General features: G+C 40.0%; 5 protein-coding genes and 2 long non-coding RNA genes across 41 annotated transcripts in view; 3 read left to right on the top strand and 4 right to left on the bottom strand.

Annotated features, from left to right (window-relative positions):
- Positions 1-4,722, top strand: part of LOC137140536 (uncharacterized) — an 8,517-nt gene extending 3,795 nt beyond the window's left edge. The window contains exons 1-3 of the long non-coding RNA XR_010916457.1: positions 1-1,418; positions 4,231-4,324; positions 4,429-4,722. The exon at positions 1-1,418 is cut by the window's left edge and continues 3,795 nt beyond it. This is a non-coding gene — a long non-coding RNA (uncharacterized lncRNA). The remainder of the gene's footprint in view (positions 1,419-4,230; positions 4,325-4,428) is intronic.
- mbnl1 (muscleblind-like splicing regulator 1) overlaps positions 1-18,020 on the bottom strand; it is a 41,093-nt gene extending 23,073 nt beyond the window's left edge. For 3 of the 28 annotated variants that reach the window (XM_067528773.1, XM_067528779.1, XM_067528775.1), the window contains exons 1-2: positions 12,445-13,637; positions 4,467-5,498 (exon numbers count right to left, since the gene is read on the bottom strand). In XM_067528773.1, coding sequence (XP_067384874.1) covers positions 4,467-4,640 — 174 coding nt within the window. In that variant the 5' untranslated portion in view covers positions 4,641-5,498; positions 12,445-13,637. Of the gene's footprint in view, positions 1-4,466; positions 5,499-5,887; positions 6,231-11,459; positions 11,616-11,952; positions 12,397-12,444; positions 13,648-16,675; positions 16,801-18,001 lie in introns of those variants that run through there. The other 25 variants (XM_067528756.1, XM_067528768.1, XM_067528766.1 and 22 more) reach the window with 19 other exon arrangements.
- A 10,971-nt stretch (positions 18,021-28,991) lies between these two features.
- LOC137140529 (cullin-3-like) lies at positions 28,992-37,982 on the top strand. 2 transcript variants are annotated; one of them, XM_067528746.1, is made up of 16 exons: positions 28,994-29,242; positions 31,415-31,612; positions 31,885-31,998; positions 33,052-33,212; positions 33,721-33,835; positions 33,929-34,157; positions 34,301-34,446; positions 34,580-34,756; positions 34,867-35,037; positions 35,183-35,290; positions 35,523-35,647; positions 35,758-35,854; positions 35,955-36,089; positions 36,239-36,425; positions 37,075-37,220; positions 37,403-37,982. In XM_067528746.1, the coding sequence occupies exons 1-16, from the start codon at positions 29,183-29,185 to the stop codon at positions 37,532-37,534; spliced, it is 2,301 nt and encodes a 766-aa protein (XP_067384847.1). In that variant the 5' UTR covers positions 28,994-29,182; the 3' UTR covers positions 37,535-37,982. The 2 variants fall into 2 exon arrangements, with proteins under 2 accessions (XP_067384848.1, XP_067384847.1); XM_067528747.1 differs by lacking the exon at positions 36,239-36,425 and having other exon boundaries at positions 28,992-29,242; positions 37,403-37,542.
- A 430-nt stretch (positions 37,983-38,412) lies between these two features.
- LOC137140535 (uncharacterized) lies at positions 38,413-41,343 on the bottom strand. Of its 2 annotated transcripts, XR_010916456.1 has the most exons (4): positions 41,119-41,343; positions 40,583-40,718; positions 40,420-40,502; positions 38,413-39,122 (listed from the first exon to the last, which is right to left on the bottom strand). It is a non-coding gene; the product is annotated as an uncharacterized lncRNA (long non-coding RNA). The 2 variants fall into 2 exon arrangements; XR_010916455.1 differs by having other exon boundaries at positions 40,583-41,343.
- A 151-nt stretch (positions 41,344-41,494) lies between these two features.
- On the top strand, positions 41,495-46,034 carry LOC137140534 (AP-1 complex subunit sigma-3-like). 2 transcript variants are annotated; one of them, XM_067528788.1, is made up of 6 exons: positions 41,495-41,650; positions 43,095-43,273; positions 43,435-43,543; positions 44,274-44,411; positions 45,156-45,217; positions 45,376-46,034. In XM_067528788.1, exons 1-5 carry the CDS (start codon positions 41,648-41,650, stop codon positions 45,195-45,197), a joined length of 471 nt encoding a protein of 156 aa, XP_067384889.1. In that variant the 5' UTR covers positions 41,495-41,647; the 3' UTR covers positions 45,198-45,217; positions 45,376-46,034. The 2 variants fall into 2 exon arrangements, with proteins under 2 accessions (XP_067384889.1, XP_067384890.1); XM_067528789.1 differs by lacking the exon at positions 45,156-45,217 and having other exon boundaries at positions 41,496-41,650.
- Positions 46,035-46,181: 147 nt separating this feature from the next.
- On the bottom strand, positions 46,182-49,508 carry LOC137140531 (secretogranin-2b-like). Its single transcript, XM_067528753.1, has 2 exons — positions 49,353-49,508; positions 46,182-48,847 (listed from the first exon to the last, which is right to left on the bottom strand). Exon 2 carries the CDS (start codon positions 48,828-48,830, stop codon positions 47,034-47,036), a length of 1,797 nt encoding a protein of 598 aa, XP_067384854.1. The 5' UTR covers positions 48,831-48,847; positions 49,353-49,508; the 3' UTR covers positions 46,182-47,033.
- Positions 49,509-59,282: 9,774 nt separating this feature from the next.
- Positions 59,283-67,866, bottom strand: acsl3b (acyl-CoA synthetase long chain family member 3b). Of its 5 annotated transcripts, none has more exons than XM_067528749.1 (15): positions 67,567-67,866; positions 65,154-65,616; positions 64,506-64,683; positions 64,296-64,405; positions 63,975-64,113; positions 63,009-63,159; positions 62,719-62,842; positions 62,207-62,278; positions 61,833-61,972; positions 61,362-61,534; positions 61,088-61,162; positions 60,818-61,009; positions 60,625-60,739; positions 60,253-60,410; positions 59,283-60,060 (listed from the first exon to the last, which is right to left on the bottom strand). In XM_067528749.1, the coding sequence occupies exons 2-15, from the start codon at positions 65,502-65,504 to the stop codon at positions 59,903-59,905; spliced, it is 2,136 nt and encodes a 711-aa protein (XP_067384850.1). In that variant the 5' UTR covers positions 65,505-65,616; positions 67,567-67,866; the 3' UTR covers positions 59,283-59,902. The 5 variants fall into 5 exon arrangements, with proteins under 5 accessions (XP_067384850.1, XP_067384849.1, XP_067384853.1 ...); XM_067528748.1 differs by having other exon boundaries at positions 67,650-67,866; XM_067528752.1 differs by having other exon boundaries at positions 63,009-63,156; positions 67,650-67,866.
- Between the last annotated feature and the right edge of the window lie 2,330 nt (positions 67,867-70,196).

Here is a 70,196-nt window from a genome sequence, read left to right as displayed (position 1 = left end):
GAAGCAAGCAATCTGAATATCACAAGTCTAAGTGGCTTTGGATTCCACATGCCCATCTGTGGCTGTTGCGCAGAAAAGCCTCATTTGGATTGTGCCATTTAAGTAGGTTTGATCTGTTCATGCCAAAAAACTCTAAACAGTTGAACATGTCAATTACATTTAATTTCAGGCGTATTTAATATATTTAAATATAGATTTTTTTTAATGCACACTGTAACTATAAGTATTTGGAAAAGATTTCAACTAGGAACAAATAAAACAATGTCACGCTAACACTTCCAACAAATTAAATTGTGCTACTTTGTTCTGTTTTATATCAGGCCACAAAAGTATGTCTATTGGTAGCTGTGTACGATATGTCTATTAATGTAGTACGCAGTGTGTGACAGCAGAATCAAACACACATTAGCCTTGTGATCTCATAACACTTTGCTTAAACACACAGTGAGGCTTACATGCTGATTTAGTGCTCAGAAACTGGCTGGAAAATCAGTTTGAAATTATTAAAAATACTGTCAACTAGCAACCCAGCTAATATTTACCTCTCATGTCTGTCCGGGCAGAAACCACTCAGTACATGTGCTGGTGTGTGCAACTATTTTTAAACTACCTGTTTAATTTAACCTCTGAATATTAATGTACTGTCAAAATATGTTGAGTAAAATGAGAGGAAAGACAGATAAAGACAGAGAGCGAGCGAGAGAATGAGAGAGACAAATGGAGATAGAACATGATAAATAAGGGGTATTTACCCACCCTGTGCTCTTTAGGAATGTAATCTTGGCTTAGAACAGAGTTCTAACACAAAGAAATCTGCAGCAACACCAAAACTAACACACACACACACACACACACACACACACACACACACACACACACATATACACACACAATCACACTTGGCCTTATTTTCTCAGAAGTTAGACGTGATGACAGTGGGTGTGTCAGGCTGGCAGGTAGACAAAGTACAAGGTCTGTGTGTGTGTGTGTGTGTGTGCATATTCAAACCATTCTCCATGCCAGACGGCTACTATGACTTATGACATGGACGGCAGTGTTGGGGGTAAACAAGGACCTGCTGCTCCTGGTGGGTTCACACAAGGTCACAGTTAAAGTTACTCCAGGCCCTAAACCCACACAGCAGGGGTTTATATTTGTGTGTGTGGGTGTGGGTGTGTGTGTGTGTGTGTGTGTGTGTGTGTGTGTGTGTGTGTGTGTGTGTGTATCTAGCAGGGTGTAATGTGACCCATCCTATCCTGGGATGGGTGTGTCCTGAAGTAAATGAGGCAAAAACCAGACTAAGCGGGAAATCAAGTAGAAGCAGCTACCATGATGGGAGGAGAATAAAAACAAGCAACAGAGGAAAAGAAAACCAGTGAAACAGAAGTGGACTAGAATAGGCTTGCAACAAATGAAAAGTAAGATGGCGCAGTACTTGAAAACAAGATAAAAAGTTTACCGGGTGGGGTGGAGCTATAGTCTTACAGTTCATTTACTGTAAAGAATAACCCATAATATTTCAGACTCGTTATAGTATAAACTAATGAGGCAGACGTTACCTCACTTGCTTCTGCAACCTGAGCTGACCATTATATTCGAATCTGATTAGACATGCTTTAGTGGAGCAGAAAGGGGAACACAACTGATTGAAACTACTGAGGGTTAAAGTTGTAAACGTTCCTATTTCCATTTTTGTCAGATAAGTGCAGCTTAAAGGAGCACACGCTGCATCACACTTTTCCATCTGTCAACTGAACAGATCTAAAACTTAGATATTACAATGAGCTGTTTATACAGATTTAGAATCACTGTATCATACCTAACCTGCTGCTCAGTAGTTACTCATTAATAGACAAAGGTAAATCAGGCAGTCTAGGCAGCCATTATGCTTCTCTAAATATTTACCCCAATTTGACATGGCTGAGCTCTCTGTGCTGCACCAACCAGATACACAGGCAACACAAATGGCTCTGTCTAAGAGCGATGGGTAGCCCATATATGCACATACAGTTTTGTGCATGCAAACACACACACACACACACACACAAAACACCTCAACTTAGTTTTAATTCTGTGACCTAGATTAAAACTTGGCTCTGATTGATTGTCTTGCTTGAGGCACATTTGATTACTGCCATGTCCATAAATTGCAATTTAAGTGTTTCTGCTATTTTTGGTACTGTTCAAATTTGTCTTTGCTCTAATTCTCTCAGCTTGGGCTCTACAAGCTTGGCTTACCACTGGACACATGTTAGTATATCTAAAGCTGTGTCTGTATCTGTTTGTGTGTGTGTGTGTGTGTGTGTGTGTGTGTGTGTGTGTGTGTGTGTGTGTGTGTGTGTGTGTGTGTAAAAGGAGGCCAGAAAGAGAGTGACTGTTAGGGAAATGACTGGGTTTGGGTGTGACCTGCTCAGCTATGCACTAGTGATCATGTGAGACCTGTTCTAATTATACACCTCTCGAGAAGAAGGTTGATCCTCTCTCATGGGCAGAAATGGTGTGCACGTGTCCAAATGGGTGCAGGGCTAGTAATAGGGAGCGATGTGGCTCAATGTTGCAACTAAAATGCAGAATAATTCCTATTTCACCCACTCAACGTGTGCTGAGTGACTCCTTAAACACATTTGTGGGTTTATGAAACAGGAAAATTGCAACAATGTGGTGAAGGCATCTGAGCCTTTATGTTTTTGGTGTGGGCTTTATCTGCAGGTGTATGTTTGTAACATTTACTAGTGATTTTCCCCACTCCTTCAAATCCACTTCCTTTCTTTTGTGCTCTCTTGCACTCTCCTGCTGTTTCCACTGTAGGTTTTGCAGACCCACTCTGTTTTTCATTACCAATGGACAAAATGGGGCAACCATTTAAAAAGCATTACCCACTTCTATTAATACACAAGTCCTTGGGCAAAATGAGTCCAAACTACTAAAATAGGCCCAATACTTTTACTACTTTCCATTCACCGTAGCTTGAATTTAAACACATCTGCATATCAAGATCCTTCCTCCCGTTGATTTATGTATTGTCTGCTTTATCAGAGAATGTGGTCACTGTTTTGAACTAAGGGGACACTAGCATCCAGTCAGATAGTTTGCTTTATAACTTTGCAGCCATAAAGGATATCGCAATTTTCTTAAAAAAGGGTCTTGCTTTTATTATTAGGTCCATATTTTCAATAGAATATTGTAACATTTTAGTCACTAAATGTTTTCCTGGGAAGTGGGAACACAGGTTAACACTTGGACATACTACTCTACCACTTTGTGAGGAGGTACTGTAAACATATACAACACATACAAACTGGGAAGTAAGTCTCTAAACTGCCGTGGATGTTTACAACAGAATTGTTTACAATCATGTGACTACTTGTATTTTTATCCCACTACACTTTTGTTTTTTTACAAAAGTTGTTTTTCTCCCCAGATCTGTAACTTGGGGTGATTAGGCAGAATGATGGCAGCAATTGGACATTGCAAGGAAACCTGGGAATATCCCTCTGTCCACATCTGTTAAAAACACTGTCTTCATCCTAACCCTGTCCTGCTCACACACTGCCAATGACCGCAGCTCACCAGTCAGCAGGCAGAATACAAACAAAAGTAAAAAACACACGCAGGCAAAAACTAGTATGTAAAGCTGGAAACTTTCGGTCGAGGTCCTGTCATTTCTGTAGATCTTGTACTCAGACAGACTCTTGTGTTTGAGAGATTATGAAAGAGAGTGAATGAAAGAGAGAAAGAAAACGAGGTGTTTGCTTTACTGCCTCCCTGCTGATACCTAAAAATGGAAAATTACTGCATACAGTGCCCCAAATCTGCCCCCAGATTTGCTCTAACATACATATAGAAACTCACAAACACACACAAAATCCCTCTAACTGCCCTTGGGCCTCTGCAAAGGAAGTGGTTTGACTGAGTGAGAGCTACATGATGACACTATTGCCTTGTTCCTCTCTGGCTGTTGAGACATGCGGTGCTCGGGGCATCCTTATGAGTTTGTACATGTGACAGCCTATTTATCTGTCTTTTTCTTTTCAAACTGTGCCACACAGTATTGTTTAATACTTTCAAAAGGCCTGTGCTTAACTGGTAAATTAATGTAACTGTATTTATGTAAACAGTGACTGACTGATATGTGACTCCTGTATGAAAAAAATGCAACCAAAACAATTGAGCATGTCTTGGGAAATTTCAGTGTTACAATGACCTAAGTTCTCCTTTCTGAATCTGCAGAGCTGAAATCTTCCCTGATCACATGTTGCAGTCACCTGACCAGAAATAGGCGGGACCAAGCAGAGCACATGCTGCGGCCAGATGCTGCACTGAAGTACGGTATATGATGTGGAGTACTGCTATTTATAGTTTGTAACTCTTTGTATTCCTGTATAAATTCTGTCTGACTGGGTGGCCTATCTGTCTTTCTGAACTCAGACCTCCAGATTTCCAGTTCCCCACCTATCCTTTCTTACCTTAAGTGAGTCGAAGCAAGCAATGACCCGTCCGTTGTCCACCTGACAGCTCTTGGCTGGATGAGCAAACTTGCACTCCTGGTCGGTACGTGAGCAAGTGCCTCGCTGGAACTCCCTACATACCTCCAGTGTGAGCCACTTTGTGTCTCGGATATGTGTCATGTTCATTGCCATGGCAACACGCTGGCAGAAGGTATTCCAAGCTTGGATCTGTATAGGCGTGAATAAAGTACCTCTAGTGTTTTTAATCCACAATTTTAAGGTCCTTTTTGTTGTTTCTGTTGGCGTGGTTGAAGTCTGTGATGCTTGTGTCTGAAATTGAAATGAAACATTCAAAAAGAAAAGTTCCGATTGATTATGAGGGCTCCTTGTCCAAAGTGAAATGTTGCAGGACGATGTTTTGCCGTGGATGTAATTAGATCATTTTTCCAAACACTGAAAGGGATCAGTAACTATTGAAAAAGTGATTATATCCAGGAAACAATGTAGTTTAATATTTAAGTTGCCAGCCTTGGCTTGAAATGTCTCTTTCACTGTTTACTGCCTGCTGAATTGTCCATTCACAGCAATGACAAGCCAAAGTGACAGGATAACCAAGAACTTCTGGTTAGGTGCAGTGGAGCAGGCAACGGAGGTGATGATCTTGTTACAGCCTGCTACAAGAAGGTTAAGGACACTGAGGACCACGTGGAGGCTTACGGGGTCAAAGGCAAACGTTAAAGGCAAGGTGGGTGAAATGCTGAGTGGCCTGGTGGCGTGTTGGGCTGCTGTGGTAAGGCTGGTCAGCTGGTGGATAGCAGTTGCAGTGGGGTGGTCTGGTGAGGAAAGCTGAGGCTGGAGCCCGCCTGCAAAGACTGGATGGTTATGGTGGTGGATGGACGAGCGGGTCAGAGCGTGGGCTGCAAGGAGGGTGTGGTTGCTATCCTTGTACTCGTGTTACTGTGGCAGCAAGTGAGCGAGGCGGGGGGAGGGTGGAGCTTCAGCTGTAGAAGCAGGTCAAAGCTGCAGCAGACATCAGGGAAGGCACTTCCTCTGGGGAGAGAGAGATTGAAGGGAGGCAAAGACAGAAAGAAACATTAGTCCAATGATGGATGTAAAAAGAAATTTGTCTTATTTATGTGTCTTGTTTATCGTTCACAGGAGGTTCTGACCAGCAGCATTTTTTAAATCATGCCACTTGCTAAGCTATGCCACTGTGGGAATGAATAATATGTAAAAATGTCAGAAATGCAGGGGTGTCAGCTAAAACAAATAAAACTTTCACCCGCCCTGCGCTCAAAACACACATGGTGTGCACACAGACGCTCATCACGCCATGGCACTCACAAACACACACACAGAAAAGCACAAAGCAGCTATTCAGAACTGTCCACATCCTATGGTTGATGCTGCAATATTAGATCAAATCCTGTATTACTTACATTTTAGTACTGCGAAGCCGGTCATTGCAAATGTGTTTAGAGATTAAGGAAAGGAAGAGAGTGAAAGCAAGAGGGAAGTTGAAGCAGGGCATGAGGGAGAATAGGTGAGTCATTTCCCTTCTTGCGAAGCGGTGTGAGAGTGGGGACCAATGAGAGCTAGCAGAGTTGTAGCAACATTCTGGGCTGAAAGCCAGGTGAGAGAAGGGGGAGGAGCAAACAAGAGGCTGACCTGCCTGCTGCTGGGGAAGGAGAGAAAGAGGACTAATCACTCTGCTCACTATGACTGCCTGATTTGATTTGAAAATTATGTTCACTATGGTACAGCAGAGATGAGCCAGAAAGTAACTGTAAACTTTGATGGAAGCGTAGTCATACTACGTAAATCCCACAGAGATATGAACTTTCACGTTGCTATAATATCCTATTTATTATTTTACTTTTATAAATGCCCATTCATCCCATGCAGATGTTTTTATTGCAAATTTTGTAATGCTGCCAGTGGTTTCTATTTTCGGTAATTCCATTGTAAAAGGCTTGCTGGGGGAATTTGAATGATTGGGCTCCTGGGGGCCCATTCTGCTCTTATCGCACAGGCAGGGTAACTCGCCACACCCTGTATAGAGAAATCGCTTTCCCAGAACAGCTTGTGCACCTTCAGCAATGCCTCAAACTGCTGCTAACTTTACAGCACTGCAACATTGCAACACACTATATCAGAGCCCTGCAGCAGCACAGCCCAGGTCATGATGACCCAGCAACATGGTTATAGAGTGGAGGGAAAAATGGCTTAGTTTCACCTTGGATGACCCCTACTATAACAAAAGGAGAAAACAACTTTTGGACTGAGAGCATAATTGTAACAGAAATACTACAAGTGCCCTGTTCGTGCCATACATACACCCAGGCACACACAAAATACAAACAATCACATCAAATTGTCTTCCACATCATGCAATTTAGACAAGTGACTAAATAACATGAACCTTTAAAAACATTACAAGCAGAAAAGACTTATCAACTAATAGCTTAATATTTTTAAATGACAGCTGAAAACATTTTATTCAGTTACTTTATAAATTAAAAACAGTAATGTTTCTTTGTCAGCCTAATTTCGTGCTAAAAAATATTTGTTAATAATTGGATTGAAAGTCTTGCTACGGAATGAAAGTGGTGCAACATACACCATGTCATTTTTATGTTTACATTATTTAGGGCATGTTTCTATTCCCTTGAACATATTCATTCATCATTTCCTCTTTATCAGTGTGAAAATGCCAAGTCAGTCAAGTTTAATCCTCAAGTAGAGTAACCCTGCATGCCCTAAGACCTATGTTTTTATTATCATATAATATTTTTGTAACTTGTAAATTTTGTATATACAGTATTGCTACAGCTCTGCTTGATGGGGCTGAAAGCATCGCACCTTTACTACACAAATACTGTATACTTTGATGCAAGGCAAAATCTGGTGTGTGTGTGTGTTTGTGTATTACATGTGTAATATATACAGGCATTTAAAGGCACCAAAGGCTGTCTTCTCTCAAAGTGATGTGATGACCTGATGCCCTGATGCATGAATGGTGAACACAACACCCAGATCTGTTCCTATGGTGTCTGTTAGAATCAGAGTGAGAGAGAGACAATGTAGTATGGACAGAGCCAGAGTGATAATGTGGGCTCATTATGATTCATCATATATGGACATGAGCATCCTACTCCTATTGATTTCACCTCCATGGTCTTTCTTGTCAGCAAGCCACTCCCTCTATCAAATTCCACTTTAACTGTTACTGCTCTTTGTCTCAGAGCGATCTATTTAAAACAGATGATGGTTTAATATGATATACTTCTCTAACCACCGCATTTATACTGTTTTAACTAGTGGATCATTGACTTCTTGGGACTTTCACTCGGTCAGCTCGATCCTTGCTTCTGCCTTTGTGTCCTCCATGTGACTGTCTGGCCTGTGTTCTCTTCTAGCATCCTCAGCAACACTCCCTCTGATACCAAGGTCTTTCAAGCTGGCGCAAGGTCAACCACACTGGGGGAAGGAAAGATGGCGAGAGAGTGTGCAACAGAGACTGTGTGTTTCCTATTGCCTTTTACGACGTGGTAAAAACGTAGCATGCAAAAAGAGGAAGTATGTCTTCGATAGCAGCACATCATGTGACACCAGCATGTGGTTCAACAGTACAATACTATCAATAGCCTGCTTGTCTTATACTTTTTCTTCAATGAGTCATAAAACAAATCAATTTTCTACAAATTAAAGATGCTATAGAAATCACAGAACTTTCCACAAGAAATGCACATTTTGCAGAAATTGGACTGTGATGGATGGAGTTCAGACACTATGAACACAAAGAACTATTATAAATGCATGTCCCAACAGTTTGAAAAGTTAGAGCAATCAAAGCGATACGATTATCTGGGCTGGTCTTGAAGTTTTCATTATAGCTAACTGGTAGAGACAACAAGAAAGAGGGTGTGGTTCACAGTTATGATAAGACTTCCTGAAAAATGACTGAGTGGCATATTTTTAGTCTAGTTTAGCATAGCTCGAGACCACAAGTCATGAAAGACTGGAGGCTATATACTGAATGGCTGCATAAGAAATAATACACGAGTTAACTAATGCAGCATGAGCGTAACTAAACCTAAAGTAACATGCAGATTTGCTATGTACTATATTGCGGCTCGTGGCAACCTAACTAACCAAAGCTCCTAACCCAAACTTCTATTTTAGGCTTTGACTGCAGAGAAAGAGGCGTTCGTCTCCTTTGGTTTGCTGCTGTTCAGTAAAAGGAGTGATTTCAGCATATTGACAGAGGTGGGGTGGTGGTGGGTGAGAGTGTGCTGAGACAGGTCATCTCAATGGAGGACGCTGCAGGAAATGCAACACCGCAGACCTTGCTGCTGCTTCCGCCGCTGTCACTACATGTGCACAGAATATAGCGTCTCAGTACTGCCCTCACTGACCTTTACTCACTCAAACTAGTGAATAAAGGGACAGGCTCTTTGCCATCTCTATATCTTTTTCATATATTTTTCACAGATACTAATGGCTACCTTTTTCACCATCCTATATCTATACCACATACAATGCTGAGTAAACTGCATTTCATTTAGTGATGAGACGTTTTATAGTGATTGAAAAACTGCATCCAGCAAAGTCTAAAAAATTTTAATATTGGCTTGGGCAACAGCCCATTTTACTAAAGAAGAACTGAAGAGTAAACTATTTACCATTTCAGTTTTGAGCTTGTTTTGTTAGGAAAAGATAAAACAAAATTCACATGGAAAACCACATTCCCGGGGCCCGTACCTTAATACAGTCTTACAAATTTAAGTAACCCTCAGTGTAGTTGTTGTTATCTTCCTTGGCAATATCATCAGGTTATGATCTCCACTTGTCTCATTACCCTTCTTAGTTTTTACTGACCGATTTATTAATAGATTAAACAATGCAGTTCTGAATGTGAGTCTTAGGCAAGTAAAACAACAGACAATGCCTGTTTATTTCTCTGAGAGCAACCCTCTGGAGACAATGAGATCTCTTGTAAGCATGAACAGAGCTACACACACAATACACACACTTATACCGACACACAGATCTGTCTATGCGGCCTGACACTGAGTATTCTTAAACTGTGGTCAATATCTAACAGGGTGCAACACTGCACAACCCTGTAAAGATGTGGTGAAGTCAACAAACGGTGACGCTAATAGTAGGCCTCATGGTTTAGTAACTGGCTCACTGCTAATTTTAAAATGATGCTATAACCATATTAGATGCAGGAATACATTTTAGATTTAAGGAAATGTGTAAGTGTAAAAGCTATACTGGTAGCTCATGGTAGACAACACCTTACAAAGAAGCTTTCTATCTTCTTTCTTCCCCCTTATTCACGGGCACACTCATTTAATTAATATGTCTAGGACCGAATGAACACATTCATATATAAAGTATGCCAATTAAGATTTTTTTTAACAATTCTTGCCGTGAAATTCTTCCAAAAATGTAGTTTTATGTAATTAAAGTTTGCTGAAAAGCTGTGAAACTGTCTCAAAATACGCTTGCTCCTGACAGCTTTGAATCTAATGATCACATTAATCATTCATATTCATGCATAACTATTTTTTTCACTCCAGAGCATGGAGTGCAGCTACACCATTAGCACAAAGTTTGCAAAATGTGGCACACAGCTTGCAAAATATGCCTCTAATATTCTTCATCAGTATATTACATGAAAACATACTTTGCCACTGATCAATTTCATAATTTCATTTACTATTCCTGCCTTCTCTAACTTTAACTGTTGTGGCCTTCTTCTACTGCACAGGGGCAAATAGACCCAGCGTAATCACTGTGATGAAAAAAAAGAAAAAGGTCTAGGTAGTAAATTAGAGAATGACACTATTTGGGCAGGAGTGTCTGTTGCAGCCATCTGTCTCTACATGTAGAGAGTTTTAAAATGACTGGGCTGTAAGCAGGAGCTAATGCAACTAAGATGGAGAAAAACAAGGACAAGCTTGGATTGTTACATACAACAAAAAAATAACTACACACCTATTACTGACTAGACCAGCAGCTTCAGCATCCTGCTGGCACTGCTTATTAGCACTGTTGTGCAGTTGAGATACAGGTGGACATCAGCTTCATATCCTCTAAACTACAATTGAAAACAAAATCCTGAAAATTGTCACTGGTTGCTTGGTAAGAATAGAAAAAGTACATATTATGTCAGCTTACAGATTTAATAAAATAATGATTTAATAAGTAACTGTCTTATTCAAAGCCTTCAAATGTTTTTAGCTTTGCTTGTAATTTCCTTAGGGTCTTTCTCAGCTGAAACTATTTCAAAGTGTTGCTGAATAGTGGTCATAATATAGGAACAAACAGAGAAGCCTTGGCATAATAAAGGCTTAAATGATCGGTGTAGAGTCAGCCATGCAAGTAATCGTGTCTCTAGGGCAGATTATACATTATATGCAAAATGCAGAAATGCAGATCAATTTGCATCTAAATTCACATGCATAAACATAAGAGTGCAGTGTGACATTGTTACCCACTATATTCGCATCGATAACAACAACGTTTCTCTGGCTTTTACTGGACAGAACCTGACAGTTACCTGCCACGAGGCTACTGTGGGGATTTTACAAAGTCTCAAAAATGCAATCTGCCATACATCTGTCTGTGTTATGCATGCTTTCATATGTGCACATGTTCGTGTGTGTGCTACTGTCTGAGCCACCCTGAATCCCTTTAAGTCACAACAACAACATTCCTCATCATTGCCCCAACCACGGACACACCAGCAAGAGGAAACCCAAAGACATGAGTGGGAAGAGAACTGAAGTGGTGAACAGAAAGACAAAGAGGGGAGAAGAAGCAATAAGGACAGAGTTTAAATTATTAGATCCTAGGAGCTAGATAGGGTAGGTTTGTAAAAAAGAATGGCTATATAAAAAAACACACAGACAGACATAACTTGTAAAAGAAAGAAAAACATGGCGGGGCGATAGCCTGTGATATCACAAAGCCTTTATAAAATAACAGACTACTTACTTTCACTCCAGTCTAAACATCGACAAATAAAATCCCTCCATTTACTGGTTCACTTCTCCATGTCGCTCTCATGTTCCTGTCCCTTTTTCCTTCTCTCTTCAACTTTCTTCCTCTCTCTCGGTTACTCCCCCTCTGTCAGACGCATGCAACCACTCACTTAGTCACACACACACACACACACACACACACACACACACACACACACACACACACACACAAATGCACACAGAGTCACCCTCTCATACACTCTTTCCTCTCGCGACCCGGAATGCTTGGCAAGATTCTACTGTACTGAAATACTGTGCTCACCATATAAGGTAGCAGCAGCTTCACATGTCACACATAATTTACATGAACTGGGGCGGGAGTTTGTCTTACACAGCACACAAGTAGAAATACACATACACACATGCGAACCATGCTTCCCCCTTTAGGCTGACGCAGCAAGGAAGGGAAGGGATAAAACAGATTCAGAATTTGCCCTTCTCCTTACCATTTACCAAGCCCTGCAGGATAACTCCCAACATGTCCAATGTTGAGTCAGATGAAGGGAATGAACGCTGAGTGGGCGATCTATTGATCCTCTCCACTGCTTCCTGGAACAAGCACAATCCTCCAAACACACATGCGCGGACACACACTAACAAATTTCTTTGCTAACTAGCGCTACCCTCAGGAAATAGCTATTGTGTGACTGTCTGGTGTGAGCCAAAAATGTGTCTAAATATGTGTGTGTTGTGTATGTGCATTTGTACATTTGCCTATGTCTGTAAAACAAGCCATAACAAAAAGGTGTTAACCCTATTGCTGACGAACTGATCACACATACACACAGAGCAGACACTAAAACAAACAATCCCCATATCTCTACCTATGCTCCATTGTACAGGCACTTTCTTTAGTAAGTAAGACTGCAGCACACACAGGAGGAAAGATCTAGATAAACCAATGAAACAAGGAGGAGGGTTTGGAACCAAGCTCTTACCTCTCACATTGCTCTCCAGTTTGTGTGTGTGTGCTTCCGCGTGTTGATTGACTCTGTGTGTTTATGCGTTTGTTCAGACAGGCCACGACAGCAGACCCCCAGGCACCGGCTGGACCATTCTTAGACAGGCAGGCAGAGCACAGCAAGGCAGAGCGACTGGCAGAAAAGAGGCAAGCGAGTGAGCAAGTGAATCAGCAGCGAATGAGTAAAGGAGCTGTGCGGAGCCGAGCACCAGAATGAGAGAGAGGGAGAGAGAGGAGGAGTGTTTGTGTATGTAATTGTGTGTGCGTGCGTTGCAGTGTTGGCTGTGTGCGCTAGTGTCTCCCCTCCCCTGCCTCTTAAACTGACTGAGCCGGGCTGTGGTAAGAAGGGTTGGGCTGTGTCTCAACTGACTCCCCAGTCTCTGGATCATCTGTCTGCTGCCTGAGGAAAGTGCTGTTTGCTGGGCAGCAGTAGCAACAGCTGTGGAAGAGAAGGGGGAGAAGGAGGAGGAGGAGGAAGAAGAGGAGGAGGGAGCCCTAACTGCACTGGGCATCCAAATCCTGCAGTCCCCATCGCCCTCCTTCCCTTCCTTATTAAAGGCTAACCACGCCCCCTTAAAACAACACCAGGAAGTGGTGACTCAGTTACAGCAACACTGTCCTTGCCTTTCCAGAGAGGCTGAGGCAGGAAAGAGGGAGGAGGAAAAGATTTGGAGAACAAGCGAGAAGATAAAGAAAGAAGAAATGGAAAATAAGTTACAGGGTAAACATACAAGCAAGGATAGAGGATAAAGACTAGGGAAGAGGATCAGAAGTAAAGTTGTTAAAGCTATATTAAATATGACTTAAGGGGAATAAGTAACACAGAGTTTTACAGAGACAAGTGAAACAAGGGAATTAATGAGGTAAGGAAAAATAAGGAGAAAAGCAGCAGTTGGAAAGAATGAATTGAGGATTGTGGAAGAAAGACTTATGGAAAGATTTTCAGCGAGTTTGCCACATATTAGGCCTGGCTTCTGTCTGGATCCCCTCTCTCACTCATTGCTTTCTGCTGTAGCATGCAACCCACAGACACTTCAGATCATCAGTTCTTGTCCATGTTACAAAAGCAGGACACACTGATCTTCACAGACTACAACTGGACTCCCCTAGTAAGGCGTTGCACAATTGAGCCTGCAAACACACTGGAAATTACAAGAGTTTTGACAAAAATACAACCCATTTCAGTTAGTTTGCAGGTCAGTGCCATATAGCGATTTATAGAAAGGCTAACCAAGACAACACTGGGGAAAATTCCAACACTCAGTATCATTGTTGAGTTAAGGATTCTGCATATCCCCACACCGAGAGTAAAGCCAGAGAGGCTAAAGGAAGCTTCAAGAATGAGTTTTAGACCCACTTCAACAATATCCGGTAGCCATGGGGATAGTAGCTTTGGCATCTGTGGGAATCTTTACAGATTTTAAGCTGTGTACTGATGCCAAGTTTTCTGACTGATCCTGCATATTGTCTATGACTAATTTCATTTGACTGTGCTAATTAAAAAGGTGCATTCATAATACTGACATTGCTTTGCAATTTGTTTTATTTTACAAATAAAACAAATATCACATACTGAATGCATTTTGTGATCTTTGACATTGCACCTGCACCCTAAAACTGCAAAAATATCCTAATGCCTCTCCAGTGTAAAACTGATTTAGCTCTCTTTGTGTTGCACCCTTACCTTCTCTCTATCTGGACCAGTTTCTACTGCTGCACAGTTTAATACAAAGCTGGTGATAAGTCATCTCTAATTTACACAACCGAGGGTGACAATCTGTTATAGAGCCCCAGCTGTAGCACTAACCCTTTATCTAGCCAATATTCTGGTGCAATGTTCCTGCACATTCAGCAAAAACAAGATATTATTACACAATTTTTTATTAACTTTGTTCGACACTGCCAGTATTAGTTAAAACAACAAAGCGTGTGACTTGATCTATTACAAACCATCATTCTTTACTGATGGAAGGAGATCTATTTTGAACAATGGAAACAACCAAGCTAGAACAAATCCAGTATGTTTTTTGATTGGCAGAGGAATCTGCCTGCTCATCAATAAAAGGAGCAGGCCAATCAAACCTCCAACTGGAGTTTTCTTTGACCCATAATGAAGAAACATAGTGACTGATTGACTGTTGTTCACTTTCATTAGGAGATGCATCAGCAAGATCAAGGTACTCAGTGAAACACTGACACAGACATGGAATTTCCCTTCTACTTCTGCAGCTGAATATGCACCAGTGCGTGTGCTCCTCTCTGCATCTCTCTAGCTGTCTTTCTCCTCTAGCATACAGGAGAAAGAAAGGTTGTAAACATTTTGTCTTCAATAACATTTGTCTAGTTAATACTTTCTCTCACTTACGACTACGTCTTAAGGGGCCTGAACTTTCCCTTTAAAGAATCAACCACTCTAAGAACAGCGTGTCTATTTTTCACAACCCAAAGAACCATAATTATTTCATCAAATTAGAGGTGAGTGTTGAGCCAAGCTTTGCAGTTAACAAAGCAACAAAAATAAACTTTATATACCATTTCATTGTACATATAATATGATCGAATAAACAACAAGAGTCTACTGGTCCAATTCTACTTCATATTAGTTTGTCTGAACTGAAAACGGTCGCATGTTTTTTCTTCCTGCTCCATGTGTGTTATATGACACAGATAAAAGGATAATGTGACCATTGTTCTCTCTAGGACATCAATAAGACTGTAGAACTGTGTAAGTATAAGCAAGAGCAAAAGGAATCAACGCTTGGGGGGGTGAGCAAATTGTTCTCACAAATACTAATGTTAGCCAACTGAAAACAGGAAGAGGTGTGTATATCTGCAATGTAGTTAAAGTGGAATTTTACCAAATTTTACCAAGATCAATGAGCCACTCATTCGAATTGCTACTCACCCTGTCATACAATTGCATGTCTCCTCTGGGGAGGAGTTTTATCAAGTTTGAGAAAGATACCTTTGTCTCTACCAAGTTTCACTACGAAAATTACAGGATCCAGCAGTTTTCAAGCTTGATTGATAAGGTGCATACTAATCAGAACATCTCGGATTATGCTGCACTGATTTTGATCACTTATTAGGTGTATTACAGACATAGAATAGCGACTCCTTTCCTAACCCTCCACTGTCCTTCACACTTATTCATCTTCCCCGATGAACACAACTTTCCATCCTAAGCTTCTCTATCATCTCACCGCTTTGCTATTTCCCAGCCCTCTGTAAATGACACTGACTGGCTGATGTGAACTCTCACTCCACTGAGGAAATGTCCCAGAGCTTTTGTGTGCCAAACTCTGACAGCTCATCTATCAGTAAGGCCACAAATACACATTATACTCCTATTACAGACCATCGCTCTAACAACTGCAACAGTACACAAAATGCAGAAAGGCCCACACCTCACTGCAATTATTATCGGACATTTTCACTGTAGTTGTACTATTATCGAGACTATAGAATGAGAAAGCAAAACAGTCCGTTGATGTAATATGATGTATGATATACTTCAATCAACAATCAACTTCTGCTTATGTTATGTGGTAATTTAGAATATGTGAGAAGTAATAAAAAGTATATCCAGATGTTTTACACTTGCTCCCAAAATGACTAAAAATGTATGACAATGTTTACAAATTAAAGAAATATGTTTATGGACAAATGCTACTTTACTAGTTTGAATTTTCAGTCGTGTGTTTCTGTGGCATACTTTGTGGTTTTCTCTTAACTTTTTTTCACTTTGATGCAGAGAGGGGAAGCAGGTGCAATTCAAGCTGTCAGGTTTGAAACACAGACAGAGGAAATAGCACACTGTCTTGTCCCCATCTGACACCGTTGAGTGTGTGTGTCTATGTGTATGCACCATCCAAAATTGACACTTATCTTGGAGATAAAATGAAAACGGATGGAAACGCCCTTTGCAAAATGAATTTCGCTTAAGCTTTCAGAAGGTTTCCTAAAAGTAGCCTAAAAATAATTGCTGTAGAGAGAAAAATGACAGTGTTGCACATGTTGGTTTTGCTTCAGCAAGGAAACTTCACAAAGTGTTTGAGAAAGTAAGCGAGAAACTAATTATCTTAAAAGGTAAATACAAACAACAAAACCCGAAAGAAAGAGTGAATTATAAAAGTCGACATTCTGAGTTATGTAGTTACTTTGAATAATCTATTCATCATTCGTATTTCTACAGACAGAGCACTTACCTGTGTGTCTGTCTCTCGCTGACGTGCCACTGAGACAGACGAAGTCACTTCTACACAGGTCATGCTGACGCAATGCATTGTGGGATAAACTAACATCTTCATTTCTCTCTTCCTCTGCATATCTCACACTGCTCTCTCTCTCTCTCTCTCTCTCTCTCACAATAGCACCTTCTGCTTGGCAACGGCCATACCACAAATGTGGTCAGGTTTATAGCGAACCATCACTGCGCAACATCACGTCTCCATGACAACCAGTCCTTATCTCATTTGCATCTTCTGCTTGCATTATCTACAGATGCCAAATATGGTAACCTTGTTTTTTTTCTCCGCCTCTCTCTGCATCCCCTGTTTAATAACTTCCCCTTTCCCTCCATTTTCAAACTGTGTATGCACATTGGGTCTAATATATATATATGTTTATACAGGCATGTACGCATGCTTGCAGCTTGAGTGTGTTGAAAGAGGAAGTGCCTGTGACATTAGAGCAAGTTGCAGATAAGCAGTGAAACAGCTTGGTAAATCAGGAAGTAAAGTGTTTTTAAGGCAGCACTTGAGACTTAAAAAAGACACAGGAATTGCAATATGTTTTCACAATCCCCTTACAGCTGGTGCATTGTACACCTACCCTGTCAGTTCTTCCTCACTGAGGTTAGTAATGGCATTAGGCTTTCTCCTTTTCCTCCTCTAAGAACTGTGTCTATCAAACTATTGCTGGAATGTTGAAGCAGGCCCCTGGAGCCCACACACACAGCAACACTCAGCAGCACTCAGCACCTGTCTCCAACTGCTAGCACAGAGAAAGAGACACAGTCAATCAAGCAGGACAGCACAGCAAAGCAGAGAGAGCAGAGGAGAGTAAGAGGCAGACAAGCAGTTTACCAGCAGAAAAAAACACAATGAGCAGGTTGAACATTATGTGCAACACATCACATATTGGTAGCAATCAATCTATTGAACATAACACATCATTATTAAATTACCTATCAAATCATGACACACTTAATTTGAACAAATAAGGCCAAACAAAATGCAGCCTTTATTTCATGACAGTGTTTAAGACCTTTAAGATCACATTTTTCAAAGTTCACAAGTTAATTATGTAGAGTAATAGGACAACAAATGCAACTAATGTGTTGTGTTTCAGTAATCATACTGTTTATAAAAGTTTATTTGATAAGGGTCTACTGGTTTTAAAATGGTAAACATCAAAGAACTTTTAATGTTATTTTGTTTTTAGTTCTTTTTTTTAACTATATTATGAGATATGGAACCTCTCTTCTCCAGCTTTTTAAACATAGCATGTCTCCATCTGGAACGCCAACTTACCTAAGCAGTGTTTGGAGAAGCTCTGAAGAAGCATCAGGGGCTCTGAACACCAGACGGTCTCCCCGCCTCTGGGCTGCAGGGTTGCTGGGACTTGGGGGATTGGAAGTCAATGAAACCAAGCCTAATTTAGCCTCCACAGCTCCATGAGCTGCCAGGAATCAGAGTGAGACTCCTTCCCTTTTTAGGGCTCCCTGGACACTGCGGTCTGCAAGTGCCACTACTGCATACCTAGGGAGTTGCAGAGAAAGTGAGAGAGTGAAAAAGGTGACAAAAGTTGTTATATGGAAGCGCCATTTTAATTAATATTTAGCTCTAAAGGGCATAAACATGTAATGTGAGAACTGTGTACAACAATTTGATATTTTTTGACTATTTATAAAAAGTGTTATTTATGTTTATTTAACTCACAGTTTGGACCCTTTTACAACCATTTTTACTCCATGTCAGTAGACAATGCTTTGTCCTGTGACTTACTTAGACATGAATGTCCACCTCATGCTACCACAACAGTTTGCCATAAAATCACACCAGTAATTAGGTGTGAAGAGAAGACAAGTCAAAGGGTCTATACTTATACTATCTACTCAGCCAAAGCCTGACACTGTGTCATGTAATCTTTAATACCCCCAGCTGCACTGAAACTAGATGCTGCAGGTCATGATCTGGCTGATTTTCATCTGACAGAGAGAGAGAGAGAAAGAGAGAGAGAGGGTGAGTTGACACTTATCTTCCCCTGTGTACACACATTTTATTTTATACTATTTTATCTTACAACAATGACTGACTTTCCTCCAAAAAAATTTAGTATAAACCATGTACCTGAAAACACGATTTATTATCCACACCTTTGCTGAACAAAACAAAATTTAAAACAGCAAAGTAAAATACAGCCTCCTCATTGTATCGATTAAGGCGCTGCAAAAGCCAATCCTGCAACTCTGCACTCATGAAAGTGATAGAAATGTCACACTCTATCAAACGTGGCAGCCCATGTATTTAAAATAAATGGATAGGATGAGGATTACTGATGACCCTTTACTCCTTTTGCATTCCTGTGTTTTCTACGAGTGATATGACTGCACATGCATTATTAAAGACAATAATCACATAAGCCATGGTATGGAATACACAATAGGATTATCTATGGTGGAGTGCTGATCTCTCAGTTACATGTCCTATAGGGAGCACACAAATACTGTACAGTACAGGCCTCTCGTTTCACTGTAAGTGTGTGGAATAATCTCATTAGTCTATTCAAGTTCCCTGTTGGACCACCCTATGTAACAGTGCGATGAAGGTTACTACAGCCAAATCCATTTGTAGCTTTTAAAATAGAGGGTACTATTAATGTGTCATGTATCATGGACAACTACTAATTAATTAAGCTCTTTACTGAATTGTGTATTACAGTTTTTAAAAAATGCAGTTTTAGTACGTCTTTGGCTGTGAGTCAGCCATCAAAAACAACTAACATGGTTGTTGAGATTTATTTATCATGCCCCTCTTTTATCTAACTCCAGCTTCCAGGTAACTGGAAAAAATAAAAGCTCCTCAGAAATCCTTTACCATCTAACAAAAACTTTTGTGAACAATGAGCTCAGTGATGATGAAAGCATATAATCATAGCCAGAAATGTGTTAATTGACAGGTAACACAAATAAAACATTAATCAAACCTAAAATTACATTTTGCTTTGTCTTGCCAGAACATTTAGACAAGACCCAACTGCAGAGAAAATAATTAACAATAAACAAGACGCAGTGTGACCTGTTATAAACCATGTTTAGGCCTGTGTCAACTTGTAGTTGTTAATTTTTACTATGAAATAAAAATTATACATGGAGTATTGTTTTTTTTTTTTTTCTTTCTAAAGCTAAAACTGAGATTGGATGGGATGCAGTACAATACCAAATACACATCATTGATCGCCTTTCATAGACATTATACCTACATGTAAATACCAATATGTAAATTAAACCAATGTCCCATTATCATTTACTCCTGTTCGTAGCCTTTAAAAAAGCCCTTTCAAAAGCATTTCCCGTGAACAAATCAGACATTGCACAGTGCAAAGTTGTGAACATAGACAGAAACACAAAAAATACCAAACACTATGTAGTATTATGATCATATCAATAATGAATTATTCCATTGACCAGTCTTAAGTAACAATACCTCATTGGGCTGAGGGAAACTATGAAAAAAGGGCCCAATGACCAGTTATAGTATATATCAAAAACAGTTTCTATCAAGTGCAAGACCCTCCACTTAGTAACCTAGCAACTAGTGAAGTCAACATGGCACCTTTTGTAATTCTAAAACTAGCTAAGCTGAGTGCCAGACATAATTATATCTCTCTTTAGCCAATCACATAGGGCCTTGAGCCATAAATAACAGACTGCTCCCCTACAGAGCACCAGTCTGTGCTAAAAAGTCAACAAACACTTTCTCTCTTGCTCATTACTGGATTCGTCCTGCTCAGAGGAAGACAAACAGAGGGAGAGAGCGACAGAGGTCTATAGGTTTACAAAGAGAAAGAGAGATAAAGTGGAGGGGAAAAGAAAAACAAATGTAGTCTGTGATTACTGAGTCAAAATGAAGGCTGTTAGTTTGGACTATGTCATTAAAGACAGTAAATAGTGGCTGAAGAATCTACAGGTCTCTTTCATACACTGGCATGCTGCATGACAAGAACACATAGCACTGGATTCAAACGTAAAAAAAAGCTTCTTCAAAGTTATAACAGCATAATACCTTTAATAAACTCAACAGCAGAAGCTCTTATGTAGGCAGCTGGGGTTTAACTTTCAAGTCTTCTTACCCTGTGTGTGATTTTGCCAGAAAGCTACCACAGCTCTCTGTAAAACAGCTTAGTCTCCAGAGCTTTATATTTAGATTTTATGACCAATATTGAATTCTGACCCAAGTAATTTCACCAGGGTAATTTCAGATGTCATCCCGATAGAGGAACAACTTATGGCGGAATTTACGATCACATCACGTGGTTTGAAGAAGACATTGGTGCATTTGTTCCATCCAACTGATGAGAGATGGGATTCAGAATGTTTTTGTGTTAAGACATTACTAACAAACACTAGTTTCTGGATTTAAGGTTTATCTAACTTTTTACTGTGTTGCAATGACAATGACAATGCATAGAATAGTAACCAGTTTTGAAAGCTCAATGACTCTGCCTTACTTTATCTTGCTGCAGGTTAAAAGTTACAGGTTCTTTCAGAGCAAACTCTGTTGTTCATGTATTTTATCTTATCAACAGAAATGCCAGTTGCATCAACACAGCTTTACTTGTCACATATTTCCTAAGATAGGTAAACAAACTTTGAAGAGTGTGAGACATCGCTAGCATATATCACATAATAAAATAAAATCTTAAGAGGTGACACAGTCTAACTTCAATGTGATGTCTCCAGTGTGTGACATGTAAAGCTTACATGCACCTCTCGCCCTTGATTGGGCCAATATTGTCCCTTTACTGGCAGCTGCAGCCAGTAATGTCATGTACTGTAACGCTACTAAGTAGTTTTTAATCCTGACTAACTACACACTGTTTCTTTACACCTTGAGAAATTTAACATTTTGGAGGAGCACATACATTTTATACTTAATTTAATCATCAAAAGGGTCAGATATGACAGTAGTGGCCACTAAAACCTTTGCCTTGCCGATTATTATAAGAGACCATATCATTATGTTGTTATACTCACCAGGTCATGGATGTGCTATTTTGACAAACAGTTGCTTAACCAAAAATGTAATCTTTGGTTATATAATTACATTAGCTCCAAGAGATCCCTACCAACTTTAAAATAAGAATAGACACATCTGTTCACTATTTTCAATTAGAATGTGAAGGAAAGAAGTATTTCTGTCGAGGTGACAAGTTTTTGTGTGATGCTACAAGCAGTACAGCCTGACCCCTCTCTCAGCTCCCAGGATGTTTCCTTCAAGCCTCCCTATTGGGATTCTGGTAGCCTACATTCCTTGATTCAAGGTCAGCAGCAGTGGCAAATTAAATTACTTGTCCTTTTTTGTGGTGTTGGCTCTGGGTCAATGGCAACTTGGCTAAAATGATGAGTGCAGAATTCTGAAGGGAGCTGCATTTGTCCTTACCCGCTCGTGTCACATTAGCAAGGCAAGAACCAGCGTTGAAAATAGCTGAAATCAAAAGCAGTATGTTAAATTCTGCTTGTGTAATCATTTAAACAAAAACAATTACCTCTGCTTACAAATGCACTGTTGGTCCTTTAGGCTTACCCTGCTGCTGCAGCTTGTCATGTGCTTGCACATAGAGTACATTAGACCTAATTTTGTTAAACTTATTCTGCACCGCACGCCACCTGCTGGGAATCTTTGCTATTACATATGGCAAACAAAAGCAAAGAGTTTTTTTTTTTTTAAATTGTCGTTGAAAACGATGAATTCAAGAGAGGCTAACAATAGTGACATTACAGTGAAATTTACATCACTTTAAACATATCATTTACTCTGCAGGGTCTTCATTTCCACAATCTAAATGCATTCAGTCTTACAGGCTTCTAATGTTAGCTGTTTCAACAGCAGCAGGTTTATCTCTCAGTTGCAGAAAGGGTTGTTATCAGCAGACAAACAGCAAACACACCACACGTTGGAACAGGAGGAACTTAAGAGTATGTAATATGGTGTCAAAACACACCATAAGTAACAGGCAACTTGGTGTTACGCTACACTACACTACAAAGTAGTTCACCCTCCACATAAACACGGCTTTATTAACACACACATTAGGGTTGAAGCTGTAGTACTATGTGTGTCAAAACCACAATTTCCACAGCACCATCATTATAGACAATATCAGAGAGAATGATAAATAAGACAGCAATGCAACTCATATGTCATCTGATATGTATGCGATTCTTTGTAATTGTTGCTTTTATTAAATGTTGTCATTGTTTACATAAACTATGGCTATGTTGAGGTTAAATATCATGATAAGAATTCACCATCTGCATCCTAAACATTCCTAAGCAGCATCCAATGGATAAAAAAGACAAATAAAGACAAAGACTGACTGGACATGTACTGAAGGCACAAGTATCACTATACATAATGTGCCATTCCTATACTCTGTATTCAGAATAATAAATATAAAGAGTGACTGTTATTATCCATTTTTCCAGTAGCTGTGGCAGAACTCTTTCTCTCTGCCATTCTTGCAGCAGTGTGATTGTTTTTATATTTTGGTAAATTTGACATTATACTACCAAGCTATAGCTGTAACTTTATGTGTGCGTGCTGTTGATGTTCTCACAGTATTTATGTTTTAAAAGCCCACGGTTTAATAGTAGTCAGCCTTTTCTGCTTGGCATTAGGGTAGCATGATGCTGTGACAAGTGTTACGACCAGAGTCCTAATGTGATGTTTTTTTTGTGGGTGTGTGTGCATTGTTACCTGTGGACTCTCTCTCTATATATATATATATGTATGTGATGTATGTCATATTGTGACGAGGTGAATGTGTGATTGGCTGGCAAGTATGTTGGATGTAGTTCCAGGAGCGGATTGGTTGCAGACTTTTTCATCAGCAGGTCACCAGTTCAACCTTCTCTCCCTCGCTGCCAGTCTGCCAGACACCATAGTTAAATGTGTTATAAATGATGTTCTACTGTCAGCCCTAACATGCGAGAACTCCTTTTGTGTAAGGGTGGGGTTAGCTTTTTGTTTAAGATTTATTTTCTCCTGTTTATCTGCCAGGAGCTTAGGTAAGTTCATTGTACGTATGGTATTTTTGTTTTTGTCTAGGTACTGGCCACAACCCGGCTAGTTATGTTGTTTGTTATTTTGGTGCACCAACCCTGAAGTCATTTGTATTCCCGACTTTAAGAAATGAACAATAAATCTTCTAGGCTGAAGCTTCCTTGTTCTAGTGGTTTCTGGGTGTTGGGAAGGGGGGAGTCTCTATTTGTGTTGCATTATGGTTTCCCCTAAGCCAAGGTGTAACACAACTAAACACTAGAGAGCAGTAAAGCAGCACAAAAAGCCAACTGACTCATATTCCCTCCTCTAAAATACTGCAACATAATCTTCATATATCAAACTTGTATTCATACACACATATTTCCAATATTGCACTTTGAAATCCCCTTTGAATAAAAAACATTAGGTATTTAGTGATTCACTGATTTTGTGGATCAGTTGGGGTCGTGTAGTGGGCTGAGCATCTATTAGGTGCACACACACTGAAAGTCTTTGCAGACAGTACCATTAACAGGTAATCAGGGCGATGCAATCTGAAATCAGAAAGCTGGAGTTGGAGAACATGGGATTGAGGAGAGCAGAGGCAAATCTCAGAAAGAATGCAACAGTTCCCATTATGAAAGCAGAGTGCAGAGGTAGATTTATATTAATTATTATTAAAGCTGAGTTTTGATAAATAGGCCTACCAATCGAGTAAAAGCAGAAGAATTTTTTTATTAACCCCAGCTGGACAATGTGAAGAGTGACCGGGAAACAGCAAAGATAACGGCCAAACTTCAATAACCTCTCTGACAGAGAATAAAGCAGTTTTTGGTAGTATTTGACAAATTGGTGTTCATACCAAAAAGTAGCTAGTTATCTTAGCCACTCACTCTTGAAATGCTAGTTTCCAGAATTAAGCTAGCAAAATACAACGATAACATTAGGTTAACCTTCATCATCTTGGTTCTTAAAGCGCAGCAGTGTTACTTCACTGTCACCTAATACAGTCTGTTTAGTTTTTGTCAATTGTACTTTGTTGTCAATATTTGTAAATTTGACTAGTTCTTAAGTAGTTACAACCCTAGCGAAACATGAATATCATTTTTCCGAGAAACTGTTATAATGGGAGAACGGTTATTGTCATGGCAGGAAACTGTAGGGCAAGGTAAGAGGCAAAAGACAGCTCACAAGTGATGTTATGGTGACTTTAATCTGCAAAAGGGGAAACACAGCAGAGCACTTCACTCAGAGTGGGCTAATCAGACTGACATGGTTTTACAGGTGATGGGTGTCTTAACCAGTCAGCTCACAGTCAATTTAATTACCCATTTTCTGTCTATAAGAAATGTACAAAAACATACCACACTTTACTTTAAGAGTATGTAATATAGTGTCTAAACACAGCATAAGAAACAGGCGACTTGGTGTTATGCTACACTACACTAGAAAATAGCTTATGCAGGGAAACTTCTTAAGTTACAGACTTGCAAATAGTAACATCTGCTAAACTAGCTGTGTAGCAGGCCTTAATTTTAGCCGACTGTGTTAGCTAAGTTGTACTCAGTCACCAGTTATTATTACTCTATGGTTTTTTGTTGCTATTGTAATGGCCTGGCTAGCTAACCAGCTAGCAAACTGGCATAGTGGGCCCAGGGGCACTATGGGTAGAGGCGTGTAAATAGTGCATTTAAAGTGTAGAATGCGCGATATGTTGACAGTCCTAGGTGTGTTTAAACTCTGGTTCTGTCAGTTGTTGTTATGTCATATGTGGTGTATGTGTTGGTCAGCACTGTGGGGGGAAAGTGTGTATAGGAGTGAGCCTCGTGGTGACTGGCCCATGTTTGGCAGCTATAATAATCTCAGCTATCTCTGTTAACAGGGGTAGCTGTAAAAAGGCAAAAGCTGTCTGTGTATCTGACTAATGCTAACCACCCGAGACACTTGGGGTTGTGCGGTGTATGGGACACAAATGTGCTCTTTTCCAACTGCAATTTCGGAGGTTTGTTCCCGTTGTTGCCTACTACTGCCCAAGCTAGCTGCTGAGCCTAGCTTAGTAGAACTAGCTAGCCTTAGCATTGCCGACTCCCACAATTAGCTGCTCTGGACGAGGGCCGCTACACTATTTTATTGCAGCACGTATTAGGCTTAATCTATTAAAGGTGGAAATGAATCATGTAGTAGTGTTGGCTTAAATGCTAATGTAACATTATGCTAACAAATGACTATATTAAACATGCTAATGCTAATGTAGTTAGAGTTATTACATATTTACACTCTCAGTTAATTCTACATTGTGAACACAGGGGTCGTGCTGTGGGATTTCCAGCCTGCCAGGGCACTGAAACACCCTTCCATTCCTACTTGTTATAGTCAGTATCAGAGAGGATAATACATTAGAATGCAATGCCACTCATATCTCAACTGATATGTATGCAATTCTTTGTACTTGCTGCTGTTATTATATGTTGTCATTGTTGACATAAACTATGGCTATGTTGAGGTTAAATATCATGATAAGAATTCACCACCTGCAACCTAAACATTCCTAAGCCGCATTCAATGGATAAAGAAGACAAATAAAGACAAAGACTGAGTGGACAAGTACTGAAGGCACAAGTATCATTATAGATAATGTGCCATTATGGTATGTGTGCAGCAGGGTGTTTATTGGCTGTCTACAGGAGTACAGTCCTATTACCATTGCAGGCATTGCAAGGTGACCTCAACCCCACAACGGTTTCAGTTTCAATGCTGAAAACACATTTAACACTATTAGAAAGATTCATTATCTTCACCAGATACATTAAAAGTACCAAGTTGTGTGGCTGTATTCAAAATAATAAATATAAAAGGAGTGAGTAGTCAGCCTTTTTGGCATTAAGGTAGCATGAAACTGCGACAACTGAACACTAGAGAGCAGTAAAGCAGCACCAAAAGCCAACTGAGTCATAGTCCCTCCTCTACAATACTGCAACATAACCTTCATATATCAAACCTGTATACACACACACATAAACATGTACAGCAACTTTTGGTAATTCATTTCACATTTTTACTGAGGAAAATAATGTGAACTGTGTGTTTGTGTGTTGAAAAAACAAAAAAGATGTAAGCGATCTTTAAATAACTTAATAATCATTTTTATGCTTTTTTTAAGCCACGATGAAAAGTGGTACCAAGTATCTATTGTTGCCTTATATTGACAGAGTAGGTGAATATTTAGCAGGAGGAGAGAAAGTGGTAGGCATCAGATCACTAGGAAGAATATAACACTGTGACCTAACTATTTTTAATCCAGTCCAGTGACTGGCTAGATTTCTGCTTTTGGCTGGATCCTTATTTCTGTATTGGTCCAATACTTTACCAACACTTTGAAATCCCCTTTAAATAAAAAAACAATATGTATTTAGTGATTCACTGGTCTTTGTGGATCAGTTGGGGTCATGTAGTGGGTTGAGAGTCTATGAGGTGCAAACACAGAAAGTTTTTGCAGACAGTACCATTAACAGGTAATCAGGGCGATGCAATCTGAAATCAGAAAGCTGGAGTTGGAGAACATGGGATTGAGGAGAGCAGGGCAAATCTCAGAAAGAATTCAACAGTTCCCATTATAAAAGCAGGGCGCAGAGGTAGATTTATATGAATTATTATTAGTGCTGAGTTTTGATAAATAGGCCTACCAATGGATTAAAGGCAGAAGAATTTTTTTATTAACCCAAAAATATACACTAGAACTGTGCGTGCATTTTTGTGACTTTTCTGTATAGTGTGATTCCATGATAAGGATTATTCCTATAGCCGTTTTGCTCTGAAACTGACATGGATGAAAGTGGCTGCTCACCTGGTGTTTTTTTAGTTCGTCGTATTTAGAGGGCATCATCATGACAGTAAGATAATAAGTCTCCCAGCCGCTGGACAATCGTAGGACTCAGCTGGACAATGTGAAGAGTGACCGGGAAACAGCAAAGATAACGGCCAAACTTCAATAGCCTCTCTGACACAGAATAAAGCAGTTTTTGGTTGTATTTGACAGAATGGTGTTCACACACGCTTTCCCAAAAAGTAGCTACTTATCTTAGCCACTCACTCTTGAAATGCTAGTTTCCAGAATTAAGCTAGCAAAATACAACGATAACATTAGGTTAACCTTCATCAACTTGGTTCTTAAAGCGCAGCAGTGTTACTTCACTGTCACCTAATACAGTCTCTTTAGTTTTTGTCAATTTTACTTTCTTGTCAATATTTGTAAATTTCACTAGTTCTTTAGTAGTTACAACCCTAGCGAAATACGAATATCATTTTTCCCCCATAACCGGTAATTATAAGAGAACGGTTATAACCCGACCTGTGGAATTCACCTGTCAATGTTTTAAGTTTCGCGAGAGTTCGGCGTTGCGCAGTGGAATACCGCCGTCCGCCATCATTGCAATACAGGTTAACTAGTGATGTGTTGTTAGCGAACGAGCCGACTCTAAGAGCCAATTCTTTGTAGCGAACGAGAAGAGCCACTTCCCGTCTGGGTGAGTCGAATCTTCAGCTGCTCCTGCTCAGCTCTGCTGAGAAAGCAAGCAGACAGGGGCGGGACTTTATTTTGATGGGTACACAATGCGGCCAATCACACGTGAGGACGGACTAGGATTCTACCATTATGCACAAGAAGGAAGGGGGCGGCAAACATGTCATAATGACTTAATAAAGACTTTGGCCTTTTTATAATTTGATTTGTTTGCTGTGGTTCTGTGTTCAGTTGTTCATTCAAATGTTTGATTAAAATTTAAACACTAGTAACTTTTTTCAGTAATGAAAAAAAAAATCATGAAAATAAGGTATAGAGGCAGACTTACTGATGTCTAGTGGCGAAACATCAACTGCAGAGATCTCTGTATGGCAAAAACACTGAACATTTGTTGAGTTCCATATTCCAATTGAGCAAATAACAAAGTAATTCCACAGGACAATTATAAAGGAGAAAGCTACACACTCAACACAACACTACTACCTTGCAGCCCACCTCCGTCCATTAGCTCCAATAACTGTAAACAGTTTCCTTGACAACTGGTAAGGCAAACTTCAAAGGCAAACCCCTCAAAGGAAAACACTTCAAAGGCAGTTGTACATACATAAGGCTTTTATGTAAACACTGAATAACAAATTGCTTACTAAAACACAAACATTCATAATTGCTAAATTACTCGGTAAGAGCCAGCTCTTTTAAGGGATCCGAGCCAAAAGAGCCAAATCTTTGAAAAGAGCCGGAACTCCCATCACTAAAGCTAACATTAGCCCAAAGCCACTGAGAAGTGCGAGTGATAACAACACAACAGATCGACCTAATTCCCAATAGGGAGGTCACTGAGTTTCCCTGTCGCAGAAACTAGCAAACTAGTCGCTGCCTTTCATGTAGACTTTAAGCCAAAAAGGAAACGAACGTCGTTTTACCTAATCATGTCCAACCTCAAAGGCAGCACAAAGAAGGACACCAAGATGAGGATACGAGCCTTTCCTGTAAGTTTTTACGGGCTTTCTTAGCGCCGAGACGCTAACTGTGAGACTCTAGTACCGGGGATGACAAGTCTTTATGCTAGCAACTGCCTATTAGCAAGCTGAGCTAACGACAAAACGTTGAAACTGCTATTAGCTGCACAAATGATCTATAGCTAGTGCATAACAAATGCCCTTAGCTCAGGTTGTTCAACATTAGCTATTTTTCTGGTATGAAAATGCCATAGTCGGTTGACATGAGCTAATGTTAGCTTATGCGGAGAAACTTCTTCAGTGACAGACTTGCAAATAGTAACATTTGCTAAGCTAGCGGTGTAGCAGGCCTTAATGTTAGCTGACTGTGTTAGCTAAGTTGTACTCAGTCAGCAATTATCATTACGCTATGGTTACGGGAAGGTCTTTTGCTGCTATTTAATTGCAGCACGTATTAGAATTAATTTGTTATAGGTGGTAATTAATCATGTACTAGTATTGGCTTGAGAGCTAACGTAACTTTATGCTAACATTAGATTATAGTAAACATGCCAACGCTAACGTAGTTGATGTTGTTTACGTTGTTGTCCAGCTAACTGGGCTTTATTACATATTTACATGATCAGATTATTCTATATTATGAACGCAGGTGTCATGCTGTGCGATTTCCATTCTGCCCAGGCACTGAAACACCCTTCCATTCCTCCGTGTTATTCATTGTGGTTGTTACCATAATAAGTATTCACTGCGCTTGAGAAGTCTCACCTTTATGTATTACAACATGGACTCATGGACGATTTAATTACCCTTTTTTGTATATAAGAAATGTATTTTTTTTAAAAGCCAAGTGGATACATACAGTAACTGCAAGATCATTTAAATTAATTTTAAAATATAGCAAGATGAACCAGGACAGTAGTGTACACACAGAGCCTCTCCCATCTCAGCCACAAAAAGTTGATCCTTTCAAATGACTAATGGGTGTCCGTCCCTAGTCTCCTTCCTGCAGCCTGTCATAGACCGGTTTATACCTCGGCCATTTTCCTTTCATTTCATAATGATGGTTTTAACTGCACTCTGAGGAATATTCAATGACTTGGAAATGTTATCTGCTGAATGTAATGTCCCCGGCCGGCTGTGACCTTTCTGTGTGAAGTTTGCATGTTCTCCCCATGCTGCTTGCGTGGGTTTCCTCCAGATACTCCAGTTTCCTCCCACAGTCCAAACACATGCACATTAGGTTATTTGGTGAATCTAAAATTACCTGTAGGTGTGCATGTGAGTGTGAATGGTTGTTTGTCTGTGTATGTCTTACTGTGGCCCTGCAGTCTGGCAGTCTGTCCAGGGTGTACCCCACCTATCACCCAATGACAGCAGGGATAGGCTCCAGTCCCCCCTGCAACCCACATAGGATAAACAGTGAAAGATAATGGATTGATGGATGGATTGATGAATGTAATGTTGTCCCCTTGTTATCTGCTTTTCAGTAATCTGTTTGCAGAGTGTTCTTTTGTCTCCATTGTAATTTGTAGTACTTAGTCAGAAAACCATTTCACCAGTAATTGGACCGTCCAGTTACAGGTGTATTTATAATACTGTCATTCAAACTCATTCACTGCACTCAGGTGTTTAACTGTTTAGCTAACTGTATGAGACCAGTTGGTGGCACTAGTGATGAGCAAGATGAGTTAAAGCTGTAATTAACTTTTTAACACCTAATAAATGCTCATCTTTCCATATGAAAACACTGAGCAATAATTTGAGTTAAACAGACATTTCATTTGAAAAGCTGTGGTTAGTTAATTTTCATAAGGTATGTAGATATAAATCAGTACAAGGTAGATTCTGATACCTCAACTCTAAATATTTGGCGACTATTATTTGCTAGGTGCTTTTTAATTTGCTACTATATGCTTGCAAAGTTTTCGGAAACAGAATATTGGAGGCATCACCTGATGCCACCTACATTAAGAAAAACAGCAAGTACCATAAATATTATTTGCTGTCACACTTAAGTTTCCCTATGAACATCATTAATCTAACAACTCAGGCTATCTCACTGTTGTCCACACTGCAAGTAAGAAATGCTTGTTTAATGTGTAAATAAATGAAAAGGTGTGTTTTGGAATGTAGTACAATATGTTTACATTATGTAAAAGTAATAATGAACAGACTCTTTTCACTGTTTTTGATCATCCATAGATGACAATGGATGAGAAGTATGTGAACAACATCTGGGACCTCCTAAAGAATGCCATTCAGGAGATCCAGAGGAAGAACAATAGTGGACTGAGTTTTGAGGAGCTGTACAGAAATGCCTACACCATGGTACTCCACAAGCATGGCGAGAAGCTCTACACAGGTCTAAGGGAGGTTGTCACTGAGCATCTCATCAATAAAGTAAAGAACCTACGTTTTTTTAATGCAGCTTTTGTTTCAAGAATTATTCAATGAACATTATCAATTTTGTCACTTGTGAGACAACAAAAACTAAGGTAGTCATTACTAGTAAGTCACTTTATTTTAGGCTTACATTCTCTGATCTTCTCTCAAAGTTTAAGAATGAAAAATGTAATTGTATGCGAACACATAAATGTGAAGCTGTTTTAAATCTCCCTTCGCCTCATTCCCATATTTGTCTATATTTGTGTCTGATGTGTTCCTATTTTCAGGTACGAGAAGATGTCCTCAACTCCCTTAATAATAACTTTCTACAAACATTAAATCAGGCCTGGAATGACCATCAAACGGCCATGGTTATGATTAGAGATATTCTCATGTACATGGTAAGTAGGCTTTCTTCTGTGGCCAACATTCTCCTACATCCCCGTTCTGAACTTTGATTGTAAAGTGCTATTTATTTTATTTGTGGGCCTAACAATAAGCCCTGGTTGCCGTATTTATTTGTGTAGCTGGAAATATGGTGAAACTTGTTGATTTATGGTTGCCAGCAGTATGTCCAAAGTGGTGTGTCTGTGCGAGTGAGTGAAGCCTTGAGATGGATACGTGTGGAGGATTACCAATAGTACAGCCAGTACAGGGACTGGACAGCGCCAGTAGGGTTTTTTTTTTGTTCTAGGCTCTCGTTTTTCCTGTCAGAGCTTTACCCTGGACAGTTAGCTTACTCTTCACCTACTGCAGAGTCACAGTCTGCCATTGTTAGTCCCCTGTTCCCTACTGCTTTGCATAGTAATATAATATAATGTTTACTTTAATGAAGACAAAAGTATGGGTATCTAAAAGCCACACTCCCAAAAACTCCTAAAATAGGGTGTTAAAAGTCAAAAGGACTAAAAGTCATGACTTCTTTACACATATTTTAAAAATATGGCAATGCAAATAAGATTTTTATTTTTTTAGTCCTTTCGGTTTATCCCATGAGTTCAGGGTCGCCACAGCGGAACATTGTCCGCATGTTGATCAGGCACAGTTTTTCGTGCCCTTCCTGACGAATGCAAATAAGATTATACCTCTCTCATATTATATACCTCATAAGTTTGTTGTCTAATAAAAAATAGCATTTTATTACACAAATCCTCCTTGGGCCAGATTGATTTGCATTGGTAGCTAATGTTTAGTTTTTTTTACAATGTCTAAAATAAAGAATATTGGAAATACATCAATACATGACTCATCAAGAGGATGAATACCTTTCACAACAAAATTACATGACTAAACATATACAATAGAGTTATGTGTGCTTTTCAGGTGTCTTATATCTTTGCACTGTATGTCTGCATCTATATGAATGTAAATGAGTCAGATTTAGGCAATAATACTTCTGTTCATACATACCATTTCTAATGTCTGTCTCTGCATTCTCACCTCTCTAAAACAAGGACCGGGTCTATGTTCAACAAAACAATGTGGAGAACGTGTACAACCTTGGCCTTATCATATTTAGGGACCAGGTCGTACGATATGGCTGCATTCGAGACCACCTGCGACAGACTCTACTGGACATGATTGCTCGTGAGAGGAAGGGAGAGGTTGTAGACAGGTAAGTAGAAGTGATACTGTACTACTTGATAATAAAGCATTATTCTAACTGATTGATTGATAGGTCTAACTATAGGTCTGCTGTACCACAAACTAGTCTATAGAGAAGAAAATAATTAGCTGTTTCTTGCTTTTATAGATTGAACCTATACTGTGTGTTTTAACTTTAGTTAAATATTCTGCACTTATATAGTGCTTTTCTACCTATTGCCACTCAAAGCGCTTGAGACTGCTTCTTATTCACCCATTCACACTCACAATCACACACATACTAACACACCGGTGAGGGAGCTGCTGTGCAGCTGGCCAACACTCACCGGGAGCAAATAAGTTGGGGTTCAGTGTCTCGCTCAAGGACAACAACTATGAGATTGGTGGACCACCGCTCTACCTTCCTGCGCCACAGTCGCCCCATAGTTGCAGTTTACTTTTTCATAGTGATTTTAAATAAATAATGTATTTGTTATATACATTTTTAATTGACTACTTTTTGCTATTATTCGTTGCAGGGGGGGCATTAGAAATGCCTGCCAAATGTTAATGATTCTTGGCCTGGATGGCAGGTCTGTATATGAGGAGGACTTTGAGGGCCCTTTCTTAGATATGTCAGCTGAATTCTTCCAGGTGAAGCTTTTCTCTTTTTTTCAGGGTGTTTATATTTTTACAATCTCTGCTAAGCCTTGATAATAAAATAACTCAACTTATCTGCTCTTATAGATGGAGAGCCAAAAGTTCCTAGCTGAAAACAGTGCCAGCGTCTACATAAAAAAGGTAGAGGCCAGAATAAATGAAGAGATTGAGCGAGTTATGCACTGCCTGGACAAGACAACGGAGGAGCCCATTGTCAAGGTGGTGGAAAGGGAGCTCATTTCTAAGCACATGAAGACCATTGTAGAGATGGAAAACTCAGGCCTGGTTCATATGCTCAAGAATGGGAAGACAGAAGGTAAAAGTATTGCTTCACTGATGGTTTTCTCTGCATTTGACCCTGATTATAATTTAAAATTAAAACCAAAGGAATTTCACAAAGCTATTTGTCATTTGTCTTGTTATTTTTTTCCCCTTTTCCACACTGTTTCTCTCTCATAGATCTGGCATGTATGTACAAGCTGTTCAGCCGCGTGCCAAATGGCCTTAAAACAATGTGTGAGTGTATGAGCTCTTACTTGAGGGAGCAAGGAAAAGCTCTGGTGTCAGAAGAGGGAGAGGGCAAGAATCCTGTTGATTATATCCAGGTATGCAGGTTGAAAAGTGTCTAAAACCACAACTTTGCATTTCTTTTCTTAAAGAACCACAATGAACTTATCAATGAGAGGGAAATATGTTGGTTTAAATTATATGAGCTCCTTGTAATTGCCTCCTGACCAGGGCCTGTTAGACCTGAAGACACGATTTGATCGTTTCCTCCTTGAGTCCTTTAACAATGACAGACTCTTCAAGCAAACCATAGCTGGAGACTTTGAGTATTTCCTCAACCTCAACTCCCGTTCCCCAGAATATCTATCACTCTTTATTGATGATAAGCTCAAAAAGGGAGTCAAAGGGGTATGTGGCTTTTTCAATTTTTCATTCAACCTACATATCTAATATTTGTAAGTTTGTTGTGCTAGACATTTGTTTCGTGTTTCTCATAGTTTTCTTTCCTGTGTAACCAGTTGACAGAACAGGAAGTTGAGTCGATCCTTGATAAGGCCATGGTGTTGTTCAGGTTTATGCAGGAGAAGGATGTGTTTGAAAGGTACTACAAGCAGCATCTGGGACGCAGGCTCCTCAGCAATAAGAGTGTTTCCGATGACTCAGAGAAGAACATGATCTCTAAACTCAAGGTAAAATAATGAGAGTTTTGGATATAGATGCATATGCACATCCCTTGTACTGTTCCTCATTTGATATCTCTCTGCCTCTCTGCTTCAGTCTGTGCAAATTCCAGTCAGCAGTTTCATTGCTCACTGTTCTGTCTTTCCTTTACAGACGGAATGTGGCTGTCAGTTCACCTCAAAACTGGAAGGCATGTTCAGAGACATGAGCATCTCCAACACTACCATGGATGAATTCAGGCAGCACATACAAACCACATCAGTAAGACACATGCCTTTTTCCAAAAAACAAAACGCTGATTTATTTTTTAAAGAAAGACATGTAAAACAAAACAAAACAAAAACAGTTAAAAAGTACAATTTATAATCTAAATATTGTGAAAGAGGTGCATCTGAATATTAAAGGAAAGGAAAAGTATTGCTGTTGTGTACCAGTCAATATGTATACATTTTTCTGAAATAAATTTTCAAAAAGATCAATGTACCTCTTTCAGGCATCTCTAAGTGGTGTGGACCTCACAGTAAGAGTCCTCACTACTGGCTACTGGCCGACACAGTCAGCAACTCCAAAATGTACCATCCCACCTGCTCCTAGACATGCTTTTGAAGTCTTTAGAAGGTAATGCTCATAATTTACTCAGCTGTTTTCTTATACATAAAATTGAAGTGGTCCTTGTTGTTTTGTGGTTTCTAAAAAAAAAAAAAGTGCTCCTCGTTTTTATTTTGCAGGTTTTACCTTGCTAAGCACAGTGGTAGACAGCTCACGTTGCAACACCACATGGGTGGGGCAGACCTAAATGCAACTTTCTATGGGGCTGTTAAAAAGGTAGATGGTAGATAAATTTAAATTTGGACAAAAGTCAATGTTTCTATATAGACTTATTTTTGTATAAGTTTGAGATTTTTCTTCCCTACCTCATCTGCAGGAGGATGGTTCAGAAGTGGGTGTAGGAGGTGCCCAGGTGACAGGGTCAAACACTCGGAAGCACATACTGCAGGTCTCAACCTTTCAGATGACCATCCTCATGCTCTTCAACAACAGAGAAAAGTGCACTTTTGAGGTGGAGACAAAGTGTCTTTATCCAACTATTTTCTCTATGGAGGCTATTTGTGCTTATTTTGCACACTTTCAAGTGAGCTCAAAGTTCAACTTAAATAATGTGTAACAATGTTTTTAGAACTTTATTTCCCCTTCTGTTCTGGACCATAGGAGATCCAGCAAGAGACAGATATTCCAGAGCGGGAGTTAGTGCGAGCGTTGCAGTCTTTGGCCTGTGGGAAGCCCACACAAAGAGTTCTTACCAAGGAGCCTAAGTCCAAGGAGATTGAGAATGGCCATGTGTTTACAGTCAATGATCAGTTTACTTCCAAACTGCACAGAGTCAAAATACAGACAGGTGGGCAACGCTTCTGTAAATCAGTGTAGAGAACTGTAGTCTTACCTCTAGAACATCTTCTATCCACTGCTGAAAATTGAAACTTGGCACTATGGAATTACTTCTTCATATGAGCGTACTGTTTCTGTAAGTATTGTTTAAATATCTAGTGTACAGAGCTGAATACACATTTAGGACAAAATGTGAGTATTATCCTCTGTCTACATTATTAACGTAGTTAAAAGCAGTTTTTTAGTTCAAGGAGTGAATATGTGGAATACCTCCAATGTCAATAAAAAAGAATGCAACAATATACTAAAGTTTAAAAAATGGGTTAAAAGAGAAATTATATGTAAATACAAAGATATAAATTGAAAATTCTTGATTGATTCTTGTTGCTAGAAATTAGTTAAGTTGATGTAAAATGTGTAATTATTGAGTAGTGTTATATAGAATTTAGGTAAAGGGGTTGAAAAATAAGCTAAGGCTTCAGTCTGCAGTTCAGTTTGTTAATTTTCTTTGCTGTTGTTGGCGGATGTATTCTCTTTTTCTTCTGATCACCTCAACTAGCTAACTTATAAAAGCTAACCAGTAATTGTTTTGCTTCTTTAATTGGTTAGCTTCTATAATTATCATCCCTGACAATGTTCCTTGTGTTATACTTTCTCAGTTGCTGCTAAGCAAGGGGAATCAGATCCTGAAAGGAAAGAGACACGACAGAAAGTGGATGACGACAGGAAGCATGAGATCGAGGCAGCCATTGTCCGAATCATGAAGTCGAGAAAGAAGATGCAGCACAATGTCCTGGTGGCAGAGGTGAGAAACGCACACAGTGATAAGAAATATGTTGATGTTCTGATTCTATAATTTTGCATTTTTAATCCAGTAGGTTTTCTAACTTCTTTCTCTGCAGCTAAATTTTATTTATTTTTTATTTTTTTTTACTTTAATGTTTATTACAGTTGACTTTTCTTGCATTTTGTGACTTTTGTGTTCAGGTTACTCAGCAGCTCCGGGCACGTTTCCTTCCCAGTCCTGTGGTAATCAAAAAACGTATAGAAGGACTAATAGAAAGAGAATACTTGGCGAGGACACCCGAGGATCGTAAAGTGTACACCTATGTTGCGTAAAGGACAAACTGTGGATGACGGGAGGTAGAGACTTGATGGAGGGGATAGGATTTGTTTGGTTTTTTTGGACTGTTGTTACGCATGGACTGGAAGCTTCTTTTAAAGACAAATTCTAGGAAACTGATTTGTTTTCCCGTACAAAAACACATGAAGTGGGAACCAAATTTTGGCACAGAAAAAAAAATTCAACGAATCTCCATGATTTTCAAATCAGGCCCAGTCTTCCTATTCCCTGTGAGTTTTAACATGGATGGAACGGCATCCAGCTTCAAGCTTTCCACTGTTTTACCCTTGTAGAGATCAAACTTGCAATGAATCCCTTGGGAAAATGTGAATGCACCATGTTTTTTTTTTTTTTGGTTTTTTTTGTTTCAAAACTGTAAAAAAAAATATAAAATTATTAAACAGCTAATGTGGATTGTTAAAAAAATAAAAATTTAAAAAATGAGTATTGATGCTCTGTAACTCTGGTTCCTCCCACAGTCCAAAAACATGGATGAAAAACTGGTAAATTTTTGTTCGAATGGTTGTCTGTCTGTGTACGTCTGTGGCCCTGGTGACCTGTTCAGTGTGTATCCCACCTCTCACCGGATGACAGCTGGAATAGGCTCCAATTCTATAGGATAAGCGGTAACAGATAATAGATGGATGATGCTCTGTAGTTTTTCACCTCATTTACCTGTCAAGAAAACCTAAACTAGCCAAGCACCAAGACTGTAGTCTTGGTGCTTGGCTAACAAAACAAACAAAAAAAGGACCCTACCTTTTTCTTGATGCCATAAGAAATAATGTTTCAAGCTCCACTGCCTCCGTTAGCATTCAGATATTTTAATTGGCATTGATGGTGGTGCATTTAATATTTCCATGTAATTATATGCTTATTTTTTACACCTTTATATAGGAGCTATATAGATTAAGATGCAGCTGGGTAGCTTAACAAAAAGTTTCAACAAAGCATCTGCACAGCTGAGATGTAATCAATGCTTGTTTTGCCATGTAAAACCTGCACATTAGACATTAAAATCATGCATTCCCTATTTTTAATCACAATGATAAGATGACATGTTGTATTCATTCAGCAAGATCTTAAAAAGTCATATGAAATGATTTCACAGTTTAAATCAAGAGGTTGTGGTAAGACTGCACTGGACCAAATATAACAAATGTATTTAATTTTTACAGTATGTAATGGCTCATAGACATATCAGAATTTAGACAAATTCTAATAATAATAATTCAATTGAGTTGTGGAAGGTGCCAGAGGAGCCTTTAAATGTGTTTCAAGTTGTGAGTGAACAGCTCTTGTCAGTTTTTCCAGCTCTGTCATGAAACTTTGAATCTCTTCAGCAGAGGAGTGAGTCCAGGCCAGAGGAAGGTGGGTTGGAACAGGCTTACAATCTGCAACAGGAACAATCTGTCAGAACAAGTGACTGCAAATGATGGTGACGTCAGGGTTTAGCTTGGAAGACTGGCTTGTCAGATTTCATGCTGCGTGTTCTGGCAGCACCCTTAGACAAGGCCAACCATACGACGGGGTTGGCTCCTCACTCCACGCAGCGGAATCTCTCCCCCCATTCGTCTGGTGAAACTGAGGCATAGATGTGGACACAGATGAAAATAGGGGTTTGGGGAGGGGATTCCTAACAAAAACAACAGCTACTGCTGTTCTTGCAGTAAATCAGATCACACAATCAGGAGCCATGGGTTTCCAGTGCAGAATAATGAGAGGAGGACTTCAGGATTAGTGAAAACTAACATTGGAAAGTGCATTTACAGTAGCTGATTCTCAAAGTATGGTATTTGCAGTGCTTTTAATGCACAAAAACCTATTGTCCTATTACTTTTTCATATTTACTGTGAAAGGCAAAACATTTGTCAAATTTATATTTTTCCTTTTAAACTACTGTCAATGTTATGGTACTTTCTATAACATGAACAAAGTGGTGCTTTATAATTAGCACCACGGTTTAAGGTTGTTCTATCTCCTAGATTTCAGTAAATGTTTGGTTTGGTTGGTTTTGAAATTAATTATGCAGTTAAACCAGCACTGGCAGCAATGCAAAACTAAATAAATTTTTTTAGCACTTTTTGAATGAAAGGAACATTTAATAAATGCAATAATTAGATCATTGGCCTTTTGAGTTGGGAATTTAATGAGTACCTGGTGCATCATCCTGGGTGCATCATAGACAAATTAATGAGGGGGTTGGCTTTGGCCCACCTGCTGTTTGTTTCATTATTCTTTACAGCATTTAGGGTATTTTATTTAGCAAATATAATTTTTTTTCAAGCCAAATCCTGAGAGATCTATTTACATTTAGCACCGGCATTCCTCCAGAGCACGCAGTGATCTAACAGGTGGTACCGAGAATAAGCACAGTGTACTTAGACAACAGACACCGCAGAACAAACAAATGCACAATTGTGGTTTTCAAGTGATGCAAATGAGCACTTTCTGCGTGTCCGGCCGTGTATTCATACCACTTTTGGATCCCGGCTAAGTGGTTTAAGATTCTCTGTGAGGATATACAACCTACGAAAATGAGGAAAAGCTTTAGCCATGGTTTCAAATTTAAAACTGATATATACATAGCTACATGAAATACTTGGCTCAAGTCTCACCCATGGTGTTGGTGGCAAAGTTCTTCTCAAGTCTCAGGATCTACCTCTCTCTTATGCATCATACACCCTGCGTTATTTATCTGTTCACAAGTTTACCTCAGACTGCAGAACTACTTTGTCGAGTACCATAACGTTCTAGTGTAAGAAGAAAGAAGTCCAGTTGATGATTCAACTTCCTTATAACTGAGAACGCCCACTGAAGCAGGACTGCTGCTGCTCTCCAATATTGGAGCTGGTGACTCCTGTTCTAGAGAAACACTAACCGTATTCCCAGACACATTGGCGATGTCCACCCGGGCCTCTTCTGTTCTGTCTCTGTTCCTGCACACCATACGGACTGTTCCACCTGGAAAGAAAACAAACTTTATTATCGTTTCTTATCTTTTAACTGTGGATTAAGACAGAACACAAGTCTTCACTATGTACCTTTTTTGGCTATAACCACGGCTGCTTTTCTGAATTCCACTATTGGCTCCACTGATCATAAAAGAGCTTCCCACAGCAGACACATCCTGGGGGTCAAACTCTTCAGATTAAATCTCATACCCCTTCCTGAAGGTACCTGGAAAATACACTAACCAATGTGTATGTGTCAAAATAAAAAGAGGAAAATAGATTTTTTTTTTTTTAAGAGTCACAAGATTGACAATGTCCAATGTTTATCTCCTATCTCCACAGTTTAGCTCCAGGAGAATCCAATGATGTGTATGTCATCCACAATACTCATCAACTGTCAATGGCACTATTGTCATTGTACATAAAGGAGAGTTTGTGTGGTGATACGTGCCATACAGTTATCAGACCTTTCAGATTCATGTATTGTTCTTGCTTCACGATTCAATAAGTGACATGAAGCACAATTTGCAGGGAGTAAATCCTGTTAAGGCAATTTGAACAATACATAGACGATATTTAAATTCACAAAATATCCCTTGACAACATTTCTCTTTGACAGTACTGACCTTGCATCTAGGTGGATTTCGTTCAAAAAGCAGATGGCATTTCTGTACAGAGACATGTTACCAAGTGAACTACTTTTCCCAAAAAGTCCTTGTCAACCCACTGTTACACACCAGTAACAAGCAGGGAGGACGCTTGCTGCTCTCTACCGACCCCGCATGGGAACATCAACTAAGGCTCACCCTGAGACGCAGGTGATAAGCTGCTAGTTCAAGTTTTCTCAGCTCATTCATTAAAACGTAACACCACGTGTTGTTTCGTTAAAGATTGCGGGGGGCTGCTTGATCCGACTGCATCCCTAAAACCCAACTCCACTGTAACCAGTCCAGATGGCTGGGAGGTTTGGTGACGCGTCCGGCAGGCACCGCTCCTCCGCGGCCAGCGGGGCGGAGTTAAACAAGTTCTCACTCATTAGTGTGGACGAGGGACAGATATGTGTACAGCAGGACTGGTTGACCCTTTGTGAGGGTTAAAGTGCTTATTTTTTTTAAATCTCTTGATATCGTTTATTGTTCCTGGCGCCGCGTCAAAATGGTAAGTGTTTGGTGGTTGTTTCCAAGGTGGCGTCAGTCCGCGTCGGCTGTTCACCTGTTACACCTGTTTTAGCTGACAGGTAGCTAAAGCTAAAAACTACACCTGTGCCCGCTTCCTGCTACTCTGAGGCCTGTTGGTTGCTGTTAGGCCATTCAACAGCAGCGATGCTGTGTTTTTTTGTTGAGTTTTATTGTGTGTCTTTGTGTTTGTGTGTGTGCGCCACTTTTTCCGATAGTGTACGTTGCTTTAACTGGTCCCTCAGTAAAAACGGGTTTTGTGACTTTCGTGCGACTCCTTCCTCAGTGGCGGTTCAGTGCTTTTCATAATAATTTGCCTATATGCCGGATCGAGGGGTGCAAACCTCGCCCACACCTTTTGCAGTTCTTTTGCAGACTTTATGTTATAAAGTGTATTTTTTTAATCATAAAATAACCCTGTTGGTGCTTCACCGGCTGTGGCTCTTTTTTTCTGTCTGGTGAAAAAACAGGTGTGTCCTCATCTCAATGAGACTAGGTGAACTCTGACATTCTTCTTATAACTTCCTCTAGGTGGCTCAAAGTCCAAAGCGGAAAATGTCTGTGTGTGTTTTGTTTTTTTTTACTTTGTAGTGTACAGTTGTGTTTGTGAACCCAGCTCTACTGGGCGAAGTAGTGAAACCTGAAAAGCCTTTTGTTGAGCTCTTCAGCTTTACAACAAACGGATTTATAATTTGCATTTTCCTAGTAATTAAGCCCAGTTAGTTGTTAGCTCTCCGGGGGAAATAAGGTGGTGTGTGCAGTGCTAAAGAAAGAAAAATAGAGCTGGAGAAAGTGACTGTGCAAAACCTGTTAATTTGCTCAAACAACACTATCAGCTCCAGCAGATCACCATGATCATAGTTCTTTTCTAAAATTATGCTTTACATAGTATCATAGCCCCAAATCACAAACGTCTACCAGAAGTACATATAGAGGGCACTCTCTATTTTAAACCATCCACCTCTTAGTAGTCTCTCTCACACCAACAATTAGAGGAAGGTGAGAAGGAAATTGTGGGATTTATTTTTCTTATACAGACAGGAATATTAATGTCTTTATTGATATGTGGCCAAATCTATTTCCAGTTCAAGGAAGCACATTCTCCAAACATCCTAAACCCACTCCCTAGATCTTTCAAAAATTGTAAAAGATTTGCCAAACTACCTCTTACTCATTCTGACCTTCACATTTCTCTGTCAAGCCGTTTCCCTTTGATGATGGTGTTTGTTCAGTGGAGTTAGTTTGAACCTTGGGGTGTGTGTGTGTGTGTGTGTGTGTGTGTGTGTGTGTGTGTGTGTGTGTGTGTGTGTATGAGGATCGTTAATAAAATGTGCTCTGCAGTGACTCTGTGGTTGTAAGTCTTCTCTACTGTTCATACGTGCATCATGGTTTTACCTTCTGACCCTGTGCTGTATCTGTGGGGTTAGATGCGATTCCTGCTCCTCTTCAGTCGCCAGGGGAAGCTTCGTCTGCAGAAGTGGTTCACGCCCATGTTAGAGCGCGAGAAGAAGAAGATCATTCGGGACATGACCACCATGGTGTTGGCACGGCCGCCACGCACCTGTAACTTTCTGCAGTGGAAAGACCTCAAGATTATTTACAAGAGGTTGGTGCTACCTCGGTTCCTTTGTTTGTCTCTGTTGAAATATTTTTCATTTTTTTTCTAGGCAGCAAGACCAGTGATCATTTTTTTCACTGACAATTGCACCAACTGCTTATCATGTATCTGTATCTACAACAGTTTATTGCCATTGTCTCTTTCCTCAGATATGCAAGCTTATATTTCTGCTTGGCCATTGAGAACCAGGAGAATGAACTGTTAGCCCTGGAGATAATTCATCGCTACGTAGAGCTTCTGGACAAATACTTTGGCAATGTATTTCATTGTTTTTCACCTTCTACTATTCAGTATGCAACAGTAGACTAAAGCATTATGCTGAAATGTGTCACAAAATGCTAATCAATAAATTAAACAGCGATTTTAACCACGCACATTTGTTTACGTTCTCCTTTTAAAAGATTGGCAAGGCCTATTATTTTGTTTTGCTTCGCTCTGAAGACTTTAGCGGTTAAAATCAAGAGAAACATGAGAGAAAAGTTCAGAAGTTTTAGCTTTTATCGATGTATTTGCACATAGATATGCTTAACAGCACAGAACATTGCATCCTTTGTTTCTGATGATCCAAATTTTAATGAGCAAAAGTATTGCTGCCGTGGGGTGTCCTATAGGATTGACTGCTCAAACAATAAATAATTTTGAATGACCACTCTCGGTTTTAGCTTTGGTATGTTCCTGTGTAGACTGTATTTGTTTTTAAAGAATACACGACATGAAAACCATGCAGCTGTTTAAAGGAGAAAACCGTTTTTAAAACTTTAGGTCTGATACAAATGGTAAGGTAGTCTGTGTTGTTGATTGTATCAAGGTGTAAAGACACAACATAAAAAATAATTTCAGAATGTTTTTCTCATACCCAAATGTTGATGGTGGACAACAAATTAACTGGTGCCGTTGCCCTTTAAATACCATGTAGGGAACTTTGTAAATTCTGCGCTGTGATCTGTCGTATTTTAAGATAACCAAATCATTTACTACCTCCTCCCAGGTGTGTGAGCTGGACATAATCTTTAACTTTGAGAAGGCCTATTTTATCCTGGATGAGTTTCTAATGGGAGGCGAGATACAAGAAACCTCCAAACAGATTGTGAATCGCTCTATTGAAGCTTCAGACATGTTACAGGAGGTGGGTTGCTCCCCCCAGCCCCCCCCCCCCCCCCCCCCACACACACACACACACACAAAACACAAGGCGTGGCCTGCATCTGTGGCTCAAGCATTTGTTGCAGGGCTCACCAGAATGTAAGAAATTAGCCACATGTTTTGACAAGTAGTTATTGATGATTTATAACTTTTTGGTTTTTCATCTCGGCAGTAGGGCACTCAGAAATTGCTGACGTTGGCTTCTTTGTATTGTGCCAATCAAAACTCTTATCATGAATCTTCTTTCAAGCTCCACTAAGGGAGAATTCTTCAATTTACTTATCTGAGTGGAAATGTACCAGCAAGTGTTCAAAAAGTCAGTGTCATAATGAGTTTATTAACAGTGGTGTTGCTGAGTCCCTGGTGTTTTTCTAATAGTTAATAGGCTTGTGGTTATTAGCTGTTGCTGCTTTTCTATACGGTAGTTTTCTGCTGCTGTTTTTCTAACTTGTAAGTGTGTCTCTCTCTCCCTCTCTGTCTCTCTCGTGGTTTCTCTCTCTCTCTCTCTCTCTCTGAGTAGTGTTACTGCCAGTGAGAGACAGGTTACGTTGTAATGTGCTATAGGTGTGAAGTGTTTGACTGATTCTTCCTGCTTTACCTGTAGGTCCGTGGTTCTGTGTGGTGCCCTAGTTTTAACTGGGTGTGTTGTTCTGAGTAGAAAACTTTTACTTAGGCTTGGATTATGTGCAGTTTAGCCTCCCATTCATTGTAACCATTATCGCTTCAGGATGACAACAGTGAGTGGTATGAGGTGGAGCTGTTTGGATGACCTTGAATATGGACAGAAAGGTTAGATGTTCTGCTTGTGTTAGTTACCTATAGTGTTTTGGTGTGCGTAGCACTTTATAACAGGTGATGTTAAATGTGTGCCTGTAAATAGTAATTGTATCCTATACATATTTAAGATGCTGATCCTGCTTTTTTTTGTCTTTTTGTTCTTTTTTTAGACTATGGAGGAGTATATGAGCAAACCTGCATTTTAACCTGTGGAAAGAGGGACCATAAAGGGGAGAAATACAGGAACCAAAAGTACTGTATATTAGTCAAACAATAACTGTTTTATATTTTTATTGAACACTAAAAATGAAATGGCTGTATTTTTAAAGTCTACGTGCCGTCTGCCTAAAGTATTGCTGCAATATTACTTCATTTGAGAGTTTGTCATGCACTCAAATGAAGGAGAGGTTTGGGAAAGTAATGTCTTCACATTGATTACCATTCATTTAAATGTAAATGAAGTAATAATAGAAAGTCGGATGTAAAAATCATAATGATGAAGTGTTTCTAGATTTTCAACTTTGTTACATTTATATTTAAATTTCACTTAATGGTTTATTTACAAAAACAGGTTAATTTAAACACACTTTTCTACTCCGCACTGTTAGTTAATATTTTAAAAACAAAGATGTTTTTATTAGCAGCATCTGACTCATTTTGAATGAGACTGATGAATGTCATGCTTCTAGTCTGTATAACAATGCTTATGTGTGGAGCCTTAGTCTTTAAAAGAAGCCGTTAAGTGGGTGTCAATATCAGTTTTTTTTTTTATAATGTAAAATGTATAATGTTGGAGCTTATGATTAAAATAGGGATTTTTCTAAACAGACTGCTATGAATAATTGTCTTTAATATTATTGCATATTTATTTGTTTGATGTCAAAAATATTCAAAGAAATTAATTTTAGTCAACATGAGCCCAGAACTGTCTGTGGTGTTGAAGACTTTTAATAAGGCAACACACCTCAGCAAGAAGAAAAATAATACAGCTGATGCTTTATTCATCTGTGATTCATCACACATTATTGAACATGTACAAAATGGTTTAAAAATGAGCATACATAGCACAACTACTGGTAGGCCAACAATACAGAGCTTCGCAGTATGAAAGGGTTGGAAGGCAGGCGATGGTCTGATATTTAGAGTTGTAAATAATTATCAATAACAATAACTCCACTAACCCTGAATATATTAAGAGTCACGACAACACTCGTTCTCAGCCCAGCACACTGCCCTAACGAAAAATCCCTATAATATGCCTATTGTAGTCCTGTCATTATACTGTATGCTTGTGTTTTTAAAGGTCCAGTCAGCGTTGTAAGTTATACTTCACATGTATGGTCACATATGTGGTTTGACATAGATGAAAAATACGCATTTTTACCATTACTCAGTGATTATAGTTGAAAATATATTCTTGTTCCTGTAGTTTACAAACACCATTATTGTAAACAAACGTTTAACAACATCAGAAAACTAACACGTTTGCTTTTTGATGAGATTTGTTATTTGTTGAGAGGCAAATTGAGTGTGTCGACTGGTGCACACCTAATCAGAGTGTTCTGATTGCTTTTGTGCACGGATTGTGCCTTTAATCTCCTATGTCATCGCTGTTATATTGGTAAAATGTTCTTGCAGCAAGTAGGGACTTTTTTTTTCTAAAAATGTTTTAGACCTGTAAGATTGCTATAGTTCATTTTCGTTAGGGTGATTTTTAGCTATAGTTCATATAATAGAAATTTGTAAACTAGATCACGTCCACCAAACTTTATTTTTAGACTGTATAAATACTATATTCATAATTTCGTGCGTCTTGCAGGGGAACAGGCTACATCCCAGCCACTGGCTTTTCACGGTGCTCCCCCTCATTCACGGTCTGTGGAGCCGAGGTCTTGGCCGTGATCTCCTCTTTTCCCTGCAACTCTATTGGTTTTACTTTCTCCTCCATGGCCACCTCGGTTTCCCTCTTGGCCACTGGCCTCTTGTCAGTGTCCGCTTGCCCCAAGTAGTCCTTCATGACGCGCTCGTACAGCTCGTAGGGGAACTGTCCCTTCAGCTGCGCCTGGGTGTCCCGCTTGGTGATACTGTTGGGGTACTCTGTGAGGATTTTGGCCGCCAGGTAGGTTGTCACTTCGTCTTCCACGTCACCGTCATCATCCTCGTCAGCAGCTGCATTTGCCTGACGTTTCAGGGGCATTTTGTTCAGCTCGGATAAGAAGAGGTTCTCCCTGCGTCCGGAGGGAGGTGGGATTTTAACTGGGCTAGAATTTGCAGGCGGGTTGGAAACCACTGAGATCCTGTCTGAGGGCACAGAGGTCTTCATGGGTCTCTGCACCACGGGATACTCGTTACTGATAGTCTCCACTCCGATGATGTCTAAAAAGTCCTCTCTGTCCATGTCCTCCGGGGCGCTCTTGCTCTTAACTGGGAGTCTGCGGCTGAAGTACCTGATTTTGGGGGTTTGGCCTGTTGTGTACCGCGTTGAGGATTGGGGTTCGCGGTGGAGCTTTCTGAGCTCCTCTGTGAGCAGCATGTCGATGAGGTCCTGTGGGGGGACGTGGAGCTTCAGGGACAGTTCCAGCAGCTCCTTCACTGTACGAGGATCCACGATTGACGGGCGAATCAGCCTCTTTTTCTGCTCCCCTGTCATATCCCTCTTCTGCATCTGATCGCTCATCTCCAAGACCTTCAACAGGTAGTAATCTTCCAGCTTGGTGTCGTCATCAGCGTCCTCCTGGTTCGGACTGGCCCTGCGTTGCATCTCCTCCCTCTCTGCTTCCTCTTGGTCAGCGAGCGCCCTGTTCATTTCTTCGTGGCTCCCGTTGACCATCTCTTCTGTCTCTTCCCTTTCCTCCACAGGGACCCACTCCTCTCCTCCGGCTACATCCTCGTAGCCCTGGTTTCGCGGGCTCAGCCCGTCATCCTCCTCCTCGTCGTCGTCGCCGAACACATCTCTCTTCTGTCCGGCGAGTGTGGGCATCCTCCCGAGCTCTTCAAAGATGGAGCGTAAATTGGCGAGGCTCTGGGGTGTGTACTGCTCGTCCAGATCCTCAGTGGCCCGTTTTGAAGCGTCTGTCTCTTCATCCTCAAACATGAGCGGGTATTTCTTGTGGGGTCTGGGGAAATTACCATAGTCTGCCGGTGCGCTCTCGGGGATTTCGGTGTCTTTGGTGCGGTGCCTGTGCGTGCGGCGGTCATTTCTGGGCGCAGATGCTGGACTGACCTTCGCTTCTTTCCCGGCCTGATCCTGCAGGGACTTCAGCAGGGCTTTCATCAACTGCTCAGCGGTAATGTCCTGCCTCTGCATGCCAGGGGCAGGCTGACGGTCCCCGGGGCCCTCGTCCTTCTGAGAAGCGAGCTGAAGCAGGACTCTAATTTTGTCCACTTCATCGTAATCCACGGGTTCAGCTCTGCCCCCGTTCCGCTGCTTCAGGTTTTCAATGTACTCCAGGGCTTTGATCATGTCGGAGCTGGGTGGATAGGCAGCCGGCTGTCCCTCACCCTCCCCGCCTCGGAGCCTGTAGTGGCGGGGGAGCGACGCAGCCTGCACGGCGCATCCATGGAGAAGGAAGGCGAGCAGAACCACGGCTCCTCCCTTGGGCAACTTGTGGTGGAAATGCAGCATTATAGGCTATTTATTACCTGCAAATCAAACATACAATCGTAATGAAACAACTGAAGATAAAAATCCCAAATAAGTCACATCCACAAAATATTCTGGCCAAAACACTGGGCTACTGAAAAGCAGCGAGCGTGAGCGAGTCTGTTTTGATACGGGTTTGTCCGCCTATCAGGGAGTTACGCTCTGCAAATTGAATAATATGATGCTGTGCGTAACGAGATACATTAACATCACTGGATGAGTCACTCCCCGCGTTGTTGGGCAATCTCAGCATCCGATTCTCTCCTAAGAACAAAACCTTCATTCAAAAAGACAACAACTGATTTCTCTTTAATTCACTATAGCAACAAACAACTCATACGTATCAGCGATGGCTGATTGTTTTTGCGTTCGATCACATTTTTATCTCTCATTGTAACCCAAACTATCCTTTTTAAACTGTGGTTAAAATATCAAATTAAATATCAAATTTGCACATTCGTTCGAGCTAAAAACAATCAAAATCTACAAAAATATGTGTCTTACCTTTGGCAACGGAGCTCAGATAGCAGAGAAGGCGTCTGGCATCCCCCTTTGGAACGGCGCTGGTTGCTTCTGTTTTCAGCACTTGGACAGCTCCCCTCCATATATGAGGCAACACCTGACCACCGCGTCATCACACAACACACGCAATAGCCGGTCCTAAAAAAAAAATCCATATAAATGATTCAGGTTTATGTTATGGCATACCAAAGAGCTGGTTGTATTAAAAAATAGCCCCCCAGTGCTGCTGTTCTGTAGAAGTTATTGATTGGAAAGATGTGAAAGTCTGCGTTCAGACTGACTGCTGCTGCCTGTCTCACAATGAGGGCGATATGAGAATATCCACCTGGACTTTTGTACTGATCAGGGAGAATGAGCTTTTTTGTTTTGTTTTGTTTTAATAATAAACTGTTTTATGAGACTATAATATCTTTAAAATATGTGCTGTTCCACCTGAGGCTAAAATACCAATTTTTTCCCCCGCAAAATTCTCATTCTTAGTCGTGTAAACACAAACAGTACGTTGTTTTTATTCTGAGCTTCATCCGTCACTGATCAGCGTCATGGCACATGAAGAGTTAAACCCTCTAGCGATGACTCACAGGCTAAAACCACCGCGGAGTTGCTGTCGCAGTTGACAGAGATGGAGATAAACACCTTCCTGTCGGCTGGGGGCCAAAGCTCCGGCATTCCGCAGGTCGACATGATAAAGGGGCCACAGCTTGGCACCTGCCGAAAAAAAAAGGTCATGGATGGGTGATGACAGTGTTGATGGCGAGATAAAAAGCTTCACTAAACACTTTGGTGCTTGTTTTACCATAAATCATCCAGTGAACATCTGTGGCTTCAAAACCTGCAACTTTCACCATATATTAGGAGCAGCTCCTTTCAGCAAAAGGACAAATCACAAAATACAGATTATCCTGAAAAGTATCCAGAAACAAAAAGCAAAAAGTTCTCAAGTTCCTCAATTATCTCGTTTTTCTTAACTTAGTTCACACATATACTTGAGTGTAAATAAAATGGGTGTTGTTTCGTGATTTTCTGTTGCTGGTGTAAATCTACAAGGCCACAAAATTGTGAGCAGTACATTAGGAAACGTCCTCACTAGAGCTCCTGCAGCATTTTAAGTCTCTTTCTTTTCAACCCTGCTCTGGCTGCCTCCTCATTTTTATTACATATCAAAAGCATCCAGTCTGCTCCACATTCAGTCACATTCATAAAATTCATCTTTAAATTTCCCCTTGTGTGCACATTAAACATCATCACAGAGGGAATGTCCACAATTTTGGAGGTGCTTGTCTACTACATAAGCTGCCTGCTCTCCGTTGCTGAAGAGCTGCACAGAGCCTCCTGACGTGAAAGGACACATTTATGTGCTGCATGTGCTGGCTTGTTCTGTCAATGTGTGAGTGGAACGTGACAACACTGAATCACAGATCAGGAGTCAAATCGAGATAGAGGCCTGGTGTTGTTTTTAAGATGCGTGCATCACACCTCTGACATCAGATCTCTCCATTCAGAAAGAGCCTCCCATCTAAGGGCTGGCAGCAGCTCCAGGGGATGTGACAGACAAAAAAATGTAGCATCAATCACCGAAACTTGACAATAAAACATGCTCGCTGTCTCTCAGTTTTACTGATGCTGAATAAGCAGCCAGGAGGAAAATGAGAGCTTTATCGGCCGGACATTGATGAACATGTTTTGTCTTGACATTAAAAATTGAAAGTGATAGATGGAGGCGCTATTTTAGAGGTTTTATTGGGTTTGTTTGTGCAGGTCACGTGCATGGTAGAGGCGAGCAGCAACACATGCAAATGGCTCAGTCCGTAACGCTTAATTAGGATTTTTTTTCCCCTGCTACATTCTTTGCTAAAAATGTCTCGTTATATGGTTGTGATGTGTGGGAGTAAGAGATTATTCACCACGACTAACAAATAGAAATGCAGGTCATTTGTATATCTTTACATTTGTCTCTGTCAGTGTATGAGCAAAAAAATCTGGAATCAGGGGAGATGGTGAGGTGGAAGTTTAATGACATTTATTTATGTTCTACCCAAACTAGAACCAAAAGAACACACTCTCTTACACTCTCTCTTTTGCAGTTTTATCTCTCTCTCTCTCTCTCTCTCTCTCTCTCTCTCTCTCTCTCTCTCTCTCTCTCTCTCTCTCTCTCTCTCTCTATCTCGCTTTGTATATATAGAAATGTATTTTGTTACAAAAAATTTAAATTGTTGGAAAAGTACCCATAACACAGAATAGTCTTAAAGTTGCCTCCATGTTTAGCAGACCTCCAGTTCCTCTGTAAATAATAATCTAATACATGTTGGGACAAAGGCTTTTATTATGAAATCTTGTAGGTGTTGCTAATCTTTTAATAATGTGTGCAGTTTATTTCACAAGCCAATGTTTTGGCAACAGCCTTCACATCACATTAAAACTTGAAATCATCAGTATGAAATATATTGAAACAATATACATACAAAATGGTCCAAAATTATTAGAGGTGCCAGAAAGGACACACAATAATACAAAAATCTGTTGATATTGCCAAACCTTAGCATTTCATAAAAAACTAAATCAGATATAAGACTGTGCTGTATTACTGTATTATATATTCTTGCAGAAGAGAGGGGACTCTCCTACTTACTCATGACTTTAACATCTTAGAATGATTTGAGTCAGGTGTATTCAGATTTATTCTGGATATTTACAAATTAATATAAATATTATATTCATTCCCTAAATCTCACATCCATGAGTGCAATTAAAGATTTGTAAACTTTTAGTCAGTCTGTTTTTCTTTAGTTCTCTTTCTCTTACCCCCCAAACCATTTCAATATTTTTGTCTCCATGATAATTGATTAATATCTGCGACTGTCACCAGTATCTCTCACTCTCTCCTCCTTCACTGAGCTGGAAGGCTGTTGCTGTTTATTTGCACATCAGTCAAATCTGTTGGGAGAGGACGGTATCAGCTTGGTATGAGTGGTACAAAAGCATCCATGCAATCACTGACTGAGCCAAGTGTAAAGAAACAAACACGCACATAGCCTCACAAAGCTGCACCTCAAGGACTTTTGTGAATGTTCAGGATTCGTACTTTTGTGCATATCAGCTCAAGGGCCAGTGACTCAACCAAGAGCCAAGGTTTAGCGAGCTGCAAACACTTAACACATAGTTTCAGCCTTGGATTTCTTCATGACAGCCAGTACAATGAGCCATAATGCTGTTATATCAACTCAAAGTAAAAAGGAAAAACAGATGATCAGTAATAAGGTGGATGAAAGATGTAAAGGGGCCATATGTGGTTATTCGTCACGCTCCTCCTCACTTTGTCATCCCCATCACCCGTTCATGAGGCGGGGAGAGAACGCCGTTGTCATGGCCCACCCTCTATTCTTTTTAACCAATGTCTCCATGGTGACGTCGCCTCACAGCCTTTCATCAGCTTCCACCTTCATCTCCTCCCACAGGTCGGTATCCTTCTCTCCATTAGACACCGCTAAATAATTTTCTTAGTGGCCCACATTCATTACTTTTCTCCTGTGTCATATCTATCTGGCCCATCCCTCCCGTTGCACCAATTACTGTGTTTAAAGCATTGTCCTTGTCTTAAGGAGGCCGGTGGTTTCAGCAGAAAACAGATATGGGGGTGATTACAATATGTCGTTTGAGCCATTAGGACAGAGGAGAAGAAATGGGGAGAGGAAAAGTGTGCTGTCTTTAGCAGTATGGGGAGGAGGGAAGAAAACTGAAGGTGAGTATGAATGGAAGGGAAGATGGAAAATCTATGAAAGTGAAGCTTTTTTGAAAAGGGCAAATGTCCACGTAATACCACACAAATGCGGGCAAGTTCTGCGAGAACGAGCTAAGTTACCTCTGCATTAATGAGGAAATGTTTGCAGGCTGCTCGTCCTTTCCACCTCCACTAATAATCAACTTTTCATTCTGTTAAAAGAACAGTTTTCCATTTGGGACATGAATGCCGCTCATTGCTGAGATTTTAAAGGTCTGTGTAGCTGAAACCACCTTAGCTCAGCATAAAAACTGAGAACCCTTGGGGAAAAGCTAGCATAGTAAATTACCTTTGACACACTGTGGGGCTCATTTGATTAGATTTGACAGAGCCAGGCCAGCTGTTTCCCCCTGTCTCCAGTCTCACACTAGGCTAAGCTACCGTATTTTGCAAATAGACAGTGAAGAGGTGTTTATATTCCCATATAACCCTCAACCTGACTCTTGTCTTGTTGTCACATCAAAAACAATTCCCCAATTCGCCATATTATTTTCCGTCTCGTCTTCAGTTTCAGCTCCTTTCTTCCTCTGCCTCCCACTAACATGTCAACCTCCATTTGCTCCTTTCCTTCATTATTTAACTGTCCTTCCTCTTGCTTTTTTACCCTCCCCATATTAATAACTGCAACTGTTCACCTTGGTCTGACTCATCCCTTTCTTGTTTTCAACAAAATGACCGTGAGGTTGTGTGCGTGCTTGTATCTTTTTGTAACTCTGGGTATGTAAGTCTGAGCACACATGCACAGATTACGTTAGTGTCTATGGTAGAAGATGCAACGTGACGCATCGGCTGATGTCATCAGAGGCTTGGAGTGTGTTTTAATGAACAAATCCTTTCAATGAAAACACTGAGAGAAGGAAAAAAGCCACCATGGTGAAATTTAGATCAGGTAAAATCTGAAGAATATGTTCGTGAAGTAAAATGTCACATTTATTATTGTTATCATGCAAACAGCTACACAAATAACAGTAATAATGGAGATATTCACTGCTAACCGATAAAAGTAATCATTAATAAGTTTTACAATAACCTTTTTGTCTTTCTAACTGAGTTTTAGTCTTTTTACCTCTCTAATTGGTTGTGTATGTAACAGCCTTATGTGTTTCGATCACTTGAGATATATGGTGTCTAGGCAACCGCAGTGATTTTTATATTTATTAAAGTCTGCCACTTTTCCCTGTCCTCCTCTGCATGACTCCATTTGGCCACAGTCTGCATGTGAGGCTACAGAAAAGTGTGTGTTTCTGCAAATGTGAGTAAATGTTGAAGGATGTGGGTGACACCAGCAGCTCAAACACAGACATTTGTTATCCCACATTAGAGTGTGAATGGTGGAGTTTGTGTGCTCACATGCACTTACTGCATGCCAATACTCAACTAGTACGACACGCCCCGCAAGAAGTTTTTTTTATTTGTGAGCTTTTAAAATTTGCTCTGTTATGCAAATGCTGTTCTATTTTTGTCTCCCCTCCTTCTCTTCACATCCTCTCATCCTTCCATTATGAACAGTCTCATTCATCCACCCTTTCCTTTCTCTCCTCCATTCTACCTGCTTTCCAGCCTCCATTACTTTGTCACTCCCACCACACTCTCTCGTTCTCCTTTCCTCCTCTCTCACCATTTCTTCTCTGGTGCTTTTTCTCTGCGGTCTCAGTCTCTTCCCCCACCACTCCCTGTTGGCGGTGCGATGATGCTGTCCTGGCCACCTCCCAAAACGCTTGCCCCCTCTCTCCTCCACCCCCACACCTCTCTCCCTCCTGCCTGGTGCTATAAATACCCAGCATTGGTGAGTCATCGCCCAGACATATTGGTTGCCTCTCCCTCACTACGCCCTCCCCCCCCCCACCTCATTCCCTCACTTCTGTGCTCAAGCTTATTACCAGGACTCACCCATTTTCCCATCTACATTTTAGCCCTGACATCATTATAACACAGCTGAACTAAGCCAGGGCCAGCACAGATATAAGTGCAAAGCCAAAGGTCAGTTTGACACATTACAACCCCCAAAACCAAACGCAGCAGGAGCGCACATAATAAGGGAACACAGTCAACCAAAAAGTAGAGCATCGCATTCACTAACTTTCCAATTAGGCAATAGCAAATGATGCCAGTTGCTCACCTTAAACACTCTGAGTAGCTTTAAAATCAGATTAAACATTTTTCCTCTTTATCAAATAAAAATAAATATTGTGTCTGTGCTTGTTCCACTGGTTAATTGCTGCTTAGGGTGAAATATTTCCATCCAATATTGCATCAACACCTCAAAAGAAAACTATCATAAAACACAGACTTTACAAAGATAATAAAGTCCTTTGGGGTCAGGCTTGTTAAACTCAACAAGTGTGACCTTTAAAAAAATAAATAAATAAAGAGAGAGAAAGAAAGGCCACCTTTCTCTGCCCTGGCCTATACATCAACACCTCTCTTAGTTGTGCCTCTGTTCTTTGGTGCATCTATGAATTCAACAGTTCCAGTCCTTGCTATACTATCATCTCTAAGCCTCAGATGTAATTATTCTCAGTTTTCTCCAGCCACCACCCACCTCTCCAGGGTTATGAGGCAGCTCCAGTTCAGTTCTGCTCATCCTTGGGTAAACTCCAGTGTGGCTTATTGGCTCACAGAGTGTGCACATAAAGCACAAACACAGAGAAAAGATTTTTTTTTTTTTTTTTGCGCACTTCTGAGTCATAAGAAGACAGGAAGAGGGAGCCAAGCAAGGCGAGAGAGGGAGACAGAGAGCCTCTAGGAGAAAGAAAGAAAAGTTGGGATGAAGTGTCAGAGAGCAAAGACAAGACAATCTCACACGCAAACACACACACACACACACACACACACACACACACACACACGCGCTAATAAAATCTGGAAGATGTCCTGCACTTCTTGGTGCTGTTGTTGTTGTCTTTGTGGTAGAGTCACTGGGTTGTGTGTGCGTCAGAATCAGTGGGCTAATGAAGGTAGCGTTATGCTTCTGACTCACTCACTGGTCCCATAGGGTTAGATGGAGGGAACAGAGAGGAGAGGAGGGGTAAGAGGATTCACTCGTCTCTCTGTGGTCTTGTAAATAATGTTTAATTTGAAACGAGAGACACAAAATTATATCTACTTATGTTCTATATGATTGCTTTTTCATAACAGGTTTGTTAATGGTGCACACTAAGAGAACACTTTACTTCTCCAAGCAATTAAAACTTCAGTGTTGAGCTTTGATTTCAGTCCATGTATGTGTGTATATACACCTTAGTACACACACGTATTGTGTGTATACTGTATTGTGATTAGCTTGTATTCATTATTTAGCTTTAAACTAATCAAACTTTTTAAGCTCTTAAATAAAAACAACAGATTAACACAAAACAAATCAAATGAATGAAATAGAAAACAAAGTCAGGAGCGGGCTAACGTTGTTTCACAGGAAACGTCAAACACCTCTTTTTTGCCAAAAATACAGTTGTAAGCCTTTGCTGGTTAGAGCAGACAGTTAATTGAATCGATGACAGAACATGGATTTTTCTTAAATTTCTGAGAGTAAAGATACCAAACAAGTTTCGGTTGCAGCTTCTCAAACATGTTTAAACATTTTAAGGGATGTCTCAGTCTTTTGACCATCTAGGGATTGATAAAAAATAAACTATTAAAATGTAATTAAATAAATCTATCATGAAAAGAACCATTAGTTTCAGCCCTGCTGCTGATGCCAAAATTGGTTAAAGGGTGACATCCTGAATTACTATAAATAACTACTTATAAATTCTGCACTGTGCCTAATTACTACACCCAGCCCAGTCTAAAATGCATTTGGCAGCAGCATAGCGTGAGGAGGACAAGCTTCTTTCTTTCATAAATGTAATTATTTCACAGTTGTGAATTAATGTGATTTAACATGTTGTGGAAAAACAGTCTATGACAAACCTTTGTGCCTGAAAAAAAAAAAAAAAAAATCATCTGTTTACTCGCACTGATTGAAGATTGACTCCCAGAACTGCATGTTCTGCTTGCGTGGAGGAACCACACTTTTACAAACCACACTCAAACACACACACATGCACAGAGGCTTTCGTTGCCATAGAAACTCTGGTTTCAGGATGATTCTAATCAAGCTGCTGATCGTATCAGTCACACGTTACTCCTCACAGATTGTGCTCAGGTGTTCAACATACACACACATAGCCCAGCATTACAACACCAACCTTTTTTATTACATGAATTTCAAGGCCAAATCACAAATAAATAAAAGGAGACAAAGCCTGGCTCACAGGGTCAAGTCACCACACAACAACAAAGAATCCCCCCCCCCCCAAAACTGGTCAATAACACATTATTAATTTATGTTAACAGGAAGCTTTACACCTGTACAAGTATTGGTAGTTTTATTGACCTCTGATCAACCTCCATTCTCAACATATTTACAGTGGAAACAACATGAGTGGTGAAATTCTTTGTTAACCATTGCAATCGCTTTGCCATTAGTTCAAGTGAGTGTTGCTAGTAGTACATGGCATGTGTGCTATCAACAGAACGCGATGAGTGAGATTCACATTCTTAAGACCCCTGAAGACAGCTCCCGTGTGTTAGAAGGCAACTAGCCACTTCTTGCTGTGCAGAGGAAAAGCAGCAAACGGCACACAAAGCTACTGACTTTTTACAGAAACGTCAGAAGAGTCTTAAACATGAAGGTCATGATAGTTTAGTCAAATATCTCACCCTTCTGCACTAGGCTAGCAGATATATGATAAGAGTTGTTAGTACCTGACTGTACATTTTTAATGCTATGAGCATTCAGAGACGGCGGCTGACAAAAAGAGTCGCCCTCACTAAGGATCACTGATCAAACACTGTTTAATCTTCCATCCATAAACCTAGAGAGAAGAAATACTGAAGCAAGTGTGTAACTCCTACTTATGCCATCAAAGATTATTACTAATCAATCTGAACACTTACAGTGATTAATATGTATGTTACATATGAATTCAAATGAATGGCAAAATTGCCATATTTAAAAGAAATGTCTCCCCTTTCTTATATACATTGTACATACAGCATCATACACATAAACCAATTTGGAGATACGGAAATGTTATTTGCACTCTAGCCAACTGAGCTTATGCTATATCACAATTAAATATGGAGTGCATTTCTAAGCTATTTCTTCGGTTTGACTGGAGTGCGATTCTCAAATTTCTCAAGTGCTTTGGTACAGTTGCACATTTTATATCATGCAATTTTTACAGTGTCGGATATTCTAATTTTCAATCTAGTCCTATTCAAGAAAATTACATTGTTCAGCACAGTATATTTAAATAATCTACATGTAGAAAGAAGCTTTTTCTTTATCCCTGCTAGTTCTACCCACTTCCTACTTTTTTACTTGTTCTTTTTCTTACTAGGCAATACATTATACATAAACAAGGGGGAATGTTTTTTGTGCGTTTATAATTCCTATATACTTGAAAATTTGTATTTGAATATTGCACATTCAATTTCTATTTCATATTCATAAGTAAAACTATTAAAAAAGTAACAAACGAAAAATGAAAACTTTTCCTACTTTTTCTAAGTTACCTTCGAGTCATCAATATGGTGCACTGGTCCTGACTGGAGCATTATGTGGCAGAGCTACTGTCTGTCAATGAACGTACAACAGCAAATAAGACAGTCTGGGAGACATTCAGAGGCTGTTTAGATATGGAGAAAACAAGCTCAGGACAAAGGGCAGGAATAGAAAATTTCCCAAAGGGTCCGTTACTACTAATGTTTGACCCTGCATCAAAGACAGAGAGGAACTGAGGAGTGGATCACTTCCACTAGTCAAGTCAGTATACACACACACACACACACACGCACGCACACACATGCACACACTTTGAAATCCAGGCAAATAAGGGAAAAAACAACCACAAAAAAAAGATGTTAAAGATGACAAAGCTCATTAAAATATAAAATGGCAATAAAAAAATAAAAACCCGCAGGATAATAAAACCATAAACTGTAAGAAAAAATAAAAATAAAATCAAAACATCATAATGCTCAATTTCTCATGGCTTTGCAACACTTGTTGCAATTACTTATCACTTGGCTTCAAAGCTGACAACTCACACATGAAGAAAATATAGCCACACAGTTTTTAAAAGAAAAAACAAAAAACAAAATAGAGATCCCTGCATATAATCTGACCTGAAATTACTTAAAGCCCCTTTAAGGATCCCTTGTCTGGCTCACGCCACCCCATTTTCCCTGCTAGGTAACTGCAGTGTAAGTCCGTGATCATAATGCTCAACTAGAGGAGGGCTCTGGAGAGCAGTGGTGGAGGAAGAGAAGCAAAACAGAGGACGCGCTGACATTGATCCATATTCGTCTAACTTGACATTTGTTTCACTTTGAGCCATGCAGACATCCGACTTCATGTGCTGCCTTGGTTGCCATAGCAACTAAAAGGGCTAAATCCATCAAAGATGAGCGTTGAGTGCGTGGCACTGAGTGAGTCTGGTTTTGTTCAGCTGTGTGTGAGGGACTTTCTGCCCTTTGGTCTCGACAGAGAGCAATAAGCTGGAATTATGAGTTTTCCCTCCTCCTCGAAGCAGGATGAAGGAGGAGATGTATGAGATGCTCTTTGTATCTGCGTTAAAGTGTGTATGTTAACTTTCTAAAGTGTAACTCCTCCCTAAATAATCCTTCTAGTGGCTTCTGAGCTCCTTGGGTATGTGTGGAAGTATATATGTGTATGTATTTACATGTTGTCTGGAGTGTGTCAGTGTTATTTTCCACCATACATCCTTTCAATGTCTTCCTGGTAGTGTGTTTTGAGCTCCTTGCGTTTCAGTTTAAATGCATCAGTGACCAAGCCAGTCTCTGGTGTCCAGGGCTCAGAACTCAGTCGGATCTTCTTAGGGATCTCAAATCTCTCTAGTTTTGCTATGTGGGAAAAAAAAAAAAACAATTTCAGATAAACTCAACTCAGGCTAACAGATAGTGTAAGACTAGGGTATTGACACCAAAACTGAACTGAAAATGTGTAACACCAGTCGCATCAGTTGTTGAGACATTTCCTCAGATCTCATAACCTGGTTTAATATCACAAAGAAAAGGTGTTTTTTTTTCTCCTACCTGACATGGCAGCTTCAGTAATGATGCGAAGGACCTCTTTTTCAACCTGGGCGTTATTGCAGATTTCCTCCCACGTGCCCCTAACCTGCAGCTGTTCAGCTAACATCATTAGCTGCTTGTGGTTAGGCACCACAAAGCTGATCACATATGACTGGTCACTGAAAAACAGGTACAATAAGAGTTAACCAATGGAGTTTTTTCCACCATTAGGGAGAAACAAACCAAGTTATAACTAGAGACAGAGAAAATGAAGAGCCGGAAGAACAAGCTGGATTAAATGTGTGCACTTGGTGCATCTGTTTTTGGAAAAAAGATTCAATTAAGGTGAAATGTCTGCTAGAAACAGACTTAGGAGTGCGTGCAGTATTTTACCTGTTGGCATAGGCACAGATGTTGTCAATGAGAGAGCAGTTCTTTAGAGCAGCCTCTACTTTTCCAAGAGAGACATACTCGCCTGCCTGCAACTTCACCAGGTCCTTCTTACGGTCTGAAAGAGACACAAATCCTATGTCACAAAATCTTACGTGTATGTAACAACACCCACCCTCACCCACGGATTTCTTACCGATGATCTTAAGGCAGCCGTCAGGGTCAAACTCTCCAATGTCTCCAGTACAGAACCACCTCTGGCCAGTCTCATCCACAAAAAAGTCCTCGCCATTCTTGGACTTATTCTTGTAGTAACCAATTGTTACATTGGGCCCGCCAATCAAAATTTCTCCTCGTGGGTTGGGCTTGTCTGTGCTGTAGTAGCCACCTAAAAGAGCAGAGAGCTCATTGGTTGGGAAAAATAATTATTGCTTCTTTAACGTTGGGTTCTTGCCATCTGACCTACCTTCTTCCCAGTCTTTCAGTCTAAACTCAGAACACACCAGTGGAGCACCAACCCTTCCTGTGCTGTAGTCCCAAACTGAAAAACACCAGCAAATACTACTGCATCAACATATTAAATGTAGAGAATGGCTACAACTTGGCAGTTTTTTTTATAATTGCTCTTCAATTAATTTGCCAAAAGGTGAAAAAAAGAAAAAAAAAGACAAAATAACAAACAAACAAACAACAAAAAAACAATTTCACATTTCCCCCCTCCACAAAATAAATGATCTCACCCTCACTGATGGTGCCTGCTCCACAGGTCTCTGTCAGGCCATAGCCCTGCCCCACTGGGCAGCACATACAGATATTCATGAAGCGTTGCGTGGCAGCTGAGAGTGGAGCTCCTCCAGAGAGCAGCAACCGTGTATTCCCTCCCAAGAGTGTACGAACCCGTTTGAACACCAGACTGAGGCAGAGGAATGGATTGAAGACAAAAATACAGCATTGTAGATGAGGAACAGATGGAGGAGAGTACAACACCACCACCACAAATACTGATAAAGCCATTCAGACATTCAGACACAGCTTCCATATAAAAAAAAAAAAAAGAAGTATTCTCTTTGCAGACAACATCAGAATCAATATTAAGCAATGATTCACATGTGCATTTTGGCTAGATTATGATTAACAATGTAGGAACAGAGGTTTGCTCCTCGTATCTCAAGCTTTTGCTGAATTTACGGCTTGTATTTTGAGTGTGGTACCTGTCACAGAGTGGCGTGCTATAACCCTTGGAGATCTGCTCCATTTTGTAGTTGTAAGCCAGCACAAAGAGTGTCTTCTGAAATTTGCTCATCTCTTCCACTTTGGTCATCACATTTTTGTATATCCGGTCCATGATCTCCTACACAGGAAACATGGGATAACCCTTAGTTTACAAATTTGACATTTCCCATTTGTACTCTGCCCAGGCTTTCATTAATTAACTGTTGACATTAAGTCAAGGTGACTTTAGCAAGATAATGTCAGGTAGACTGGATAAATGTTGCTTGTGCAGTGAAAAAAATAAATAAAAACATTATATTTAGTGAGAGAGAGAAAAGAGAGAGAGAAACGAGAGAGAGAAAGATAGACTTACTGGCACAGCAGCCATGAGAGTAGGTTTCAATGCACTGGTATCTCCTTTACTGCCCTTCTTTATCTTGGTGGACTGTGAATAAATGAAACAAGGTTCTCAGTGTCCTAGTGCATTACTGTGCATCACTATAAAGTGTCTTAAATATCCTGAATGGATTAGGAATTTAAACGGGAGCCAGTGTAATAACAAAGTAGGTCAACACATGCACAGCTGCAAAACTCAACAATTGCATAATTGTGCCCAGTTTAAAAGGCCTCTCACAGTTTGAGACATCAAAAATTCGAGCTACCATTTGCAGACTCCCCCCACCCCCAAACTGTGTGCCTTGTTGTTGATGAACCCTAACCCAACCATTTTCTTTTGCGTATGCATGTATAAATATAAACTACATTAAAAAATAATTAATTAATTAATGTAAACGTTTTATGAAAGAACCTCAGGTTCTCCTACTTTGTATTTTCACGGCAAGCTTTCATTCAACACAACGACGTTTTTTGTCACTATACACTGACCTGGTCGGCTAGAGTCTGAGGCGAGGAGTAGCCAATGCGACAGCCATGAGAGATACACACAAGTTCAGCGCTGAGCTCTAAAACGTGGGCCAAAGGCAGGTAGCCAATGTACGTGTCTGTTTCACTGCCAGAGCAGAGATATCAACAGGTTAATTTCCACTATAGACAGATAAGAAAAACAGCCTAACGTGTTTCAGAAACAGTAGAGCAAAGAGAATGAGTGTGGCACAGGATGTGCACAAACAAAAGAAGTGTCACACAAAATAGTTGTGAGTATGATATTAGCATACTTGAGGTTGGGGATTCGCTCAGCCATGCCAGTGATACCAGCAATGATGTTGCCATGGGAGATCATCACACCCTTGGGGATGCCTGTGGAGCCGCTCGTGTACATAATGACAGCGACGTCCGACGACTGTGGCTGTCTGTGTTCGACTGCTACTGCAGAGACAAAAGAGAAGAGGAATACTGGTTGGAAAGGAAATGAACCACACACCGATCTTAAGCATATTAGTTACAAGAATAAGTTCTTATGAAGCAATATTGCCTTGCTAAAATGAACAATAAAATAATAACTACTACTAACAACAACAACAATAATAATAATAAAAGGGGTTGTAATATTCTTGAAGTCAGCAACTGCTCATTGTTTTGTTTACTCCTGATTATCTTTTCAAGTAATAGTTTAATTTGTTTTGCCCAACACAAGCAAAGAAAATTCTTTTTTTCAATTATACATTTCCAATTATATTAAACCGATAACAAAAATTTTAAAAATAACAAAAAACTGTTGAAAACATTTTGCTATTTGATTTATTTAAATTCTTAAGGTATACATGGTTTAAATTGCCCTAATCATCAATGTAAGTCTATTTATTTGTTTTTGAAAACATTTTATTTGTATTGTTGTAAATACCGTGAGCCATATTTAGTATTTAAGTAGTAGTAGTATTTAAGATAAAAAAAAACATCCCTATTTGTTTTTTTTTAATAAAGAGTAAAAGCACAAACATTGCTTAAGTTTTAAAAAATTAAATTTTCCTTTCCCTTCATTTTCCCCCTAAAAAAGACAACAAATATCACTGTGGCATTGGCCATTTGGCAAGAGGTGATCTGACCGTTGCCGTCTCTGTCATGCAGAGCACATCACTGTAATTACACATCAGGGTGTTGGCTTGGTATAAGCCTACATCAGTGCACTTCCATTTCCCTGAGAAAATTAGAAACCTTTTTAATCAAATTGCACAAATACTCACAGTTGTTCGGCTTGGATCCCAGCTCCTTAACAGTGTCCATGTTGTACACCGTGATGCCTCTGGGCATTTCTCGCCAGTCTGTGAGTTTACTGTCCACGACAATGACGTACCGCAGCCTTGGCACATCACACAGTATGGCCTCGAGTTAGATGTAGGTGGGACCAAGGAAATAGAGGAAACAGTAATTATGGAGCATATTTTAAAACCCTAATATTGCACATAATAAAAACCTGTCAGGGACCTATACGTGAATCTGGAGTGCAGAGGATTTGATTAATACACCTGACTTGATTGAGACTCAGGTAAGAGTAAAGAATGTACCATGAGACGGTTCTGTAGCAGGTCATTGCTTGTGATGATGTGTGTGACTTCTGTCTCGTTCAGGCCGTGTGCAATGGCCATGGGTCCCAGAGTGGAGTACAAGGTCACAACTATGAAATTCAAATGCAGCAAAGCTTGTCAGTCATTTTAAATGCTTTACTCTAGTACTGAGAATACTTTAACATACACATTTATCTTTCTGTGACTCACGTGGGAAATTGTACATGAAGCAGGCTTGTGATGCAATGATCCACTCTGCCCTGGTCTCACAGAAGACTGCGATGTTACACAGAGGCCTCTGGCCAAGAGCTGCCAGACCACTGCCGAAACACTTTGCAGCCTTGTAGGTTTCTTCGTACGACAGCCAGTTATAATTTCCAAGAATCACCTATGCACATCATAAAAAAATTATGTAAAATCTTCTCATTCACAACCAAAAAAACCTAAAAATGAATACAAGTGCAATAAGCACTGCTTTGTATGACAATATGAAAAGGTAATCAAACCAGCAATACTGAAGCTGAAGGCTCTGTCCTTGTTATCACACATATATTATCAATCATGCAGTAAGTAAGCGCCATCTACAGGGCTTTTGCAACTATGCAAGTATTAATGAGGAGGTTTTCATCTGTGGGACATTCTTCACACTTTGCACAGTGTCACAATTGGCTGTCAGCCTCACAGAGACAGGCATCCCAGTGTTTCCCACACTTCCCTAACATTCATAGAATTCTCTACCAATGTGACAAGATGCAACCAACTGACAACACAGACAAATATTTAAAAGAAGAGTGAAACAATAGAATCGATCACATGTCAGTCAGAAAGAATATAAAGGAACAAGTCAATGTCTCCCACCTTTTTGAAAACCTTTCCATTTGGCTGGACCTCATCCTCCTCACTGAGCACTTCCCTGGTGCCCAGACAGTCCCTCTGTGGAAATCTCCTCGCAGCATTTTCAAACATTTTGTCCAGGGTGTCCACTCCAGGGTGCATCCATGCTACTAGTTTTTCTTGGCTGTTGATGGCTCTGTAAGGTCCTGCTGGGTGTTTACTAACTGTGCGTGCCTTGATCCGGCGGGCCCGTTCCAAGTTGGTGCCAGCTCCAGAGAAGAAGTACCAGGGTAAGAAGGTGATGGCAGAGTAGACCCAGACCACAGAGCGGAACACCTGCAGCAGCAGGGGGTTAATATCCTCCTTCAACTTCATCTTAAAAGATGAAGACAACAGCACACTTCTCACTGCTTCGTAAATATGTTGACTTGCTGCTGAGGGTGATGTTTGCAGACAGTGGCTCTTTTGCACAGGAAGCCAACCAAAGCTGCAACACAGAGACACAACATGAAATCCCAGAACAGCCTGGAATAAAGCTGCCTTAGCATATTTAGAAATACTGAGCAGCATCATATGTGAGCAACAGCCTTCTGGTAAAACCATCTCTGCCTATTCTTAGGCCAGTTCTCAGTCAGCACTATGTATCGCACTAGATTCACTGTCCCTCCTGCATGAAAGCCAGCCTTTCAGATATGTCACGATGCTCTGAAACTCAAGACTATTGAATAAAGCGGTAGTTGCATTTCAGCCCAAAAAAACAGACAAACAAACAAAAAACAACACTAACAAAAACTCTATAATTTACTGGACTTCTATAGCTTCTATGACTTACCATGAGTTCACAACTGTATCACAAAGAATACCTGAAAAGGCAGCATTATACCATGTGCCAGACTCATTACTGCTCTGAGTCAGTTGGCTGCAGAAACCGCAGCTATTTCTAGTATATCCTTAGGGCCAGAGTGTAATTTACAGCATAGCTCTATAACCTCTGAACTTGACCATGCTGACTTCCAATTTCAAGATGACCATGAGGTACTTATTTCCATATCCATAAACAACCTGTATATTAAAATACTTTTGCTAGTCAAAAAGTGTTCAATTTTTATATTGTCTCTGTAAATCTGTTGATTTTATGAGAATGCAAATTCTCCACTCATTTAGCTCCAACAAAATTTACAGTATCTCTTTATGGCATACAATGAGGTACTGAATAAACCAAATCAACGTTTTGGGTGATTGATTAACTGGTTTTTCAGCAACTTACATACCACAACCAACTGCCACAATTTGACTGCTTCTTTGTGGAGCAGTAACACAGGCACAGTCAGAAGGCTAAACTTGTTCAGTTTCAGTTTAATGCTTGTAATACAGGTTAAGTTATTGTGTACCTTACTTGTCTTAAGCCGACACACCTGCTCCTGGTTTCAAAAACTACATAGCCGGGGATTACAAGCACAAAAGAGTTATTTCAAAAGCCAGCAATTCATATTTAACACCCATACATGACAACCCTGAAATTCAGCTGTAGGGTCATATGTTATTTTAAGGACTGTAACATTTTTTTGGATGGTGTTAGCCAAGTTTGAATAGTAGCCTCCTATGGTTACTGTATTAACAGCTGTATTAAAGACACGCCCTAGATTCATTTGCCATATCTTGAAGCAATATTTAAAGACAGTATGTTCTAAATTGCAATGTTTGTAAGTCAGCAGCATAGTTATTGCTACTATACTACAGACCAACACCGGAGACTGAGATACCCCTGCAGTAATTACTATAGCTGTCCTCCTAACAAGCCATAGTGATTTACTGGCTATATTCTGAAAAATGTGACCCACAGTGCTAGTATCAGAGTCAGCATGAATGATGCCTAATCCCATCTTTCCCTTACGTCTATTGATACTAGTGAACATTTTAAACGTTTCACATTTTATCAACATTTTATGAAATTATTTAATCAGATAACCCATTTTAAATGTGCATCTTTGAGTATTAAATATTCTTTACTATAAATTATATTATTTATGTAGAATAAATTTGTGTCGTTAACGTTTTATGATATTGCTATCAAACACTACTGTTTAGATAACATGCGTCATTTTAGATTTCATGTGTAATACTGTCAAAGACTAACTAAGTGAGCTGGTATTTCTCATTCGGATTAGACCTCAAGAATATTTCATCTAAGTCTGCTATATCAAGCTATAAAAGGCGAAGCACCATCAAGATTAGCATTTAGCGGACAGCTCAAAGACGCACTAGCAGCTAGCAAAGCGGGGAAGCTAACGTGGTAAAGCCAATGCTTTAGATATTGCCTGCAGTGTTGTTCTTCAGCTGATAATATAGTAAAAAACAGTCTTTTAATCGAAGTGCAGATTAGAAGGGACAGACATCTTATTGGAAACAAACGTAACACAAAAATAAGCCAATTTACCGCGCCGGTGAGATAGCCGTTAGCTAACAATCAGTCTGTATCATCAACATCTGCAGAGCGGTCACACAGCACAACATTCTCACCTTTTTACTCAACCGGTAGGTTACGCCGGAGTCTCTGCGGATCTGGATCAAATATATTTATCTTTGTAACAAACTATATGCCATAATAGCAATAAAATATATTGACAAACTGGTTATGAAATCTGTAATAACATTAAATTAAAATTAAGTATTATTATAAATCGGAGCATCACCGGGAGACTGCAAGCAGCCCGGAAGCTTATGTGTGACGCTACGGCATTTCTCCCTCAGTGATTGGACCTCGGAAGGTGGCGCGTGTTTGGGGGAGCGAATACGTCATGGAGGTTACTAGCGGTCAGATCCATCCACCAGCCATTCACAGCTGTCAGCGCCATATTGTAAGTTGTTACCCATCAGTCACCGGGTTAAACAGCGGAAGGACTGCCGGTGGATTTTAAATGGGTCAAACATCGACCGGGTTTGAACGCGTAGCGGACAGATGCATTGTTAAACGCGTTTTTTTAAACGTAGTGTTTAGGGTTGTATTGTGTTGGTACAAAAATGTTTTAGAGGATTTAATCACTAAAATCAACGAAACCTTAACCCTTCTCGACTACTCTTAAGTATTCCAAGTGTAACCAGTATAACACAATTGCATAAGTCGTTCAAAACTTAATGCACTTTTAATTTTATCGATCAAATGAAACTGTAATCCTGGAAAACTTATTGAGCACTTTTTAGTCAGTTTAAGTGCTTGAGAAGCAATTTGTTTGCTGTTTGTCATTCAATGTGTGTGCAAGTCAGCTTAAAAAAATCTTAGAATATGGATGATTTCTTTGGGATTGGGTTAAAATGACAAGAAGGCCAATGGGAGCCTGAAACTTTGTATTTTTTAGAGCGGTAAATGTGCAATGGACCTTTTTTGTTAGGGTTAGATGCTCCATTGATACACTGACTAAGCTGAAAATCCTCAATAATGATACCTTTATGTTTGACTTGGCAACTTAAAGGTTTGAACTGTATAAAATGTTTGGGTTAAAAAAAAAAAAGAACTTTTGGCTGGTCATCTTTTACCCTTTCTTTAACTGCTCAGTTTCCAATGTTTGGGTTAGCTTTTGGACACAAGTGGCATTGTAATTAATAACAATGGTGGGTATGTCACAATTATATCATAAGAATATCATAAGAACTGTTGGATCACTCATCTTTAACAAGAGTAAGAAGAATCTGCACTGCTCATAGCTGTTTCCAAATTATTTTCTGGTCAGGTCTGGAGTTGGATTGCGTTGAAAGTCTATTTATCCCAATTGTCTCCCCTACTTTTGGTTGGTTGTGTCTCCCCTTGATCTCTAGCTCGTTGTGCTTTAGCTGTACTTTGGTCTTTTCTGACCTTAGTGACAAAAAACATTTATTTTGCCAAATACTCCAATAATCTGAGGCACAGCCACATTTGTGGGAAGATAAATACAAGAATTGACAGAAAACATTTATTTTGCACCATACTGCAATCATCTGATAGGCATCATAACTGATAGAGCCATCTGCAGCATTGTGTTGATTAGTCATGGTACTGTTGAAAATCAATAAAGACTGATACCATGAAAAAAACTGGTGGCCACCGAAAAGGATAGCATTTGATCCAGCATAAAAAAGTATGTTTTCTGCTGCTTCATGTACTGACACAAAAACAAACACTAAAAAAACGTGAGGCTAGTTGGTGTAAAATAATTTCTTACTCATCATTCCTTTACAAAGTATATATTTGACCAGGAACCTTTAAAATAATTTTAATCAGTGAACTTTGTTGTATTTTAGAACATATAAATGTGGGTATATGTGGATCTGAAAGCAACACGTGAATAAAACAATCTTTAAATTCTGCAAACCCTTCCTACAGTTCATTCATGGTACAATAATTTGACAGAGAGAAGATCCAGCAGTGTGTGGAGTGTTCAGGACACAGGAAAGCCCTCTTTGACATCTGAAGATGGAAGTTGCTAGGTAAGCCATGTCTGACACTTTGACCCTTGACTTTGAGCCTTACTTACTGGTCTTTGGAGTGTTTGCATGCTTGTTAGGCCATATGTCTGTACATATACTTTCTGACAACTACATGCACACTTTCACACAAACCCACACCTTCAATGTTTGGACACGCTTATACACAAAGCGTGCGATCACATGATGAGCACGGGTGCGTACAGAGTGGCGATAAATGCTCTCCTCAGGCCAAGTCTTTGAGGTCATCTTGATGGGACACAAACTATCAGAGGGCAGATGTGACAGACAAAAGGAACACTTTCATCTCCTGTGTGAAATATGTGTGTCCAATCTGATAATGACACAGAGACGCACTTTGCACACACTCAACAGAAGATGCAGAAAGAGAGGAAATGTATCCTGAAATTGTCTGTCTGTGTGTGACCCTGGATGTCTTGTCAGCATGCGCAATGGCTAATGGCTATTTCCTTGGAATGCACTAACTACTGAGCAGTGTCATGTGACTTATTAGGACATTTGCTTAATGATACAGTTTAAGTTGTGATTAAATAAGTCCTGACAGTAACAAAATTAGAAAATTTAAATTGAATCTCTGTGCTTTATACT

This window comes from Channa argus, chromosome 14 (assembly GCF_033026475.1).
Source record: "Channa argus isolate prfri chromosome 14, Channa argus male v1.0, whole genome shotgun sequence".
Classification (NCBI taxonomy): Eukaryota; Metazoa; Chordata; class Actinopteri; order Anabantiformes; family Channidae; genus Channa; species Channa argus.
The sequence above is the reverse complement of the archived record's forward strand: the minus strand, read 5'-3'. Positions and strand labels throughout refer to the sequence as shown.

What these genes read in the sequence shown, in the direction of transcription:
- LOC137140529 (XM_067528746.1), top strand. Translation starts at nt 29,183, where the DNA reads ATGTCCAACCTCAAAGGCAGCACAAAGAAGGACACCAAGATGAGGATA. An exon ending in CTGAGCATCTCATCAATAAA is followed by an intron (nt 31,613 to 31,884) that starts GTAAAGAACCTA and finishes TCCTATTTTCAG; the next exon opens with GTACGAGAAGATGTCCTCAA. An exon ending in ATCCTGTTGATTATATCCAG is followed by an intron (nt 34,447 to 34,579) that starts GTATGCAGGTTG and finishes CCTCCTGACCAG; the next exon opens with GGCCTGTTAGACCTGAAGAC.
- LOC137140534 (XM_067528788.1), top strand. An exon ending in CTCAAGATTATTTACAAGAG is followed by an intron (nt 43,274 to 43,434) that starts GTTGGTGCTACC and finishes CTCTTTCCTCAG; the next exon opens with ATATGCAAGCTTATATTTCT. An exon ending in TGGACAAATACTTTGGCAAT is followed by an intron (nt 43,544 to 44,273) that starts GTATTTCATTGT and finishes ACCTCCTCCCAG; the next exon opens with GTGTGTGAGCTGGACATAAT.
- LOC137140531 (XM_067528753.1), bottom strand. Translation starts at nt 48,830, where the DNA reads ATGCTGCATTTCCACCACAAGTTGCCCAAGGGAGGAGCCGTGGTTCTG.
- acsl3b (XM_067528749.1), bottom strand. Translation starts at nt 65,504, where the DNA reads ATGAAGTTGAAGGAGGATATTAACCCCCTGCTGCTGCAGGTGTTCCGC. An exon ending in CTCAGACTCTAGCCGACCAG is followed by an intron (nt 62,279 to 62,718) that starts GTCAGTGTATAG and finishes ATTTATTCACAG; the next exon opens with TCCACCAAGATAAAGAAGGG. An exon ending in TACTGAAGCTGCCATGTCAG is followed by an intron (nt 60,061 to 60,252) that starts GTAGGAGAAAAA and finishes TTTCCCACATAG; the next exon opens with CAAAACTAGAGAGATTTGAG.